General features: G+C 38.1%; 1 protein-coding gene, 1 long non-coding RNA gene and 1 pseudogene across 2 annotated transcripts; 2 read left to right on the top strand and 1 right to left on the bottom strand.

Moving 5' to 3' along the window:
• Positions 1-24,937: 24,937 nt before the first annotated feature.
• Positions 24,938-29,101, bottom strand: LOC135740290 (uncharacterized). The gene is made up of 3 exons (XR_010529170.1): positions 28,748-29,101; positions 26,839-26,956; positions 24,938-26,638 (listed from the first exon to the last, which is right to left on the bottom strand). It is a non-coding gene; the product is annotated as an uncharacterized lncRNA (long non-coding RNA).
• Positions 29,102-42,471: 13,370 nt separating this feature from the next.
• LOC135740622 (uncharacterized) lies at positions 42,472-44,746 on the top strand (annotated as a pseudogene).
• Positions 44,747-44,974: 228 nt separating this feature from the next.
• Positions 44,975-48,491, top strand: LOC135740578 (uncharacterized). The gene has a single exon (XM_065259037.1). It carries the CDS (start codon positions 45,102-45,104, stop codon positions 48,348-48,350), a length of 3,249 nt encoding a protein of 1,082 aa, XP_065115109.1. The 5' UTR covers positions 44,975-45,101; the 3' UTR covers positions 48,351-48,491.
• The last annotated feature ends 23,598 nt before the right edge of the window (positions 48,492-72,089 follow it).

Here is a 72,089-nt window from a genome sequence, read left to right as displayed (position 1 = left end):
CTCTTTGTAATGCAATCAGCAAAGGATGTTAACATCCATTGCTACAGAGTTTCCATGTTTACAGAGAGAGAACTCATTGAATGTTGGGTCGTTCTTTGATACGTCTGCTCATTAAAGCATTTGCATTTGATTATCTTGATCTGTTGACTCATTAAAGTGACCTTTTTAGAGGTTGTGTTGACCAAAAAGAAACACTAATGACCAGCACGGTGTCCTATTTGTAGATATCCCCTCTGCTTTTCACCGCAATAACATTACTCCATCTGTTAGATTCTGTTGATTTCTTTTGCTCTTTAAAATTCTATTAAAAATAAATATCTATACAAAGGTTATTTATATTGAACATCCAGTCATTTTGTTGTGATAATACGTGTGCTTATTGCCAAATTGAATTTTGGATCAGCTCGTTGTCAATTGGAATTTAAACCAGTGGCTTTGAAATGTGGCATAGTTATTGCAATCGATACCGCCAGTGAGACAGTAAGATGGTTAACAGCTGAGTCCAGAGTGACTTGGCATTTCAAACAGGACAGCCATGTTTGTTGCGTTGGTATTTTTAGCCAAGGTTAAAGATCGGATCAAGAATTAATTAGCTTCTTCACCACCAGACAGACAATCGCCAATACACAAGAGTGTAAGATACTCAAGGGTTTTGTCCTTATTTATCCTACTTGAGTTTTATTTTGGGGAATTGGTACTTAGCAATTTGTACTTTATTTTGGGGAGTTTAATGTAAACCCAATGGGTGCATTTGTCTATATTTGACCTAACCATCGGTTGCAATAACCCAGCATTTTTAGAGTGCACTATTCAATTAAATTTCCAAAGCATAATTCATATCTTTTAATTTCATTAAAAATGCATTTAGACCTTTAAAGTACACACACTACTGTATCACTCAAAAGTTTTGAAACACTTGCTTAGTACTTTTCTGACTTTTAGAACAATAGTTAACTTATCAAAACTATAATAACACAAATGTAAAAATGTAATTATGTTTTTACTAAAAGCAACCAAAATATAAAATAAAAACTATGATATAATTTAGCAAATTCAAAATAGCCTAGAATTTGCACAAAAAATGCATTCTGGTCAAAATATCAGCTTCAGTTTTTGTGAGGTCTTCCTTTGAGATGATTTAAACAATACTGAAGGAATATTCATCTATTCTGGGCACTTTTTCTTAATTATTTCTATTGGGTGCTTTTTCTTAATTATTTGGTCCAAGTCATCCATTAAAATAATTGTAATAAATAATACATTTTCTAAAGAGATAAATTATGTTGGCAAAATTAAATTTTTGTCTAAATTTCAAAGTAATTTCAAAAATTAAAACATATAGCTTTAAATAAAAAGATTTTGTAAGATCATGGTTTAGTCAAGTGTTTCTAAACTTTTTATTTTTTTGCTGGGGTGGCAGCAAAGTTTTGGTTATCCAGCAAGAAGGTCCCTGGTTTGAGCCTCGGCTCTAGATGCCAAATTGTCCTTTCTGGGCTTGTGTGTGGATTAACCAGTACTTGCCATGAATGTAGCCCTGGATGCTGGAATAGCATTAATAAATAAATAAATAAACGTCTCCTGTATTTCTAGTCCTTCTAGGGCATTTAAGGTGAGACAGAAAATCATACGGAGACAGAGAAATAGGACTTGAACTTGGGCCACCTAAAGGAGGGGTTTTCAAACTGGGGTCCAGGACTCCCAGTGGGGCATCCAAGAGGGGGTCCCCAGAAAATTTCAGCCAATGAAAAATTTTACAATTTATTTATTAGGTGTTTATCTCTAATTTCTTGCTGCGTACATTTCAGAATCATTTATATTTTCTTTAAATCTTTCTAGTATCTTTTTCTTATTACCCCTTTATCTACAAAGACCTCTGAAGTGAAAATGTCTTTTTTGATGTTTATACATCCAGCATTACTCTAAGTGAAGCCAATAGCGTATATAAAAATTGCTATATATATATAATATATATATATATTAAGCCTGCGCATATCAGTTGGCGCAGCCGACAACGCTATTTCATATGACAGCTGTGTGTTTACTTTACAATTATCATTTTTTCTCATCACACATCACAATACTGTGTCTAACCTAAAAGAAGTTTTAATTATAACTATTACTGCAGATGAACAAACCTGACTCATTGTGAACACAGTCATTGATCAGTCTACAAACAACCAGAATGAAATATCAATGTCCAATGTGAGTGTTTAGACCAGTTGGCACAGCAATTCATCAGATTCTTTCTACAGCCAAGAACTATTAGCTTTTAACTAGAAACTTGTTTTAACCTAGAGTACACTCATTGGGGTAAAATAAACCCATAATATGTTTATATTTGATCAAACAATGGGTTAAAACAACCCAGCATTTTGGGTTAAAATAACCCAGCATAGGTTGAATTACAACCCATAGGGGCTGGGCTTGTCCCTTTTTGACCAAACGCTGGGTTGAAAATATCATTTTTTATAGTGTGGGATAAAAAAATGGACAAACCCAGTTGGTTGGTTCAAATTAACCACTGTAAATAAAAGTTATTTTTAACCAAATGCTCAGTAAATATTGGACAAAGAACATGTTGGGTTAATAAATACTGGGTTGTTTTAACTCAAGGTTGGGTTAACAACAACCCAGCATATTTATAACCCAATATGTGTATGTTGGGTTTAAAATAACCCAGCAGAATTTAGAGTGTACACTGCGTTATTTTCAACCCAGTGTGGAACAAAAAGGAACAAACCAACCCGTTGGGTTGTAATTTAACCTATGCTGGGTTGTTTTAACTCTAAATCTTGGGTTAGCCTTGTTACATAAACATTTTCTGGGTTAATTTAACCCATCGGCCGGGTTTGTCCTCTTTTGACCCAACCGTTGAAACACCCCTGCATACTTTGACAGACTGTACCATACTTTTAATGCATAAATGGTTCATTGATGTCTGCCGTTCTGGTTGGACGTCTGGCTGGTGGATTCAGTGTTAAACTGATGAATATTTATAGCTGTGGGCCATCTCTGGTCATGAGGTGAAAGACTGCTTCATCTGATAATGTTATGATAATCTAGATGGCTCATAATGGGACTCGGCAACATTTATTCCGAGTTTGCATAAAGATATTTCTCAATCCTCACACACAGACTCACAGAGAGCAACTGTGGTGCTGGAAAAAACCCATCAATTGTTCTGGAAATGAAAGAGCACTCGTAATCAACTCAGTAGTGCACCATCCTTTATTGTCTCAGCACAACATTATTCTGAATACACTGTGTGAATACATTGTCATGTCTCGGCATGGAAGTGTGTTTAAAACGATTATCTTCAAATAGGATTTGCTCCATATATGACCATGTCAAATCCAATTCCCCAGTGACCGATTCACACGTCAAGAATAATCCTTGATTTAATGCGCTTGTTCTCGCTTTAAGATTGCCGGCTCTCGTAGCCACGCGCTGTACTTTTTTAAATAATTTACCTTTTTATTACTTGGAAATGGGAACACTTTCTAATCAGGTCGTGAAAATTTAATTATGCTGCATATTTCATGATTTCATCAAACTGATTGAGTCATTTATCAGCGTTTCTCTATAATAATGATGGTGATGATTGTTATTATTATCAAAAGTTTGGTTTATTATGATTGTTAAACCATCGTTTTACCATTTAGATTAAAATATTGCATATTACTTTTTTATAAAACGAAAGTAATATTTTATTGCTCTTTGAAAGCTCAGGAGGTTTAGTAAGGACATCAGTTGTGGTTTTATAGTTATCAACTTTGTCACAGATGTTTGTCTTGAATGTCTTATGAGAAATTAAAGTACAAACATTTAAAATAAAGTCGTTGACATACACTCACCTAAAGGATTATTAGGAACACCATACTAATACTGTGTTTGACCCCCTTTCGCCTTCAGAACTGCCTTAATTCTACGTGGCATTGATTCAACAAGGTGCTGAAAGCATTCTTTCGAAATGTTGGCGCATATTGATAGGATAGCATCTTGCAGTTGATGGAGATTTGTGGGATGCACATCCAGGGCACGAAGCTCCCGTTCCAACACATCCCAAAGATGCTCTATTGGGTTGAGATCTGGTGACTGTGGGGGACATTTTTGTACAGTGAACTCATTGTCATGTTCAAGAAACCAATTTGAAATGAGCTTTGTGACATGGTGCATTATCCTACTAGAAGTAGCCATCAGAAGATGGGTACATTGTGGTCATAAAGGGATGGACATGGTCAGAAACAATGCTCAGGTAGGCTGTGGCATTTAAACAATGCCCAATTGGCACTAAGGGGCCGAAAGGGTGCCAAGAAAACATCCCCCACACCCTTACATTACCAACAGCCTGGTAACAAGGCATGATGGATCCATGTTTGGTAAGAAATATTAAAGTTCATATTAAAGGATTGACATATCTGAACCCAGACTTTTATTAGAAAAAAGAGACTACAGAAAATATATCAATTTTCTTCCCTTTCAATCTCATGTAGCTTGCTAAATTTTTATTTTATGTTCATAATGGCATGCTTTTAAAAAATAAAGGATGCTTTCATAGTGTAAATAAAACAAGCACATTTGTACTAAGAGCAAAACCAAATCTGAAAACCACAAAAATCAGGCACAGGTACAATATGGCATCCAATGTGCATTTAATTTTCTCAGCATACCGTCGGCTTTAAAACTAACAAGACTGAAAATTTGATGCTATCAATAATGGATGATATTTACTGGCTTGTATTGGGCTGAGAGGAGCCCAGAGACACGGGTTTTCCCTTGACTTCATTTGGCTGTGTGACAGGATCCATAACCCACCCTGAGTCCTATCAAATGATGAGGTATGAAGTGTCATCTTCTCTCTGAGCTCTTCTGAGGAGTTTCATCTCTGCAGGGAACTGTCATCAAGTTCTCCTTACTTTCTCTCTGGTTGGCATCGTTTGAATGGGCTATCAGACGCGGCGAATCAGAGGGCAGTTCTGCTGGCCGAAGCTAACCCCTATCCGAGTACCCTCTTCTGTTTCATGAAATGATCTTTAAAGTCCTTATAATGTTAGCCATTGTATATTTTACAGGTATGCCATACATACTGTACATGTTTAAGGCCTTATCAGCAATTGTGTCAAATACATAAAATCACATAAATATACAATACAATAAAAAAAATGAACTAAATAAAATCATAAACACCCCGATATATAACTAATAAAAAAATACAAAATAACTTTAAACATTGGTCAAGGGGATAATGCAGGAATTTTTTTGGAATGTTTTTGTAATGTTGTTCAACATGCTGTAAATTGTATAGAGAATTATATGAGGAGCTCAAATGCAAAAGCAGCTAAACGCCATCTCAGTCAAAAATGAGATACAGTAATAATATTTACCGAATGCTTTCAACTAGGGCTGCATAATGATTAATCGCAACTAATCGTTTGCAGAATAAAAGTTTTTGTTTACATGATATATGTGTGTGTACTGTGTGTAATAATTATGTATATATAGATACACACACATTTATGTAGAATTTTAAGAGAAAAATATATTTATATTTATATATAAAATAAATTATATAAAAATATTTCTTAAATATTTACATGTATGTGTGTGTGTGTGTTTATATATACATAATTATTACACACAGTACACACACATATATAATGTAAACAAAAAACTTTTATTCTGCAAACGATTAGTCGCAAATAATCATTATGCAGCCCTACTTTCTACAAATAGTATACATTCATCAAATACTTTAGAAATATTGGTTTGTTGGCAAAATCCATTAATAGTCTGATTAAAAAATACTAATTTACAAGAAAACAAGTCAGGCGTACTTAGAGGGTTTTGCATCTAAATCTTTATATTTTGCACAGCTAAAAATAAAGTATTTAAAACATGTTACAGTAAAATATGTAGTGCAACATTAAATATAACCAGTTTATTCAGTTAACCAAATACATTTGAGAACAAAATGGATCTCAGAGTCCATAGCTACGTTTACATGGACACCTTTTTCCTCAATCGTAAGTGAACCATTCTGATTGATGAATCCTATAATAGCGTTTACAAAAACACTTAATAATGTGATCGGATTGATGTGCGTACAAGCTATCCTCCTAAAATTGCTTTGTCGTCTATTTCAGGTCATAATAATAAACGACGAGCACGTGGAGCTTTGTGCCGCACTGAGTATCAAGCAGCAGCAAAACACCCATTCACGTGTGCCCAAAAACTGTGCCCGCAGAGACCGTCCGTGAGAGTCCAAACACACACGTTTATATATAGTATAAATCATGGACTGACCGGAAACTATGTCTCATATCAAATTTAAGAACTTCATGTGACTTCTATCAGCATCACAAGCTTGCGTTCTTTGCATTGTAGTCATTACACCAATTCTACGTCATTGGACATACACTCCAGACCAGTAGGTGGCGAAACTGCAGCTTTAAGTGGGTTTGCCAACCGACATTTAAAACAGATGAAGAAGAAGATTACACCAGCGCAGAGCATCCCAGTTTCAGTTATCAACCCCATCAAGTGTTTAAATGTCTTTACAAAAGGTATAAACCACCCCTCTCAAACTGATTCGATTTTTAATCGGTTTGGCTTTTTTTATTCCGATTAAGGTGTTTACATGTTTTATTCGGATTGAACATTTAAACCGATTACAATTGTCCATATAAGCGCAGCTCATGACAGTCACAAAAGGTGTATGTATGTCTTCTAGGCTTTCCAGAACAATCTCCAGATTAAGGAACGTAACCTTGATAAAAAAATTAAGTCTTAATAGTTGTAAAGCACATACATCAATTCATAACTTCCACGTCTGTTGAAGTTTATGTGGGAGGTTTTATTTTCCACATATTTCCAAGTATTGTGTCTCAAGCATATGAAGATCACATTTACCTAACACTTGTTTTCTTAAATGAACACATACACAAGCTGTATTTTGCTAGTATTTTTTGCACGAATTTGTCATGCCCTGAGGAAAAATGCATCTTGTAATCCTAACGAATCCACATTCTCCAGTGCTGCTGCAAACAGTCGAAGTAATAAATCTCTCCAGACATAGCAACAATCTTGCAAAATCATTAATGTTTTTGTCCTCTCTTATCAATTCCATTTTCTGGAGTAATTGAGCAGAAATGTAATTGGTCCAGTGACCCCTTGCATAATTAAATGTTATCACAGCGATCTGTCGGGAACTAGCAGTGAACAGATGTTTCTCTTCAGTAGAGTCATCAGTCATCGACCCCTAGCCTGAGCCAATCACAATTACCTTGATTCGTGCTGTAAAGTGTGCACGACCCCTTGTCCTAAGTCACTCGGAAACTCCATAAATGGATCGATAAACTCCTCGGTGGCCACGCCCATTTTTACTTATCAGCAAAATTCTGTCTGCACTGCCTCAATTATATGACACTAAAGGTGCATCCAAAACTGCCTACTCTTGTAAGCAGTAGGTGAGGTGAGTAGTATGTCCGAATTCATACTATTCGAAAATCAGTAGTCGTAAAGTACCCGGATGACCTACTACTTCCGGTAAGTTTTGAAATGTTTTGAAAGTCACTGAGTGATCGTGTGAAATAATCGTTTTAAATGAATTGTGAGTATATGCTCAGTTTTTGTGCTCCACACGGGACTCAATTGTTGTGTACCTGCTACAAATCCCCAAAAGTTGCGATCACCCGCAGAATGAAAGCCGAATCGTCGAATCATTTCTGTATGTCTACTAAATCCTGATGCGATCCTGCGAATTCAAAGGATTTCTGATGTACACTTTCAACGGCTGCATTCACCGTTCAAAGAATCAATAAAAGACCTTGAAAAAATGATGCTAGCTGATATGATGTAATCTTTCATTGTTGGCTGAATAATGCCTGGCTGTACGTGACTGAATCACTCGTTCCTCTTTTATTCCCTTTCTTTCTATCTCTCTTTATCTCACTCTACGGTCTACGGATGTCCTAGCACGCCTCAAACAACCCGGAGACGCCCTCTGCCTCTTCTTTCTCCCCAGTTTCATCAGCAGTGCCCGGATAAAAAGCCTTAGAGGCAGAATAATTACATCAAACAATAGATTTAGGACTGGGAACGAAATAAGAACGTCCTCTGCGTTTCGGAAGAATTCGTTCAGCAGCTACACGGAGCTTGCGTCCTCCAAAAATACCGATTATGGCTTGGGCCAGAACGGCTCGTTCCACGGTTTTGAGAAACTCGGGACAGCTGGAAGCCTTAAAGTCTTTAGCAGGCAGGCCTGAGAATCTCTCTGGTCAAAGAAGAGCAAAACAATGGTTTGAAATCAACACGCGAGTCATCCTGAAAAACAAGACAGAGTTAGTGTAAGACAAGATATAAAACAAAGTAATAAATAAACTACAAGTTTGTGTAAATCAACCAGAAATATTTTCTTATATTAAATAAGATGATTGGCAGGTGCACCATGTATTTCTTGTAATCTTAAAAGTGTGCGCTTTACTTATATATATTTTAAAGATGCAGTGTGTAATTTTTAGAAGGATCTCTGGACTGAAATGGTAAATAATTTACAAAACTATATTATCAGGGGTGTATAAAGACATATACACAATTAACTGTTATGTTTTTATTACCTTAGAATGAGATGTTTTTATCTACATACACAGAGGGTCCCCTTACGTGGAAGTCGCCATTTTGTGCCGCCATTGTTCTACATAAGCCCTTAACGGACAAACTTTTTTTACTAAGTTGTCTCCGACAATGACATGTTTTTTCCGGTGGTCTACCGTAGTTTTTCTATGCATTTCAAAAGCGAGGGGTGAGCACTGGACTGAGCCATTGGTTTCAATTCGCAACCTCACCACTAGAATTTACACACTGCACCTTTAAATAATTACATTTAAACAAGCGTGCCGCATACACGCATATACATGAATATCAGCTGACGTCACTCACTTGTCTTCCGCCATTTTGAGGACCTGAAGTGGTCGCAAAAGAACTGCTGTGAGCATCAAAATCGCTATTTTAACAACACTAAGAAGGCTCAGCACAACATGATATTTTGCTCGTTCATTCGCCTTCGAAAATCGATTATTTACGTCTGGCAGAGATGACGAGCGGACTCCATAACAGCAAAGTCAGTTGTACAAAACCTTTCTTTTTAGTAAACTCCGTGTACACAAACAATGTTCTCAATGCTCGCGTTCATGTGTAGAGATCCAGGTGATACTTCGAGCAAAGTTTCATGTTGTGTCGCGCCGCCTTATGTTGTAAAATAGTGGTAGTTCGGTAGCAGCGGACAGCGGCTGGAAGAACGCATCAGGGATCGAGTAGGCATCACATCCTAACCAAGATATATTATTTTAAAGTAGCGTTTATTTTCATGACAGTCGAGATGCGACATGTTGTCTTTCGTAGCCCTTTACTGTATTCGTAAGAATCATAGACAGTAAAAGATAAGAAATCCGTAAATCGTAGCAAGGTAGCCAATGCTAGTCAATAGCCTAGTGGTACTCGGTAGGTCCTCAAGATGGTGGCATGACATAAAAGGTCACATGACTGAAATCCATCTATTGGTCATAAACCGCGCCTCCCCCATGTTATTCAATGGGCCAACTAAACAATTTATTACACTTCAAATATATTTTTTCCGAAGCTGGTTTCTGTCATTTACTGTAGTTTTTATCACGCTGATGTAAATTCAGTTGTTTTTTTAAAATAATTTTGTTTTAAGTTAGCTATTTAATGCTATAAAAACGGGGGGGTGACATCATGATTGAGAGCTATGATATGGGCATTCTGCGAGGGCGGGGCCTTGATTTTGCAGCTTTACTTCCTGCTTACTACTGCGCAATACTGGTCTCGAAATCGCTACTGCGCAGACTCAAGACCCAATGTGCCGTATCGGGACACTGGTGGCTTCACTTTTCACCAATGGAAGAGAGAGAACGTGCGTCGTCCATCTTTTTTTACAGTCTATGCATTTAACATACAAAAATTTCCTTTAGGGGCTCAGTTTTATGTTAAAGGCACAATGAAATTGAAATTAAATAGTTTATATTGTGTTATTTTTTACAAAGAACTTGTAAGTTGTGAGCTTCCGTATTTTTTAAAAATTAATGTGCCGTCATAATCTTTAATCAAAAATGCAAATCTTCTCCCCTCATCGAAACGTTCTCTATTAACTTCCGCTCGTATGGCGGGAAAACATTGCAGCGATTAGCAAATAGCAACATGACCCAACTTTCATCGATCCAATCAATTCTCGATGGACGAATTTAAGTCCAGCCCTACCTTTCATTTATTTCAGAAGCTGTTTCACTTGGATATACGACTCATATACGTTTCATTGTGACTTTTAAGTTCATACATTGATGGCACAGATATTTAGGGTGTTTCCTGAACGCGATGTCAAAGGACATCTCAATTCAAAGGATGTTTCAAAGAAAGCCTCTGTTTCATTTGGCTGATTTTGAAGGATGCATGAACTGTATCCTTCGTGTCCTTAAATCACCCACAATCCTTTACATTGTGAGAATCAAATTCGGACTTTCGTTACCCAATTTCATTCTAACATATTAGAAAATAAGTGGGGACAGAGCTCACCCAATTTCAGTATGAAATGTAAGACAAAAACATGTTTTAGCACAAAAGACATTTATGTTTTTTAAAGTGCAAATTCTGTATAGAACTGAGAGACCGCAATCAATTGATTCTCATTCACAGTACTGAATTAATGGAAAGTTGTAATAACTTTGTGGTAATGCATTGCATTAGCTTTAACTTCTCACTTTAAAGTTTTTATTGCAAAACCACAGGAGTGGGAACCGTTATGACGTTGCCATGTACACTTATTAGACCGTCTCATTTTACAATAGCATTTAAAGTTGTGGATGATTTTTTTAACCTTGATCTGTCAGAAGGACTTTACTAGGAAGGAAACAGCCTTCCTAGGGTGCATCCTCGCATTTGAAAACACCAATTGGGTTCCTCTTGCTCAACTGTGGTAGCAAAAGGTTGTGGGTTTGATTCTCAAGGAACACTGATCAGATTTGAATGCACCGTATAGTATTTTCACATACTTAATATGTTTTTATACAGGTGGTTTTTAGTTATTTTACAAAGATAAACTGTATTTTAAAATAATATTACTGTGTAAATACAGAGCAATTTAAAAAAAATAACTAATAAAAGCCGTATATTTACAGGGATTGACCTGAAAAGTAGTTGTATTTCATGTATTTTCATCTGTTTTTCTACAGTTTTATAACAATTATTAACAGTAATATTCTGTAATTTAATGAATTAGGACTGTAAAAGATTCTCTGTATTTTTACGGTTTTTGTATGTAATTACAAAATTGTTTTTTACCGTAATTTGACGGAATTTCTCTGGCAACTTGCTGCCAGACATTTACCGTTTTTTTTACAGTGTAGGTTGCTTCGGATAAAATCATCTGACAAATGCATAAATGTAGATCTTTAAAGGAAAGTGCGTTCAATGAAGTCATGTGTTTCTGGCCGAAAGATGCTAGCAGAATTTGGAAAATACACTTTAAAACTTTTTCCTTCAACTGCTTGTCACAAAGGTCAATCAGGTTTTAATTGTAGGTGTAAACGTTTTATTTTAGGAATCAGGTGTCGTTTCGGAATTTCCCCAGGGATCCCGTAGTTTGGTGTAAACAAATGTGGCATCTTATTAACAAACAACACAGTGAGCACAACCCGGCCTGTTCTGCATTCCTGACACTTTCATATTTCACACATTCATTTCACTTTGATATTGCACACCTAACTGTGAAAAGATCCCACATTAATGCTGTATTTATGGACCTCTGTACTTCACACATCATACTGAAACGCAGACATTGTATGCAAACAACAGATTTAACAAAAACAAATCTTCCTGTTTTTAAACCATGGATGATATTAGCATCAAATGATTAGCAATTAACATTTACAAACCAACACAATGACACATTTGCGCTCTCAAACTCATTTTAATTCAAGCACATGCACATCGGCTAAAGTGTCCCCATGCCAAGACAAACACAGCTCCAGAGAATCACGTCAGATTTCCATAGAGTTCAGTGTCCCAACACCATGATGAAACTTCATGGAAATAACCTGCAACATCGACAGGGCGGCCACCGCTGCAGAGAAAATGCATTTTCTTACTTATCGCCTTTCCCCGGGTGCATTCGTGGTATTTGGGTGGTAAAAAAGCTCAAAGATGTATTACGGTCAAGATCCATGTACCACTGAAGTTCTTACATTAGCTCTAGTTTACCCAAAAATGAAAAATCTGTCATCATTTACTCACCCTCATAAGTTTTATTTTTACTTTGATGACCACAAAATAAATATTTTTATAAATGATGGTAAGCTGCCGTAACCATTTACTACCATAGTAGGAAAACAAATATTATGGAAGTATTGTGATAAATGATGAAGATATTTTGACAAATTATGGTAAGCACACAGTTGATGGTGCCCATTAAATTTCATCGTAACTGTTTTTTCTACTATGGAAGTCAATGGATACAATCAGCTGTGTTCTTACCGTCATTTAAAAAAAATCTTCTTTGTGTTCATCAGAGAAAATAAATTCATACAGGTTTAGAACAACATGAGGATGAGTAAATTATTATAGAATTTTCATTTTTGGTTGAACTATCCCTTTAAAACTCTCTTTTTGTCAACAAATGTTTGCTTGGAACCATATTGAGGATAATGTAATGCAATATACGTATGTTGACTCATTGATGCATTTTTTGTTTAAAATAAGTGTTTGTAATCAGACATGTTGAAGTATTTTACGAACAAACAATAATGATACCCTACCCCTAACCCCAACATCACGGGGCAAAGATGTTTATAATCAGCCATGGTCACATGACATCACCAGCAGTGTTGGGGAAAGTTACTTTTAAAAGTAAGGCATTACAATATTAAGTTACTCTCCAAAGAAGTAACTAATTGCGTTACTTAGTTACTTTTCATGGAAAGTAATGCTTACGTTACTTTTGCATTACTTTTGTGTTACTTTTTCTTACTTTGCTGAGGCTTGATCTCTTTCAGGCCTTACGGGTCGCTTTTATGACTGAGAAATTGCATATTTCATCACAAAAATGACTGAAACTCCACTCAGGCACGCACGCATAGAGTGCGTAAATCGACATTAATACGTTCAGTTTAATGCAGTACATTGTTTTTTACATTGAATTAATTAAACTGAAAAGTAACTCACATTACTTTTTTAAAAAAGCAACTCAAATATTAATATGTACATTTATAAAGTAATGCGTTACTTTACTCGTTACTTCAGAAAAGTAATATTATTACGTAATGCATGTTACTTGTAATGCGTTACCCCCAACACTGATCACCAGCGTAATCTTATGGGAATTTGTATGTATTTTACAAGTTGGTTAATTTGTATGAGCTCGTACGAAGTGAATCATACAAAGATGATTTGATTATTAGAAATTATTAGAAAAAAAACAATAATGATACCCCACCCCTAACCCCAACTTCACAGGGCAAAGGTGTTTATAATCATCCATGTTCACATGACATCACCAGTGAAATCTTATGGGAATTTGTGTGTATTTTACGAGTTGGCAAATTTGTATGAGCTCGTACGAAGTTAATCATACAAAAATTATTTTATTATTAGAAATTATTAAAAAAAACAATAATGATACCCCACCCCTTATCCCAACGTCACAGGGGCAAAGGTGTTTATAATCCGCCATGTTCACATTACATCACCGGCATAATCTTATGGGAATTCGAATGTATTGTACAAGTTGGTTAATTTGTATGAGCTCACCTCGAACGAAGTGAATCATAGAAAAATGATTTTGATTATTAGAAATTATTAGAAAAAAAAAACAATAATGATACCCCACCCCTAACCCCAACGTCACATGGGCTAAGGTGTTTATAGTCAGCCATGGTCACATGACATCACCGGCATAATCTTTTGGGAATTCGTATGTATTTTACGACTTGGTTAATTTGTATGAGCTCGTACGAAGTGAATCATACAAAATTATTAGAAATTATTAGAAAAAAAATAATGATACCCCACCCCTAACCCCAAAGTCACAGGGGCAAAGATGTTTATAATCAGCCATGTTCACAAGACATCACCAGCATAATCTTATGGGAATTCGTATGTATTTTACGACTTGGTTAATTTGTATGAGCTCACCTTGCACGAAGTGAATCATACAAAATTATTTTGATTATTAGAAATTATTAGAAAAAACAATAATGATACCCCACCCCTAACCCCAACTTCACAGGGGCAAAGGTGTTTTGAAACAGCCATGTTCACATGACATCACCAGTGAAATCTTATGGGAATTCGTATGTATTTTACGAGTTGGTTAATTTGTATGCGCTCACCTCGCACCAAGTGAATCATACAAAAATTATTTTGATTATTAGAAATTATTAGAAAAAAAACAATAATGATACCCCACCCCTAACCCCAACGTCACAGGGGCAAAGGTGTTTATAATCCGCCATGTTCACATGACATCGCAAGCATAATCTTATGGGAATTCGTATGTATTTACGAGTTGGTTAATTTGTACGAGCTCATACGAAGTGAATCGTACAAATTATTCATTATTAGAAATTATTAGAAAAAAAACACTAATGATACCCCACCCCTAACCCCAACGTCACAGGGGCAAAGGTGTTTTGAAACAGCCATGTTCACATGACATCACCAGTGAAATCTTATGGGAATTCGTAAGTATTTTACGAATTGGCTGATATTTATGAGCTTGTACGAAGTGAATCATACAAAATTATTAGAAATTATTAGAAAAAACAATAATGATACCACACCCCTAACCCCAACGTGACAGGGGCAAAGATGCTTATAATCCGCCATGTTCACATGACATCACCAGCATAATTTTATGGGAATTCATATTAATTTACAAATTGGTTAATTTGTACGAGCTCGTACAAAGTGAATCGTACAAAATAATTTGATTATTAGAAATTATAAGAAAAAAAACTATAATGATACCCCACCCCTAACCCCAACGTCACAGGGGCAAAGGTTTTCATTATCAGCCATGGTCACATTTGATTAGAAATTATTAGAAAAAAAAACACTAATACCCCAATCCTAACGTTACAGGGGCAATAGCAAATTGTACAAATATGTATGAATGTAATTGTGTAAATTTTTACGGATTAGCAACCTTGTAAAATATATGAATTGCCATGATTGTGGACATCATACACCTTTGCGTGAGCTGTACTATTTGTGTGTTGTACCGGATCTAGTATATATAGACCATTTCTAATCAGTTACTGGGTTTCTGTGTCACTTAGTATTTCTGTATAGACAGCAGACAGTACGGCAGCTCACTTGGTTTTGGAACAGAGCTATTGTGTTACATTGATCAGATATGGAAATATGTCTGGAAGCTTCACAGGTAACTCAGGTTTCCACTTTAGGCCCACAATACCTCAGAGACCAAAGAAACTTTAATTACGAATGAAGCAGGCCGGGCTGCACACACACAGTAGAAGTGTTATTGTTAATTGCAGGTCAGTGTAAAACTGATGTGTCAGCTGTAGTGACTGCTAATGAATTCTCCTCACAAATGAAGCCAGTGATAGTCTCCATCTGCTGCTGTTTAACCTGTGAGACTGTGGCACGTCGCATTGTCCTGATCTCATTATGATCGAACCCTTGCTTGTGATTATTACTTTTACTGTAACGTGAAAGACTGACACAGATTTCTGCATGTGTTGTTTACATACATAAAATGTTGCTGTTGAGTGAAAACCTCATTTCCAAAACTGCTACTGTTTAGTAAATGGCAAAAACTATGCAAATACATCATAATATGTGTGAATAGCACTTCATTCATAATAGAGGACAGTGTGGAGTTATGAGGTTTGAGGATCCTATTGAGTTACATTGAATGTGGGCATACTTTATGCATGCATGCATACATACATACATACATACATACATACATATGCAAACCTCTCAGTCAATTGCCTTGTTTTCTTTTAAATGAGTATTTTTTATCAGGCTCTTATGTTTAGGTTCAGTAATTTTAATTTAATGGCTATAAAAAGGTTAGTAGTCAGTAATTGAAATGCCGTTTTTTCACAAATCTTTCACAAATGTATTTTCCTGCAAAACCAAGCTTTTTTGGCTAAAACCTTCATTTCTAAAAAAATTACTTCTTTGGATAAGACAGTTGCAAAATCACTACAGATGCTACTAGAAACATTGCAAATAATGAAAGTCAGAATTCAAAAGCTAAAAATAAAGAAACTGAAGCACACATGAGGGGGCGCTGCATTTGTGTTGCATTCAGGTCCAAGTACTCACAGTTTCACATTTGTCTTCCTATGTACTTGAACGGATTCTGTCAACAAACTCGTATTTCTGAATGGCCTGAGGCCGAGATTATTTGAAGAGTTTGGTTCCAAAATGCAATAAATCTAATTTGGGTAAAAACATGTTTTCAATAAAGTGACAAGATGAAAACCACTATTTTCTGTTACAAACTTTCACATAGCATCTTTAGGTTATTAAAAAATTCAAATCCATAACTTGACTTTCAAAGATTTATTATAAAAACGAATTATTTTTTCCACAAAATGCCATAAATCCATGACAAGTATTTTTTTCAACATCCTATAAATCTATTGAATCAATATATAAATGTGGATTCATCTTTGCCATGTTATATTCATTTAGTTGAACAGTGGTATACACTGACTGAAAATACGGTATACATTAATGGCATTAACCAAAACACTTTGTCATATAGTCATTGCTGCGGTTATACTTGCAACGTCGTCGTTTAACATTTTTCACATGTCCTGCTCAATTTTCATTGACTTTGAAAAGTTTTTCATAAAATCCCCTGGGGTCAATGTGTTAGCATGAGAGAAGCTTCATGGTGCCGGGAGAACAAGCATAAATTATTAGATGTTGATGGCTTACGTTTCTTTCCCGTCACAGAAAACAACCACAGGTTTATTAACGGCATTAAAGTATTATTTATAGATTTTGTTTGTTTGTTGATCACGAAGTACAAGGTAGATGAAGAAAACTAGGATTAAACGCACAACCTTGTTTGTTTACAATGTGTTTAATAGTGTGCTGTAATTTGTGGAGCGGATTTATTGCATTCTGCAGAAAAGGAGGACTGGCGTTTATTGCGTTTTGGGGGGAAAGGGAGAAGAGATGAAAGAATAACATGGCGGATATTAGATTTTGCTTAAAATTAAGAATTTACTTTTAAATACTGACCTGATATAATACTGATTTTGGCAGTGACTCATTTTTTAAATATATATATATATATATATATATATACATCTGTCAATTAAGTATAAAAGTATACAAAAACATGTACAAATCTAAGTACAAAAAATCCATAGCCATTTGTTTAACTCTTTCCCCACTATAAAGATAACTCGATAACTTGTCAATTAAGAGAAAACACTTCCTTGCCAATGACAAGTTTTTATGGCAATCCATATTTTCCGCTATTATCCACTAGGTGGCGCTCTTTCACAACTTATAAAACATTGAAGCATCCACTTATCTAAAAGCAGTAAACAGTAAATGTTTTGATCAATCTAACTTTTAACAAAGGTCCTTACAAAAATGCAATTATTTCAGCTTTTTGCTCAAAATGTGGTATTTTTGAAGAAACCTATTTGAGAGGTGACAAATTAAGATAGGATCAAACTCTTATTTTTTTAAAGCAGCTATTATTTCATTTGTTATATTGTTTGTTTATATATATTTAAAGAAGAACATTTCTGGAAGGTATTAAACTTTTGTGAAAATCATAAAAAATGCAATTTTTTAATAGTGGCGTGGAAAGAGTTAAGAATGTATATGAAAAGTATACATTTGAATTGTGTCTTGTCTTTCAAATAAGATCCACTTTGAATTCAAATGTGGGACTCGCTGTACAGACACATGGCCTTTCAGAAGAGGGAAATCAACGCCCATATTGCATCAGTCGGAGAAAACAGGCATCATCAATAATGAATTACTAAACAAGGCCGTCATTAAGTACTTCCCACTTGTTTTTGTCCAGCTCACTGATGGGGTGGGCAGACTGCATGACTCATACACCAGCTTGCAGAGATGAGGCCGAAAAACAGAGAGAAATAGAGATAGATTTAGAAAGAGAGAGAGCTACCATTAGAGTTCATTCTAAAGTTAAGAGTCACAGTGACAGTATGTCTCCGGTCAAATCCAACACGCAACACCACACGCTCAATTGTGTTGTGTGTCCGTGTCTCTAAATTATCTCAGTGGCTGGGAGAGACATGTGAATTTATAAGTGATGTTAAATACATTTATTTGATATAATTGTTGTCACTATAACCCAGTGAGTAAAGGACTTCAAACATTGGCTGGAAAAATTCATGAAAGCTTGATCCAAATGTGACTATTTTATTCTGAAATTGGCATATCTTTGAATACTGTGGATGATTTTTGCATTACTGTATCTATTTACCTACAATCATCCATACATAAAGACATACATTTTTACATTAACACATTTGGCTGACACTTTTAGTGTCAGATTTAACCCCATGAGCTTTGCATTGCAAACACAGAATCACTAAAACAAGAACATACATACATTCACACAAATACATTTTATACAGACCCAAAGTTTAACATGCTGAGGGTTTCAGCCACTGGCTGGAAAATAAGGGAAACTGTACAGTAAGATCCATATTTGTTTCTTACATTCTCCAATGTTTTTAGAATAACATTGATTATATAAAACCCCTGACATAATTTAATGCTGCAGTAACATTAAAAGACACAAGAACATCAGGATTAAATTGCTAATAAAAAGGGCAAGCACAGACAGAGAGATACCTCGCAGGGACAGCCGGAGGACAGGCCTTCAGACTAACACCTTACAGTCCGGTGAAGATCATTCCCACAGACAGGCAAATATCACAGTCTGTTTCTTATTACAAGACCTTGAAAATACCGGCGAATAATCCTTAACCCTTTCTCTTTCACCTTCAACGCATGTCTAATACAGCCTCAAAGAATACTTGATATTGTTCTATTGCAGTTCGCAGACGGTTATTATTCACACATTCAGTCAGCGTGTAAGAAAGGTTGTGTCTTGGGACTCAATAGATTAGTAAGTCTGGAGACAAGTGCCTCGATGCCCCTGTTTTGCATGTGAATGACACACCAGTGTGTGTTGTTGGCTTTGGTGGTAGGAGGCGAGCAGCAGAGAATGGGCAATGTAGAGATCATTCAAGAGTAATCATGTTTACATAAAAAATGTATCAATGAAAAATGATGTTAAGCTGAAAACTATTCTGAAAGTTTCTTAAGCAATTTGTGTGACAAGCAAGCTTTGTTGTGACCAACTGTGTGAAATATCTAAATAATGCAAAAACGTCTCTGTAAAACAAACAACTATTTAAGTTGAATATATCTGCAATAATGTAAAGTTTAAATCTATCTATCTACCAATAATGTGAAGTTTAAATCTATATATCTGCAATAATGTAAAGTTTAAATCTATCTATCTGCAAATAATATAAAGTTTAAATCTATCTATCTGCAAATAATATAAAGTTTACATCTATCTATTTGCCAATAATGTAAAGTTTAAATCGATGTATCTCTCAATAATTTTAATCTGTAAATAGTGAAAAAATCATTCATCTTTAATTATCATTCAATAATGTAAAGTTTAAATTTTTCTGTTAATAATGTAAGAATGAAATCTTTCTGTCAATAATGTAAAGTTAAAATCTTTCTGTTAATAATGTAAAGTTTAAATCTATCTGTCAATAATGTAAAGTTGAAATAGTTTCTGTCAATAATGTAAAGTTTAAATCTATCTGTCAGTGATGTAAAGTTTAAATCGTTCTGTCAATAATGTAAAGTTTAAACTATTTGTAAATAATGTAAAGTTTAAATATTTCTGTCAGTAATGTAAAGTTTACATCTATTTATAGATAATTTAAAGTTTAAATCTTTCTGTCAGTAATGTAAAGTTTAAATCTTTCTGTCAATAATGTAAAGTTTAGACTATTTGTAAATAATGTAAAGTTTAAATCTATCTGTCAATCATGTAAAGCTTAAATCTTTCTGTCAATAATGGTATGTTTAAATCTATCTGTCAATAATGTAAAGTTTAAGTCATTTCTGTCAACAATGTAAAGTTTAAGTCATTTCTGTCAATAATGTAAAGTTTAAATCTATTTGTCAGTGATGTAAAGTTTAAATATTTCTGTAAATTATCTAAGGTTTAAATCTTTATGTAAATAATGTAAAGTTTAAATCTTTCTGTAAGTGATGTAAAGTTTAAATCTTTCTGTCAATAATGAAAAGTTTAAATCTATCTGTCAATAATGTAAAGTTTAAATCATTTCTGTCAATAATGTAAAGTTTAAATCTTTCTGTAAGTGATATAAAGTTTAAATATTTCAGTCAATAATGTAAAGTTTAAATCTTTCTGTAAGTGATGTAAAGTTTAAATCTTTCAGTCAATAATGAAAAGTTTAAATCTATCTGTCAATAATGTAAAGTTTAAATCTTTCAGTCAATAATGAAAAGTTTAAATCTATCTGTCAATAATGTAAAGTTTAAATCATTTCTGTCAATAATGTAAAGTTTAAATTTTTCTATCAATAATGTAAGGTTTAAATCTATCTGTAAATAATGTAAAGTTTAAATCTATCTGTCAATAATGCTAATATCTATGTATAACATACAACTATCTGTCCGTCCGTCCGTCCATCCATCCATCCATCCATCCATCCATCCATCCATCCATCCATCCATCCATCCATCCATCTATCTATCTATCTATCTATCTATCTATCTATCTATCTATCTATCTATCTATCTATCTATCTATCTATCTATCAGTCAGTAATGTAAAGTTTAAATCTGTGTGTCTGTCCGTCCATCCATTTGTCTGAGAATCTAAAATACACCAGAAGTATAATCTCTTTGCTTTAGGCAATTCCCAGAACAGCAGCTATAAAACAACATTAATTTAGCTTACCACGCAAATGTAGAAATGAGATTTTTCTCATTCTGCCATTTTAAATGCCACGAATAAGAATGACAATGTTTTCCTCTTCAAAAAACAAAACAACCCACTTCTCCGCACTGAAAAGCCAACCGAGGACACGTGTTTAATGCTGGTCGGTACGAGACAAACAAACATAAAAGCAACATAACGAAACATCCATTCCCTCAACCATACATATAGTAAGATAAAACAACCACTACCACTTCTAACCCTGCAAGAGTGCAGGAAGCTGGATATTGAACGCTGAGTGCATTAGGATTTTATAGGACGACAGTTGATGTTTTTCTGCATTCTGCCTCAACCACAAATGAAAGTGTGATTCCCCCCACCTTTGTTTTTGACAATGAAGCTTTCGGTGAAGATTGAACACTCTGCATTTATGGGGGGTGAGGACCTAAGAGCTTCTCGCTGAAGGAGCCTCTCGAGGGGGCAGCCAGCATTTAGGGGGTCTGATTAATCACAGTGTCTCTCTGAGGTGATAGCTCAGAGGTAACAGAAGGCCTGGCCCTCCTTACGTGTGCGTCTGCGGAGATACAGGGGTTTACAGAGCATGAGATGAATGGACGCCATGGTGAAATAATCAATTATCAGTCACTCCATCCACCTCTGCAAATGGCCAGACACACATAATCCACATTCACAAACCTAAAAAGTGCACATGTGATAGGGCAAAATTGTGGGTTTGAATCTCAGTAAAGACGCCCGATAAATCAGCTTTCTCCGGGTTAAAGCGTCTGCAAAATGTGCAACAAACTTTGGAATCTGGGATATCTTTGTATCTTATATTTAATTTCCAGCTGTTTTCGAGAGCCCTTAACTGTGTTTTCTAGAAAAGTCAGCACTCGCTAAAGCGATTTTTAAGGCCGAAAGGGTTTTTACTGACTACTCGGAGGAATATAAGTCACAAGAGTTTGTGAAGAGAGGAGTGATAAAAGGCAAAAGATGAGCGAGAGAGCGATTGCACCAGAATAGGATGAGTGGTGTCCACTGAGAATTTGGAAGTGGAGGATCTCTCCCGCGTTCAATCTGCGCCGGCTCCAATATGGTGGAAATAAATTGCTTTTTAAATAGATTGCTAAGCCTCTATCAGCGAGCCACTGATGTGGGTACATTTCATAGGCTCCTATTTAAACCAACTTAAACCTCCATTCACAGTATAACCTTATTAAAGATATCTGCCAGTTTGACTTCACTACCTCAACGTGCCTCACCTTCAGCCTACAAAATTAATCTCTGAAATGATACAAGCGATAACCTGCCTCGCACATACGGAGGTATACAGAGCACGGTTGTAATTAATGTAAAACGGCTTAGCGGGACGCTCTCTGTATTAATATGCAGAGGAAATTGGCATGTTGCGAGTCTCAGCATGCAGGCCTGAGGTTGTGATACTGTTAAGTTTTGAGGCTTCGAGGTAGTGAGGCTGCAAAACGGTACCTACATGATCTTTAGTACTTCATTTTTTACATTTTAGAATAAAAGTAAAGCAATTAAAACTACGAAATAACACACATTTATATTTTGGGGTATTGACAAAAAAGCTAAACAAATTAAAATAGCATTTTAGTATATAGGCTACAGTAGTTCTGTACAATCTATGCATTGGAAGCATCCTGTGACAATTTTAAGGAGTTCCCATGTAAGCAGGGCACTTTGTGGCTGCTTTTCCTCGACAGTCGGTCTGAATAATCCGTTTATAAAACAACAAAATAATATTAATTACATTTTCCATTCCAAAAATAATAATAATTCACACGTCGCCGCAACATCTACAGAACCAATTTCAAGCATTTATGCATTAGCCTTGAGATCAAAAGGGTTATTAAGACCAATATCAATTCAGTCAAGTGTGTCCAAACTTCTGACTGGAAGTCTAGCTGCCATTTCCTGTGCTTCATGGCTCAGGGAAACGTATGCTAATGCAGCACATTTTCAATTGATTAATGCCACTAATCTTATTTGTGGAAAACCACATTATGGTCCTGAAGGAAGGCAGGGGGATGATAGAGCGTTGTTACGTCATGCACCAGGAAATGAGGAAAATCCCGGAAAAGAATTTGCTTAAAGATGCTGAGCACATTGAAAAGCGGGTCTGGTCTAAATACCAACCTACACAATTGTGAAGGGTAAACTAATAATAAATATATTCACTCAAAGATGAATTATAAATTGAGAATATAGAGAGAATAGTAAAACAGACAACTACTGTAGTGTTGAGAATTGTGTCCACATCTATTTGTCACACAGTGTTTTAATTAACTAATAAGATCTATGTTGACAGTGTTTATCGATGAGGTTTATTAACACAGGATTAAATAGATTAATAATCCATTCTTGCAATTTTGTGAAATTTATTGTATGGATTTGATGATGGGCAAATATGATTCACTTCTACTGAATAGCTTGCATACTGTACTAAAAATAATTAAAGCTCCATTTGGTTTGGGAAAAGAAATATCATACAGAGAAAATTTGGGGCTGTAATTTAAGACCTGTTGTGGATGAGTGAATCTGTCTGAAACAGAGCAGCATATTCAGAGAAATAAAGAGGAAGGTTAATAATCCCAACAGAAAGAAAGAGAGAGAGAAGTTAAAAATATCCCAATGTCTTACTTTAATATGATATGACCAAAGCTATATATTGATTATTTAAACTTACATGGTAAACGAAAAGCCATTTATGAGTATGGGCAGTAGCTGAGAGTTTTAAAGATTATTAAAGTATCCAATACTTTGCTGCCTTCAAATTTTTTGTTAAATCAACTCAAGTTTATTTACAAGTTACATCAACTTACTATTATTTATCTTGTTAAAATTTTATAAAATAAAGTTGAATGTTTTCAACTATGTTTTATAAGTTATAACAACTCACTTGTAGTTATAACAACTCATCTGTAGTTAAGATAAATAATATTAAGTTGAAATTACTTGTAAATCTGAGTTGAATCAACAAAAAATGTTAAGGTAGCAAAGTATTTTTACAGTGTTCAAATACTAGACGTTATTAGTATATTATATACGCCGTATATACAATAAACAGAGTCTTAAAATTATAAAAAGCAATGGTTTCTCACAATAAAATTTACATTTATTTATTAAGCAGACACTTTTATCTAAAGTGACTTACAGATGTATAATTTAATCAAAGATGTGCAGTTTACAAAGCCATGTTTAAAGTAGGACTTGAAGATGTAGCTAGGTAAGATTAAATAGTTGTTGTTGTTTTTTTACAGTTAGGGGTGGATGCAGAAAAGCTGTGTAAATAAATCAGAAATTTAAAAATATTCAAAAGCATAATAAAATCTGAATTAAATGTGACCCTGACCACAAAACCAAAAGCCATAATTTTAGGGAATTGAGATTTATACATAATCTTTGATATCGTATAAATAAGCTTTGCATTGTGGTTTGTTAGGAAAGGACAAATATTTGAAAATCTGGAATATGAGTGTGCAAAAAATCTAAATATTGAGAAAATCGTCTTTAAAGTTGCCCAAATGAAGTCCTTAGCAACACATAGTATAGTACTGTTTTATATATTTATGGGAAATTTAATAAATATCTTCATGGAAGATTACTTATTATCCTTATGAATTTTGATTATAAAATCATATTATCTTTATGATTTTTGGTAAAAAGAAAAATGTATAATTTTGACCACTTACAATTTTTGGCTATTGCTACAAATATACCCATACGACTTAAGACTAGGGTCACTGTCACAAATAGTTTATGTTTGCTTGCATTTATTTACTTTTATCATTTTATTTTGCTTTGTAGATTTGTTTATGCTCTACATTAAAACCGTTTTTTACGTTCAAGGGACAAAATATACAAATGCATCATAAGTGAACTTAAGTCAAGCTTTATTAGTGATATGAGTGGGAGAAACATTTGTGCACATAAAGATCATTTCAATAAAGAGGAAATTAAGGCCTGAATCATTTCATCATGTCATGAACTGCTCATCAGTGTGAATCATGTACAGTGAAATCAGCTAAAGATATTTAGTAAACACAAATCAACCAATACAAATTATAGCAGTAATAACTGTATTAATGTGTTTTCAAACATTAGAGCTAAAAGACTATTACTGAAAAATTACAAAAATTATAGTATTTATAAATATATATAAAAATATAGTGTATAAAATAGACTATTTATAAAATATGATATTTTCTGATGATACATGCTAACATGCAGCTAAGACCTGTTAGCTGTCCTATTTATAATGATAAAATAAGCAAAGCAGATATTTTTAATGGCTCATTAAACTGTAAAAACACATTTCTATCGAAAACAAACTAAGATGTTGACTAAACACTGATCTAATCTCTTCTCAGTTGTGTAATTCCAAAACAATATATTCATTCATATTCCTCATCTCTATCTACACCTCTTTTCTCTATGTTCATTTATAAACACATAGACGAAAGAAGCATAATTACAGAGAGTGCTTCCTGATTGTTGCTTTTAGTCTATCTGAAATGCTAATACATCACTTAAACGTGCAAAATGATAATGGAGAACGAATTAAAATGTTTGCAGATGTACAAATCCTCCACGTCAATACATCAACAGCCGGTCCAAATGCAATCTGTTTGTTTTCGTGTCATTCTTGAAAAAAAAAAAAAGACTTTTTGGAGATGAACAAAAAACCTATGAGAAAACCTCATGTATATTTATAAGATGCGATACGTCTGATTGTAAGCTTTCGTAAGTCAAGTAGATCCTATTAGGTTCCTTAAATGGATTTTCATGGACGTTAGAATGCACCATGATACGCACGGCTGATACATATTCATGATATATGCGTGCCTACACGCCACAGTCAATCTAAGCCCATGGTAACTGTTTATCTGCAGTGTGTTCCTTTACAATCCGTCTCCCTATACCAGCGCATAAATTTAGCTGTCACTGCGTTCTGGACATTTCATTCAATTTTTTGCAAGCCCTCCTGGAGCTATGAACTTCCATATGGAAACCCTGCACGATAAATGTCATTTCAAAATCAATTTGCATTAAAAAGGTGGATCGTGTGGTCTTGGGAAAATAATATATATATATATATATGGCACAAACCAAACACATTTGCATCCGCAACCCCGCCCGGCCTGCTACAATACACCGCTTTCATGAGTGGGGAAAGCGAACCGGCTCGATGCACACATGAAAAGCAAAAACTCTAAAACACCACATGAATACAAATACAAATCTCGTTTGTCGTTCGCCTGTGCAACGTGTCCGGTGAACGGACACAGCAAGGAAATGCAGCTTTGCTGACTCAAAGTGGATGAGGGTGTGAACTTTGCAAATGGGCCTTCGAATCCGGAGCAGGCGCCGCTGACATGACTCTCCTCGACTACGCGTATTCTTAAGCAATAACAACGAGAGCCGTATTATCCACCCAAGAATACCCGTCACCGAAGAGAGTCTTTAACAGAGAGAAACGACTGAACCGCCAGCATCGTCGGAAAAAGGAAAGGCCTTTTCAAAACAATTGATTGAAGACGCTTTGTAGCGCAAGGCAAGGGACCCTCAACGGCTCGTCTGCAAACAGAAATTAACATAGTGCATTTTTGTTCAGTAAACGCCTCAGAGGAAATATGTGGTAAGTGTTTTGCCTCCTAGAAATCGGCGCTCTCACGGGGTGACTCGGGGGGAAAGGTGCATTTAATGATGAAGGGGCTCTTGAATTGAGGGGGATGGGATGAGGTTACGGGTAATCCCCCCCAACAGCGTACACTCACCTGGGATGCAAGGACCTTGGGGGTCCGGCCCTTGTGGAGCTCCTCCGATGGGTTTCCATGTCCTGACTCCCATTTCTACGGCAATCCTACAGATGATAGTCCACTTTGTCGGGTCGCCCTAAAACACAGCGAGCGACAGGGTTAGAGGAGGGGTCCGGATTTAAATCCGCACGAAAATCTTATCGTCTCTTCTGTCGGAATGATATAAAAAGGAAAAATTAGGCAAACAGTCCATTAGCACCATGAAGACAATTCTATACGGAGAGATGGACCGTAATGAAGCATGGCCGCCCCCCTCCAAACCTCACTTGAGTACGACAGGGGGAGGGATAAAAGAACATAAAGATGGAAGGGGGTGGGGGCTAAATTGTGTGATTAGTCTTTAGGAGAAGGCGGGTTTTATCTTTAAGGGAAATGCAACTTGTAATGTATATTAATGGGATTTTGTTACATCATGTGCCTTAAAAGAATATCTCTGAATTAAATGTTTGAATTGTAGCAGATTTTTCTCACACAAATAACGTTACTTAAAGACGATATATATGAAAATATAATAATTAAATATTAATTTTAAAACAAAATCAGCCAACATAAATACAAATTTTACATTGCAGCAGAATAATATCCAACAAAATTCATTTTCATAAACACCCCCTGGTTATTTTACTTTTTTATGCATAATAGTATTTTTTATTTTAATTTCTTTAATTTTTAGACAATACTTCATTTACACATGATGCATTTTTAAATTACAATAAGATATTTAAGAAATATAATTTTTATCAGTTTTTGTTTTTATATTAACTTACAAAAATATGGCTACTAAATTTCACAAATATGTTTGCAAATTTCACAATAATTCAAAATAACATATTCAATAAAAAACTAAATAATTGTGCACGTACCTACCAATTTTTTACACTGATCAATTCTCTATTAAAAGACACAATGAATCATCCTGCAATCCACACAAGACCGAAAGGGACAAAATCCAATCAAGAGACAGACAGAATAAAGACGAGGAAACTGGAGAAGACCCTCAATGAGGCAGATGGAGGAATCGAGAGGGACAGAATGAGAGATGGAGAATCTGGACTCGAGCACAGAATGCAACAAAAGCCCCCATACAGCCCACCGGCAGAGAGGCAGCCTGCTGCTTCCTCTACAGACCCCCAGTCTGTTAAACGATGAAACACACCTCATACACACACATACAGCTACCCTGACGCAGGGCACACTATTGCCCCGGGCTCTTGCTCTCTCTGTCCATTTCTGATGTTACACACGCACACACACACACAGCCAGAGACCAGACCCTCAACCCCCCTTTCCAGATCTCCAGGAGTTAATCAATGGCCTTCATGCATGGATTCTGCTTTTTTTGGATCTGTTTGTCTTTGGCAAAGTTCCTTGAGGTCCATCTCTCCTAATTCTCTGAATGATATTTTTTACCACCTGTATTTTGTATTCCACACCACCGCGCGTGATCTATCGATTGCAACGGAAAAAGACACGTTGTCGGCTATCTTTCATTTTTTTTTCATGTGAACATATCTGTATTCTCTACCGATCTCCACGCCTCCATTTCTTCACCAAAGATTTGCACTAGCCTATTCCACCCCACACTGGAAAACACACACACGCATGCACACACTTCAAGCAGGACCCTTTACTGATTGCAATTTAATTGAATGGAGCCCATGAATATGGTAATTTCATATAACCCACTTGACACGAGCATCAAGAGATGTAGCCTGGACAACACCAGAAATACATTGGTGAAAAACGTTTTTTGATGTTTGAAAATGAATTGCAGGGGTGTAGACATCCGACACAACAATTACCAAAAGTATTTTTATGCAATTAAAAAATAAAATATGAAAATAAAGATGCCCACATGTGCACTTACCCTGTCAAACCTGCAGCATCTCGTTCCACCGCCCGCCCAGCTCAAACGGCAGCAAGGTGGGATGCCTGATCGTGATAAACCCAGGACGGATCGGCGATGGATCTGGCAGCATCCGAAGGGGTTAGTTTGCAGGCGAGAGACAGAGCCAGGCAGCCAGTCCCGTGCTGTGCAGGTGGATGCGGTACGCCCTCGTAAGGGGGAACGGCTGACAAAAGGATCAAAACCCGCTGCCCACTTCCGAACCAGTTGTTGCTTGACACAGCAAATGAACTTACGGCGCGGGAGCGACTGAATCAGAGAGAGAGACAGACACACAGAGAGAGAGAGAGAGAGAGAGCAGAGGAGGAGAGAGAGTGTGTGTGAGAGAGAGATGGAGAATGAGTGAGAGAGAGGAATAGGTGGGGGAAGAAGGGGGTTCTGAGTGAGCGGGCGAGCAAGAGAGAGAGAGAGAAATCACGGCATAACAAAACCTATAGCTACATGGATGACCATTCTCTCTCTCTCACTCTCTCTCTCTCTCTCTCTCTCTCTCTCTCTCTCTCTCTCTCTCTCTCTATGTCTCTCCCCCTCTCTGGCTTTAAAGGAAGGAAGAGAATAATTAGATTTGAGCCACACATGCCTTCCAAACGCACTGACTCGTGGATCCCAGGCACCTAATGTTGGATTAATTGAGGGAGATCTGATGTGCTACATGCACTGTGGGCTCTCAATCCCTAAAAAGAGTATGCACCCCGGCCCCCGTTACCACAAAACTACTATCATCATATGGTTACTGCATGTTCTATATATTCTGGCATATGGTCACTGACACTTGACGAAAAAAATAGACTAATGTTATTGCACGAATGATGTTTTTAGTGTTGAATCCAGTGATCATTAAATAGAAGCAAATCCAATACCTAAGCATAGAAAATTAAACAGATTTATGAATAGCTATACACTCCTACAAGTCCAAAGTGATATTTGAGATTTCCAATTATGAAGGCCCAAAATGGTGTTTTTATGTATTTGATATATTTTAGATTATTTACTAGACTACATGGATCTATAAAAAAATCTTTATTCTTTACAAAAAAACTCCAATTAGGAATAGGAGTGAAAAAATGACTGATATTAGGGCAAAGCGTTTTATTGTATTGTACATCAAGCTAATGATATAAATGACTTTCATTTACATGTACTGATTTATAAGTGTCTAGTACATGCAGGTGAGCTTTTTAGGTAAAAAAAAAAAATGAAGTGTAACAATTCTCCGTTATTTCCTCCTTGCTGATCCGACACTCCAACTAATTCCCTTTGATAAAGATCACATCAATACTATTAATATGATACTCAATATGCAAGGTAAATGGAAACCGAAAACAGCTCTATCTGCCAACCGGCTTTTAACAGAAAACAGACAAAGGAATCAGACATGTTGAATTTCACGCCAAAGAAAGCGATCTACTGCCCCCTGTTGACCGTCATATGGACCAAACAGGATGGTTCCAGACAGCTGGGCCATATTGCAAGAGCACATGCTGCAATTATTGCAAGGATAACTAATAATTCTTTATCATGCTATAGTCGTTCGATGTGACAAATAACGGCACATTAAACATGAAACAAAGCCAATCAAGGTTCGGGAAAACTGGAGGAATGGATACCGAGAGGGGGGGAAGTCTTTCTCAATATCTCTCGTTCTTCTTTTCTCTCTCTCTCTAGGCGAGGTGAGAAATTCTTACAAAAGCCTGGCTGATACTGTTTGCACCCTTCAAGGCCAGCTGAGCTCACCACAAAGACGTCTGCGTGCAGAAAAATCCAGTCATTTTTCGTTTTTAGTTCCCATCTTGCTTTTTTGGACACAAAGTAGCAATTAAGGTGCAAGTGTTACATGCCGAATATGTTATAACCATGCTAAAGTTATTGAAATAGACTTTCAGATAAAGATATATTTGTTTTTCTTAATTGCTAAGGCACTAAATCCTAATCTCTGAACTAAATTCCAGTAGTTTTAACCCTTGTCAAATCATTCAAAATTTTAAAGGTCAGGTAGTTTGACATTATAGGCACAACGATACGGTTATCATTGATAACTCAAAATTCTTTACACTTTTTCTAATGATGTTTTTTACCAATTGTTCAGAAGAGTGTACAGGTGTGTCTGATGTTAATATCAACAATAAATGGGAACAAGATGAGGAGGAGTATGAGGAAGAGTAGGACCCTATAGTTGTCCTGTATATACTGTCAGAAATAAAAGTACAGAAGTTGTCACTGGTACAGTACCATTTAGGTGCAAATATGTATCTTTTTAATGTTATGCATTTTGTATCTTTGAATGACCAATATTGAGGGACTAAATTTGTACCCTTTAGGTACAAATGTATACTTTTTGAAAGGGTACCGCCCCAGTTTTGTACTTGAGAGTGTAGGAGGAGAGTTGTCAAAAGCGTTTTGTCCTCTGTCTGTTTACTGTACTGGCAAGGGACAACGTTCAATGTGATGAGGATGAAGGCTTATGGTCAGAAAGATGGGATGCTGACTTTTTTAAGAAACAGTAACATAAATTTCATACTGAGTTTTCTTTTATATTTGAGATTGTGAATCTGAATTTGTATAGGATACAAGTGCTGGATCCAGACATTTCACTTGCTTTTAGCATACAATATATATTCACAGAACTAACGTAAAAAAATTGATGTTAAACCGTTTACAATAAACATGTATTTCTCTGTAACCATATATTGTGAATGTTGTTTATACCATTTTTTAATGTAGTGTCTAATAAATGCTCTGTAGTGTTTTATATACGTGACCCTGGACCACAAACCACTAACTGATATTTTTGTAGCAATTGCCAAAAAAAATTTTTTTATGCCATAAATCATTAGGATTATTACGTAAAGATATTTTGTAAATTATACATACATATATATATATATATATATATATATATATATATATATATATATATAAATTATCATTAGTTTATATACATATATGGGTATTCGGGCCTATTTATGTCCACATGGTGTATATCTATTAAAAACTAATTTAATCTAATAAATTTTAGCTCCATTTTTAGTATAAACAAAAACAAGCCTGGATTTTTTATGGCTGATCTTACTAATAATTTTATCATATTTTATTGGTGTTTTGTGGTACAATGTGTTTTTACATGTCGTGCCATATCTCAAACATTATTTACCACAAATTAATAAACAAATATATGCAAATGAATTAAATGTTACTTGAACTAATAAACTACATGCACAGATGAAGCATATATATATGCATTTTGTACTTTATTTTACAAAATTCCTACCTGACCCATGGTTAAGCTGTCATTACCAACACGCTCTGCATAAAGGGACTTTCCCGCTGTTTTCATCAAAAGTTTATTTGGTAGCCATGGTCACCTCATGACATAGTGGAGCACATGTTTTTCAAGCTGCAAGACTGATGCCTTGATGTCCAGAAAAGTAAGTAAATCTACTCTTTATTCTTTGTGTTGGGCATGTACACTTATGCATCATTACCATATGTGCTGTATTTCTGTATTTTTAAACATTTTTTTAAATATTTTTATCACTTTAATAGTTAAAATGGTGTACATTGCATGCAGAAAGCTAGCTACACTTGCTTAGTCATCATCTTAGCTAGTAAGATTAGTTTTTTGACAAACATGTCATTACCAGCACAGTCATTACCAGCACCATACATATTTTTTTATTTATAAATTACAAAAGCATCCTACAATTATACATTTCTGACAATGTTGGACAGTCTAAATGATCACTGTAATAAAAAGCTTTGATATATGACATTCAAAATAAGTTTTTATTCCAAGCCAGGATAGATTGATGAATCAGAAATTTAGATACGTAAATTACTAAAATTCATCTTGCAAGTAAAAGCTAATTAAGTTCAAGATCAATTAGATTCCGTGTGAAACCACAAAATGTTTTAAAAGCACTGATTTATCATTTAAGTTTGATTTTTTACATATTTTCGATGATGTGATGGTAAAGAAATTGCAAAAAAAATCATAAATTCCCTTATCTTATTGTCTCAAACTTTTTAATTTTCAAAATTGCAGCAACCCAATTTGGCCCTTAATCTGATAAATACCCATATACAAAATATATATATCATTATTTTGACAATTTTTTAGGCAATTTTCTCAATATTTCGATGTTTTTGCACCCTCGGATCTTCAAATAGTTGTATCCTGGCCAAATACTGCCGTAACAAACAATACATCAATGGAAAGCTTATTTATTCCGTGTTCAGATTATGTATTTACCCTTATGACTGGTTTTGTGGTCCAGGGTCACATATTGATCTTAAAGCATTGTTTGATTTTGAAAACAGATGAAATAACTTTGAGGTGATTGTTTGATGTTTCCAGAGATTTGATTTTGTGTTTAAAGTTTTGAGAAAGTAGGCAACAGTTTCACGAAATGTATTTTAACAATTGAGAAAAACTGATGAACGATGAACGTCCATAACACAGAGCCAATTCTAATGCCAGCGAAGATAGGCCGCATGTTCACAGTATGTTATTTTGATAAGCTTATCTGTTTTATGTTGCAAAGAAATAAACACGACATAAAGGAATCACAAATCATGTAGTGTCTTGAATGTTCCACGGTGGAACATGCATGAAATGACCGGCTATTATCGTCACACACACATTCATTCATTCATTAGCCGCTGTTTTACCCCTGTAAAAATCTTCGGCTGTACAGAAAACAATTATTTAAATTTGATGCAGTTTATTTGCCTAGTGATAGCTGAAGAGATATTCACCTATCCGTGCAATAAACAACTCTCCCCTCGCCTGGCTGTTTAAATGCAGCAAGCTTACAAACACACGTACACGAGCATACACGCGGGCGTCCGGCAAATAGAATTCCTTCAAACGTACGTGGGTTGAAACGAACTCGAGGGATAGAGAGAGGCGAGGTGCGCGGTGCAAAGGCCAGGCTCCAAGCTCCCTGTATCCAAATGGCATTACTCACTCCGAGATGTATTATTAAAGAAAGAGGTACCTCGGGCCATAGCGGACAGACCGCACTACAGTAAACAAGCAGAAAACATCAACGTCTGACAGCTAAAACACTGTGTTATTATTTTCACACCACTACCAACAAGGGAGATGTGTTTCAATGAGATGGCATGACTACCTACTATCAGATTAGTGTGTGTATTTTCGGTGAAAGCATCTGTTGACACCCTTTAAAAAAATGTTTAGGGTTGCAATGACTTTCTGGTGATGCATTGATTTCTCAGATGAAAAAAATGGTAATAAGAGAAATTGTGACCTGGTTTGACTAGGTCCTAAAATGTCAGACAAATGCCAGTGATGTCACATGTATCTCCTCTTGAATTTTGGGAGAGATCCAACGCTATCTCATGCCAATTCGTACATATTTTACGAGGTGGCTAATTCGTATTAATTTGTACGCCCCTTTGATGTTGGGATTAGGGGTGGGGTTTCATTATTGTTTTTCTATTCTTGCGAGATCAGGCTGGAGAGATCACAATATCACGACAGTGTCACAAAACTGTGCCCAAACTTACAAAAATACCAACGAGTTTTTTAAATGTACTCAAACATTTCTTACCAAAGACCATTTTATTGCTCTGTACTTTTATTTATTTGTATCTATATTTAGTTTTTCTCTGGAATTTTGGGAAAAACATTTAAAAAAGAATATAAAAACTAAGATGCTTAGCTAAGACAAAGCAACATGAGTAGTACATTTTTGCTCTGTTCAAAACATCTGATCCATAGTAAGTGGACGACTTTATGAGTATATGGTTTGGTTTATTTTATTTTACTTGTTGATATGTTTTATTTCATTGTTTAAAATGTTATGCGTAAAAGAAGTCAAGTTAATATAAAAAATATTAAAATGAAGGCTAGAATCTGCATTGGCAGGCAACTCAAACTCTGTGTGGGCATCCTGGTGGTATGTTGGAGACCACTGGTCTAGACCTTAAAACAACAATACCAGCAGATTTACTTACAATTGTGACCCTGGACCACAAAACCAGTCATAAAGGTCTTTTTTTATTATTGAAATTTATACAAAATCTATAAATACATTTTCAATTGATGAATGGTTTGTCAGGGTAGCACAATATTTGAAACAACTATTAAAAAATGAAAATATTGAGAAAATTGCCTTTAAAGTTGTCCAAATGAAGTCATTAGCAATATATTACTAATTATTTTTTTATATGTATATTTACAGTAGGAAATTTACAAAATATCTTCATGGAGCATGATCTTTACTTCATTTTCTAATGATTTTTGGCATAAAATAAAAAACTTATAATTTTAACCCATACAATGTATTGTTGGCTATTGCTCCAAATACTCTGAAAAAAAAACCGACTCAATCAATTTACTCAATTTTTTAAGGTAAGTGGTTGCAATCAATTTATTTAAGCTACATTCAAACAAAAAAAGATTAGTAAAGTAAAATAAAATAAAACACTTTTGTTTAAATGTAGCTTAAATAAATTGATTGCAACCACTTACCTTAAAAAACTGAGTAAATTTAATGAATAATTTTTTTTCAGTGTATACCCATGCAACTTATGACTGGTTTTGTGGTCCAGGGTCACATTTATGCATTTGTTCAAAACGACTTAAAGTGCATCTATGCTATACATTTTATCAGTATCTGTTCCCTGGGAATCGAACACATGACTTTTTCTGCGGCTAATGCAATGCTGAACTACAGAAGTACCTAGTAAACAATCTGAGAGCAACCAAAACAATGCATTACTTTTTCTGACATGTGCACTTTGAGATTTAAATCAATTAGTGGCAAGTGCCAAATAACCACTGTAAATAAAAAAATGCCTACGGCAATGTCTGTGTTAAGTCCAAAAATGCATTTGAGATGAAATAACTTTTAATTTTAGCTTACTGACTTTATTGCATTTATTAAAACAAATGAATTTTCATGTCACACCAAGGTGTCACAAATCATTACACATCAATTTAGCTTCTTATCTGTTAAACACTAGAGAACTGTGAAAGTGCATATTTAAATATATAAATATTTAAAGACGAACAGATGCATAGTTCAACTTTTAAGTGCTATGTATTTCAGAAATCAGCAAAAATTAGTAAGAAATATGCACTAATGAAATGCATTGGAAACTTACTTGCTTTTACACAAAAGCTGACTGTGCTTTATATCTTTGTTTCTATTTTAACTTCTACTTTATACACTGATACTAGTTTCAAGTTGATTTATCATGTTATGGATTTAATATTTATGTAGATATAGGATGATTCTCATTTATAATGGCAACACTACCTAAAATATTTTCTTCATGTGTTAAAACAGCAAGAGTGTAAATTGGCACGCGTGATATGCCATTGCTGGTCACATGACTACATTCACATGTCACAGATCAAAAAACTAATGTGATATGAAAGAGAAAGAACATCTAACAGCTATGACTTTTGTAATACTATTATTTGCCATTCCAATAAAACTCAATGAAACTTGAAATCTGAGAGAGAGAGAGAGAGAGAGAGAGAGAGAGAGAGAGAGAGAGAGAGAGAGAGAGAGAATTAAGTCTACAATCTATGCTCCTTCAACTAGATCTGTTTTTAAATAACTCTCTCTCTCACACACACACACACACACACACACACACAAACACACACAAAAGCAACTAGGTATGTAAATTGGATGCTCTCTCATGCAAATTATTTTCTGGTTATTAAAAACCAGCGAAGGTTGTTTGGAAAATCTGCCACTCTAGTGGGTTTCAGTGAATGCAACCGAATATTTAAAGCTCTAGATGTGAACAACACAAAATCTGATTGAAAAATGGGGTTTGCGGGACTCACAATTACACAAAGTGTGACATACTGCGGAGAAATAAAACGCTTTAAAAACCTCTCGCTCTCCGCTGCCGTCACATATCAATTGTGGATGGCTCGCTGTCATGGGACTCCACCAATCTCATCATGGTCTCGGTCCATCAATGCTGACAAAGCAAAATTATTGCTTGTCGCTGGATATTTATGTCCAGAAGGCTTTAACCGGACAAAGCGCTTCCTTATTATTTGTGTCTCTGTTCATAAATTGACCTTTGACTTCTCTGTGCCAGTATAAAAGGAAACGTTCAGACGCATGACAGCTGTGGATGGATAAGATCTATAAATCTAGCGCTTGGACGAAATGTTTAAAACAGGCATTTGATGGTCAACTTAGCTGTACTACTTATCAGCTGTTTGTAATTGACCAATCAGATTCATCCACATACGCAAGTATTTATTGGGAAATTAATGTAAATGGTTACAATCCCAGCATGTGAAATCGTGTACTGGGACAGTATGTACTTGTATAATCAGTACATAGTTGTATAATCGTTGTATACTGTCAGAAAAATGGTCCATGCTGTCATTAGGGTAGTACCCTTTAGAAAACTGCAATTATGTACTTAGGTTCATATATAGTATGTATACATTTGGTGCCAATATGTGTCTCTTTGAGGTATTCATATGCACTCTTTGGTACAATACATTCCGTTGAGGTACTAATATGCACTCTGTGGTACCAATACGTCCCGCTGAGGTTCTTATATGCACTCTTTGGTACCAATACGTCCTGCTGAGTTACTAATAAGCACTCTGTGGTACCAATAAATCCCGCATAGGTATTAATATGCAGTCTTTGGTACCTATACGTCCCACAGAGGTACTAATATGCACCCTTTGGTACCAATACATCCTGCATAGGTACTAATATGCACCCTTTGGTACCAATACATCCTGCATAGGTATTAATATGCACTCTTTGGAACCAATACGTCCCACAGAGGTACTAATATGCGCTTTTTGGTACCAATATGTCCCGCTGATGTACTTATATGCACTCTTTGGTACAATACATCCCACTGAGGTACTAATATGCACTCTTTGGTACAAACGTCCCACAGAGGTACTTATATGCACTCTTTGATACAATACCTCCCGCTGAGGTAATATGCACTCTTTGGTACAATACGTACCGCTGAGGTACTAATATGCACTCTTTGGTACCATTATGTCCCGCTGAGATACTAATATGCGCCTCTTTGGTACCAATACGTCCCACATAGGTACTAGGGTTGTGACAATTAATCGGGCAAATGCACATTTTCTCAATGAATGAATTTGAATGAATTACGGTGAAATGCCTCTACATTCAAAAGCCAGAGGGCGCTTTCGTGCAGAAACTCCATTTGTGCCACAGAAGAAGTATCATTACAAACACTATTCCAAGAAATATCTAGAGGCATATTTATATCGCTGTTCTTCAGATTGTTTCAGGTATTTTCATGATGATTGTGTTTGACGAGTGTTGCTTTTTTAAATGCACATTATAAACGAGTCAAACTCGTAGTGATTTTAGATTGATAAGGACTTCCTACTGATCACGGAGCCGTAGTAGAAAAACTGAATCGGAGCCTTACGATTCAGAATCGATTTTAGACAGGTCTTTTTAATGGGAACGCGATGCATCGATGCACATCCCTAATAGGTACTAATATGCACTCTTTGGTACCAATACGTCCTGCTGAGGTACTAATAAGCACTCTGTGGTACCAATATGTCCGGCTGCGGTACTAATATGTACTCTTTGGTACCAATACATCCCACTGAGGTACTAATATGCCATCTTAGGTACCAATACGTCCCACTGATATACTAATAAGCACTCTGTGGTACAATATGTCCTGCTGAGGTACTAATAAGCACTCTGTAGTACCAATACCTCCCGCTGAGGTACTAATATGCCCTATTCGAGACCAATACTTCCCATTAAGGCACTAATATGCACTCTTTGGTACCAATACGTCCCACTAAGGCACTAATGTGCACTCTTTAGTACTAATACATCCTGCTGAGGTAGTAATATAAACTGTTTAGGTTTAAAGGTGTACTTTTTATAAGGTTACTGCCCCAGTGACAGACAGGGACCATTACTACATGATCTCATGCAGCTTATTACTTAAGAAAATCCCAAATTTGTATTATTTTATTAATGTTAAATCTGAATGTTGAGCAACATTTTGAATGTTAAATTTAAATGTTTTTGTAATAGTATGTACTGTATTATATAAGGAGCTCAAATGCAAATTGCATTTGTTATTAACCAAATGCTCTCAATGTGTATTATACCTTTGTTTATCAAATACTTTCACTTCAAATCTGCTTAATCCCAGCCTCAGGTCATTCAGAAATCCCGGGTTGTACGCAGAATCCATTAAGAGTCACTTAGAGGGTTTTGCATCTGAGCTTCAGGCCCATAAGTATGAATTTGTGTGGTCATGGATCATTGGACACATTTGTTTTGCATAAACACAGTTTTGTGTGTCTGTGAATATGTGGTTATGCGAGGCCGAATGCAGATAAACTTTGAAACAAAATCTCCAGAATGTCTTCAAAGCTGAACTGCCTTTGAAACTACATTAAGAGAACATCACGCATTACGGCAGATGTGTCAAATTTTCACATTTTGCTTTTCTCCATGTGAAAAGGCCTGCAGATGAGCGGCACATTTCTATGCAGCGTGCACTCCATTACAGGATCATATCATTGGACATGACTCTCATCTGAGTGTGTGAAACCGCCGCAGCGCTGTGACATTTTTACAAGATGAACAGAAATGAAGCCTTAAGCCTCTCTTCGAAGGTTCAGACCGACTGCAAGAACTCTTCCACATTACCATTTTAGCGCGTGTTTACTTCAGGAAGCTGTCTGCAGAAACTGAACTGGAAACGTACATTCGCTGGCTTTGATTCATTCCAAAAAGAAGTTAATTAACTGTCAACATCCTCGTAACATCTTTTAATTTGTCTCATTCTTTCCGCTTGGTTTGCTGGCGTGTCATTATATTTGGCAAGCGTTTAATGTTTTCGCCCGAGTGATCCGATATTTACGCGATTGTGGAGAGCGAACTGAAGTTGCCAAATCGATGACACATTTTCAGAATGTTCTGGCGCTTTCTGCAGCACATAAAAAACCGTAGGAGTGGAATCACACGAGCGCACGCACGGCTCTTTTCAATACAGCCATCTGCTTTCGTGTCACCAAACTCATACCCACTGTTCAGTTTTGCCATGTTTGTATGATGGAGAAACATCAACAAGGCACACCATACTATTGATAAATAGAGGAAGGTTTTTGCATCACTGTATACCTCTGCACAATTTGTCCTGTGGTGTGAAATGCCTTATTTTATATGTACAGACAAGAATGTTTTACGTCAACCACTTTTACATTTTACTTCTTTTTCTTAAAGGCGGGGTACATGATCTCTGAAAGCCAATGTTGACATTTGAAATCACCTAAACAAACACGCCCCTACTCCAATAGTATCTGGACCTTCTTTTGATAGACCCACCCCACACATACGCAACCCATGCAACGATGTCGGTAAGTAGACACGCCCCTTACTGCTGATTGGCTACAAGTGTGTTTTGGTAATCGGCCCAACTCCCTTTTCCAAAGTGTTTTTCAAAAATCACCCACCCCACCTTTAAAGGGATAGTTCACTTAAAATACAAATTCACTCTCAAGTTTATAAATTTAGATACCTAATAAAAAACGGTTTAAATTAATTTTTCCAAAGTAAGATATTTTGGGCAAAGTTTGTAACCAAATAATTTTGGAGCACCTTTGACTTCCAGTATTTTTTTCTACTATGAAAGTCAATGGTGAGGTGGCGTTTGGTGGCTTTTGCACCTGAGCTTTGTTTATTGTTAGCTAAGGAACTGCATTAACTAATACTAACAAATACAACATTGTTGTACCAGTTTATGCTTAACATAAGAATTCCTTTTGCTTTAATAGTCAAATGTTTGTAATTTTTAATCGAAAAACCAATTTAAAAAATGTTGGCCTTGAAACATACACAAAATTAAGAAATGTGAAAGGCCCCAACAGAAGCTGTGATTCTGTCGTCTCACTAAGTATACAGCACCCATGTGAAATATTGTAGCCTTTTTAAAATGCACTTACTTCGGTTTTCTTTTCACTCAGGAAGATTTTATGGCCATGATATTGGATTTTGAGGTGAAATTGGGGTGGTTTTGGGGTGAGATGTGAGCTAGCTCTTAATGGAAGCTGTGAGGAAGTACCGTAAAGCCTGTGTGACGGTCCTTACCAGAACTCAGTCGTGACTCATTCAGACGAGGGGTGACAGAAACATGGCACTCAGGAGACTAACACACACATCACCCTCCCTAACTGGAGCCCCGCTGACGCATCGGCGTCGCCGCCTGCCCAGACCTGCTCTTCTCTTAGTTTCTCCATCTTTATCTGCCGTCTCTGTATGTGTGTTGTATCTCTGTAGCTTTACACTCCAGCACCATCCCCTTAAAGATATTTGATCCTGAAGGAGGGATGGAAACGGTCATTGCTAATCTAGCAATAAAACTCTGGAGTCTCTCATCATTTTTGTTTGTTTCACAGGTCAGGAGGCTTTAACTCTATCTGATGTTTCTCCTTCAATTCATGAGGAGAGATAAAAATAGAAGCAAATGTTTGAACAGCATTTGATATACAGTGTAAAGCTGTAAAATGAATATGAATTGCATGGCTGGCACATAACAATAAGCAGTGACAATAAAGTTGAATCAAATCAGTTCAAGCTGTTTCCCGGACAGATTCAGAACTACGCCTAACTGTGCATTCACATCAGACGTGGAAGAGGCGGCAAACACGATTATTTTATATGTTAAGTCTGTACGGGCAAATAGCGTGGCACGAATGACGTGGCGTGAATGGTGCGGAACGAGCAGAAGACGTAGTGCAGATGGCTCGTTCAGCACGAATTGAGCATTGCCGCGGGAAACGCGCAAGTTGAAAAATCTGAACTTTACCAGGATATTAGCACTGCGTTAACCAATCAGGAGCTTGATCTAGGAGTGACGTGATTACAGGAAGCGAGCGGAGTCACAGAAGCCCCGGCTATTACACGAATTTCCACGTGAATGTCTGGAATGACTAGAATAGCGTAGCATGAACGACATGGCGTGAATGCTGCGAAACGAGCAGAAGACGTAGCGCGGATGGCTCGTTCAGCACGAATTGAGCATTGCCGCGGGAAACGCGCAAGTTGATAAATCTGAACTTTGCCAGGATATTCGCACTGCGTTAACCAATCAGGAACTTGATCTAATAGTGATGTGATTACAGGAAGCGAGTGGAGTCGCAGACGCCGCTCCTATTACGTGAATTTTCGTGTGAATGTCTGGAATGACTAGAATTTCACGCGCGAATGAAGCGAGTAAACTCAAAATGTTTAAGGGTCCAACTTAAACATTTCAGAAAGCGAGCGGAGTCGCAGAAGTCCCTGCTGTAATGCGAATTTCCGCGTGAATGTCTGGAATGACTAGAATAGCGTGGCACGAATGACGTGACGTGAACGGCGCGGAACGAGCAGAAGACGTAGCGCGGATGGCGAGTTCCGTGTGAATTGAGCGTTGCCGCGGGAAACGTGCGAGTTGAAAAATCTGATTTTTGCCAGGATATTCGCACTGCGTTAACCAATCAGGAGCTTGATCTAGTAGTGACGTGATTACAGGAAGCGAGCGGAGTCGCAGAAGCCCCTGCTGTAACGCAAATTTCTGCGTGAATGTCTGGAATGACTAGAACAGCATGGCACGAACGACGTGGCGTGAACGGCGCGGAACGAGCAGAAGACGTAGCGCGGATGGCGAGTTCCTTGCGAATTGAGCGTTGCCGCGGGAAACGTGCGAGTTGAAAAATCTGATTTTTGCCAGGATATTCGCACTGCATTAACCAATCAGGAGGGGTGGTAACCCAGCTCATCAGGGAAGCAAGAGAAGGCAAGGGGGACCTGGCTGTGCTGTGGCTAGATCTCACCAATGCATATGGCTCAATACCCCACAAGCTGGTGGAGGTCGCACTGGAGAAACACCACGTCCCTCAGAAGGTTAAAGGCCTCATCCTGGACTATTACAGCAAGTTCAGCTTGAGGGTCTCCTCTGGCCAGTTAACATCAAATTGGCACCAGCTTGAGGTAGGGATAATCACTGGTTGTACCATCTCAGTGACTCTCTTTGCGCTGGCAATGAACATGATGGTCAAGGCAGCCGAGACAGAGTGCAGAGGTCCCCTCAGCAAGTCCGGAGTAAGGCAACCTCCCATTAGAGCCTTCATGGACGACCTCACAGTGACAACAACAGCGGTGCCAGGAGCAAGATGGATTCTCAGAGGGTTGGAGAGGCTCATGGTATGGGCACGCATGAGCTTCAAACCAGCAAAATCCAGGTCCTTGGTGCTAAAGAAGGGCAGAGTCACTGATAAGTTCCGCTTCAGGTTGGGAGAACATCAAATCCCGTCAGTCACTGAGAAACCAGTGAAGAGCCTCGGGAAGGCCTTTAACTGCAGCCTCAACGATAGAGACTCCATCAGGGAAACCAGCACTTCCATGGAGGACTGGTTGAGAGCCGTGGACAGATCAGGGCTCCCTGGAAGATTCAAGGCTTGGGTTTACCAGCATGGAATCCTCCCAAGACTCCTCTGGCCCCTGCTCATCTATGAGGTCCCCATGACTGTGGTTGAAGGTTTAGAGCGAAAGGTGAGCAGCTATCTACGCAGATGGCTGGGACTGCCACGCAGCCTAAGCAACATCGCTCTGTATGGGAACACCAACAAGCTCAGATTGCCTTTAAGCTCAGTGAGGGAGGAGTTCATTGTGACACGGGCACGGGAACATCTGCAGTACTCTGGATCCAGAGATGCGAAAGTGTCCGGGGCAGGGATTGTCGTCAGGACAGGGAGAAAGTGGAGGGCAGCAGAGGCAGTCCAACAAGCTGAAACTCGGTTGAAGCACAAGGCCATCCTTGGGACAGTAGCGCAAGGCAGAGCCGGACTTGGAAGCCTAACAGCAACCCGGTACGACTTGGCCAGCGGGAGGGAGAGGCAGAGGCTGGTGCAGGAGGAGGTGCGTGCTTCAGTGGAGGAGGAGAGAACCAGCAAAGCAGTGGCCATGCGGCAGCAAGGTGCCTGGATGAAGTGGGAGCAGGCGATGGAGCGGAATGTCACTTGGAAGGACATCTGGACGTGGAATCCCCAGAGAATCAGGTTCTTGATCCAAGGGGTTTACGATGTTCTTCCCAGCCCATCTAACTTGTACACATGGGGCAGAGTAGAGACACCTGCATGCACGCTGTGTTCCAAGCCAGGGACACTAGAACACATCTTGAGCAGCTGCTCCAAGGCACTAGGCGAAGGGCGGTATCGATGGAGACACGATCAGGTCCTTAAAACCATTGCTGAGGCAATCAGCAAAGGGATCAAAGACAGCCGATACCGTCAAGCCACAGCCAAGGCTATCCACTTCATCAAGGAAGGACAAAGGCCAAAGGGAACATCTAAGAGCTGCTCTGCTGGGTTGCTCTCAACGGCCCGAGACTGGGCAATGACAGTTGACCTAGAGAGGCAACTGAGGATCCCAGCACACATCACTCAGTCCACACTGAGACCTGACATCATCTTGGTCTCTGAGGCCACCAGACAACTAATCTTGCTAGAGCTAACAGTCCCCTGGGAGGAGAGGATGGAGGAGGCTCAGGAGAGAAAGAGGGAAAAATATCAGGAGCTGGTGGAGCAGTGTCGGACGAATGGGTGGAGGACCAGGTGTATGCCAGTGGAAGTAGGCAGTAGGGGATTTGCCAGCCACACCCTGAATAAGGCATATGGTACACTGGGCATAACAGGCGCCAACCGAAGAAGAGCCATAAGCAATAATGTGGAGGCAGCAGAGAAAGCATCCAGATGGCTCTGGTTGAAGAGGGGAGAACAGTGGGGGCGGTAGCGTGCCACTTGGACACAGACCGGGGTTTGATCAGCCTCGGTCGGGTCGCCTGGAGGAGGGTGTCTGTTGCAAGACCCGAAACACCCTGTGAGTCCAGGAAACAACACTGATGATGTGTCCAAGGTTGTGCATCAGAAGATGTTTCTGTAACTGAACATTTCTGGGAGCACCAGTGACAACCAGGAACAGACTGGGTGACAACCATGAAGAGTGTGGTGACAGCTGGAGAGACAGATGACAGCCGGAAAGACGGCAACCCGGGGTGGAGAGGGTTGGCAGCCCAAACCACTTTTTCCGAGAGGAAGAACCCAAAGCAAGCTACAAAACCTTCAAAGAAAAGATACCCCCAGGGGTGCCCGAGAGGGGGGGAGGATGAGCACCCCAATAGGACGGACCTAAGAACGACGACACAGGATAACGAAATAACGACAACGACAGTACAGTGCATCTGCGGCAAGAGCTGCAAGAACGAGAGGGGCTTACGAATCCATCAAGGCAGGATGGGATGTCTGAAAGCAGCAGCGACGACGACACATCGCACAGAAGTCACAACTTCTGGTAAGACGCAGGAGGAGCCAGGCCCGGAGGCAACCCACAGTGCCCGGAGCCTCCTAGTGTCGCCAAGACCTGCTGCCAGCCGTTCGCCTGTCACCCAAAGCTGCCCTCAAGTGACAGCACCTCCTGACAGCCCACAGAGCCCCCAAAGCCGGCAAGTGGCAGCAACAAGAACTGGCTGTGCCCCTTTGGCTCAACCAAGGATCCAGTGGCCCCAATCCTCAAAGAGAGCTGAGTGGCACCAGTTCGATGAAGACGTGAACCAGATCCTGGAAGTGACAGCTAAGGGGGATGTGGACCATCGATTGTTAACGATGACCACTCTCATAGTGAACATTGCAGCTGAGCGATTTGGATCTGTGACATCCAAACCCACTCCATCGGCATACACTCCAAGCCACAGAGTGAGGAAAATCAAATGTCTCAGGGAAGAACTCAAGCTACTAAAGAGGCAGTACAAGGCAGCAGGGGAAGTAGAGAGAGCTGGCCTAGCAGATCTGAGAGGAATCCTGAGGAAACAACTTTTGACCCTTTGTAGGGCAGAGTACCACAGGAGGAGGCGGAAAGAGAGAGCAAAGAAGAGGGCAGCATTTTTGGCCAACCCTTTCAAGTTGACCAAGCAGCTTCTTGGCCAAAAGAGGACTGGCCAACTCACCTGCTCCAAGGACACGATCAACAACCACCTCAAGGCCACCTACTCGGACCCGAACAGAGAACGACCATTAGGGCCATGCGATGCACTGCTGACACCACCAGAGCCCACAGTAGAGTTCAACCTGAAGGAGCCCTGCCAGAGTGAAGTGGAGGAAGTGGTGAGGAGAGCAAGGTCAAGCTCAGCACCAGGCCCAAGCGGAGTGCCTTACAAGGTATACAAGAACTGCCCAAAGCTTCTACACAGACTCTGGAAGGCCCTGAAGGTCATCTGGAGAAGAGGCAAGATTGCCCAGCCATGGAGGTATGCTGAGGGAGTGTACATTCCAAAAGAGGAGAAGTCTGAGAACATCGACCAGTTTCGTGTCATCTCCTTGCTCAGCGTGGAGAGTAAAATATTCTTCAGCATTGTGGCCAAGAGACTCTCCAACTTCCTGTTGAGCAATAAATACATCGACACGTCTGTGCAGAAAGGAGGTATTCCGGGAGTCCCAGGTTGCCTGGAACACACAGGGGTGGTAACCCAGCTCATCAGGGAAGCAAGAGAAGGCAAGGGGGACCTGGCTGTGCTGTGGCTAGATCTCACCAATGCATATGGCTCAATACCCCACAAGCTGGTGGAGGTCGCACTGGAGAAACACCACGTCCCTCAGAAGGTTAAAGGCCTCATCCTGGACTATTACAGCAAGTTCAGCTTGAGGGTCTCCTCTGGCCAGTTAACATCAAATTGGCACCAGCTTGAGGTAGGGATAATCACTGGTTGTACCATCTCAGTGACTCTCTTTGCGCTGGCAATGAACATGATGGTCAAGGCAGCCGAGACAGAGTGCAGAGGTCCCCTCAGCAAGTCCGGAGTAAGGCAACCTCCCATTAGAGCCTTCATGGACGACCTCACAGTGACAACAACAGCGGTGCCAGGAGCAAGATGGATTCTCAGAGGGTTGGAGAGGCTCATGGTATGGGCACGCATGAGCTTCAAACCAGCAAAATCCAGGTCCTTGGTGCTAAAGAAGGGCAGAGTCACTGATAAGTTCCGCTTCAGGTTGGGAGAACATCAAATCCCGTCAGTCACTGAGAAACCAGTGAAGAGCTTCGGGAAGGTCTTTAACTGCAGCCTCAACGATAGAGACTCCATCAGGGAAACCAGCACTTCCATGGAGGACTGGTTGAGAGCCGTGGACAGATCAGGGCTCCCTGGAAGATTCAAGGCTTGGGTTTACCAGCATGGAATCCTCCCAAGACTCCTCTGGCCCCTGCTCATCTATGAGGTCCCCATGACTGTGGTTGAAGGTTTAGAGCGAAAGGTGAGCAGCTATCTACGCAGATGGCTGGGACTGCCACGCAGCCTAAGCAACATCGCTCTGTATGGGAACACCAACAAGCTCAGATTGCCTTTAAGCTCAGTGAGGGAGGAGTTCATTGTGACACGGGCACGGGAACATCTGCAGTACTCTGGATCCAGAGATGCGAAAGTGTCCGGGGCAGGGATTGTCGTCAGGACAGGGAGAAAGTGGAGGGCAGCAGAGGCAGTCCAACAAGCTGAAACTCGGTTGAAGCACAAGGCCATCCTTGGGACAGTAGCGCAAGGCAGAGCCGGACTTGGAAGCCTAACAGCAACCCGGTACGACTTGGCCAGCGGGAGGGAGAGGCAGAGGCTGGTGCAGGAGGAGGTGCGTGCTTCAGTGGAGGAGGAGAGAACCAGCAAAGCAGTGGCCATGCGGCAGCAAGGTGCCTGGATGAAGTGGGAGCAGGCGATGGAGCGGAATGTCACTTGGAAGGACATCTGGACGTGGAATCCCCAGAGAATCAGGTTCTTGATCCAAGGGGTTTACGACGTTCTTCCCAGCCCATCTAACTTGTACACATGGGGCAGAGTAGAGACACCTGCATGCACGCTGTGTTCCAAGCCAGGGACACTAGAACACATCTTGAGCAGCTGCTCCAAGGCACTAGGCGAAGGGCGGTATCGATGGAGACACGATCAGGTCCTTAAAACCATTGCTGAGGCAATCAGCAAAGGGATCAAAGACAGCCGATACCGTCAAGCCACAGCCAAGGCTATCCACTTCATCAAGGAAGGACAAAGGCCAAAGGGAACATCTAAGAGCTGCTCTGCTGGGTTGCTCTCAACGGCCCGAGACTGGGCAATGACAGTTGACCTAGAGAGGCAACTGAGGATCCCAGCACACATCACTCAGTCCACACTGAGACCTGACATCATCTTGGTCTCTGAGGCCACCAGACAACTAATCTTGCTAGAGCTAACAGTCCCCTGGGAGGAGAGGATGGAGGAGGCTCAGGAGAGAAAGAGGGAAAAATATCAGGAGCTGGTGGAGCAGTGTCGGACGAATGGGTGGAGGACCAGGTGTATGCCAGTGGAAGTAGGCAGTAGGGGATTTGCCAGCCACACCCTGAATAAGGCATATGGTACACTGGGCATAACAGGCGCCAACCGAAGAAGAGCCATAAGCAATAATGTGGAGGCAGCAGAGAAAGCATCCAGATGGCTCTGGTTGAAGAGGGGAGAACAGTGGGGGCGGTAGCGTGCCACTTGGACACAGACCGGGGTTTGATCAGCCTCGGTCGGGTCGCCTGGAGGAGGGTGTCTGTTGCAAGACCCGAAACACCCTGTGAGTCCAGGAAACAACACTGATGATGTGTCCAAGGTTGTGCATCAGAAGATGTTTCTGTAACGGAGCTTGATCTAGTAGTGACGTGATTACAGGAAGCGAGCGGAGTTGCAGAAGCCCCTGCTATAACATGAATTTCCACGTGAATGTCTGGAATGACGAGAATAGCGTGGCATGAACGACATGGCGTGAATGGCGCGTAACGAGCAGAATACGTAGCGCGGATGGCTCGTTCCGCGCGAATTGAGCATTGCCGCGGGAAACGCGCGAGTTGAAAAATCTGAACTTTGCCAGGATATTCGCACCGCGTTAACCAATCAGGAGCTTGATCTAGTAGTGACGTGATTACAGGAAGCAAGCGGAGTCGCATAAGCCACTCCTATTACGCGAATATTCGCGTGAACGTCTGGAATAACTACAATTTCACGCGCAAATGAAGCGAGTAAAGGGTCTAATTACACGCGAATATCATGTTTTTGCCGCCTCTACCACGTCTGGTGTGAATGCACAGTAATGTAACGTACGCTCCAAAACTGAAGCATCACGTTCCTCACTTTACATTACTCACAGGATTTTTAGCGTGAAGCATAGTACGTGTTTTTCGTGGCAGTTGTGCTGCCAAATTCGCTTTATTCGCATCGCCAGTGCGAGTTTGCGCCTATTCGCGTCTTTGCATTGACTTTGTATGTAATCTACTTGCGCAAATCGTTGAATTTGCGTTTGGTGTGTACGCCCCATTAGTTATATTAGGACATTTAAGTACTTTTAACAAACATACCTTACAAAAACAATACTGCTGTGCACCTTGTTATAAAACAATGGTACTGATATTTTTAATATAAGTTTTCAGTTAAGACAGCTCAAACAAGCATTTTAGTCTTGGACTAGACTTAAGCCCTGTCTGTGAAACCACCCCTAAAAGAGACAAGCAAGATTACGGAGATAATTTTTTCTTCTAGAGAAAAATAAAAATTGGAAAGCATTAGACTTCTTAGCAAAATCTCAATTTGCGTCCTATAATTCCTTTGCTGTCCAAAAGAAACAATTAGGAAGATCTCATTTGTGATGTTCCTCTCTTATCACTTGACATTCTATCCATGCAGAAGACGAAGAAAACCATGTCAGTTAATCTCAGCCTCTATTGTTTACCATAGTTTTTCAATAAATATCCACAGCTTTCCTTTGATCGCTTATCTTTTGTTTCATTCCAGTGGACTCATTTTTGCCCGATGGCTTGTGGTTCGAGGCACAGCAGATACCTCATAGGTCTCTCGTTGCAGTCAGTGATTGATCCCCTTGTTTTTATCTGGCGTAATTAAACATTTAGAGCCATGCGCTCCCTGTTGCTCAATGTAATTTCCTCAGTATTCTGAAGTCTCACAGCCCAAGAAATCTTTACTATTGGCAATGAACCCAGCACGATAATGAGCCCATAGGATGAAACACCCAGTTTAGCGCACTCCCAAGTACCTAACCATTTCGATTTGTTTGCATCACTGTGGGGTCGTTTCTGAGCGAAACAGACATGTTTACATTAACACAAACACTGCATGGGGGAAAAGTTGTTTTGTTAGTTTTCCTTCAAATGTACACCTGCCATTGTTGTAAACAATAATGACAATATGTGACAACAAGGTATTTCGGAAACACATTTAAAATAACTAATAAATTCAGAACCAGCTGTGCTTTACATTGTTTATTGTTTAATAGAGCTTGCGTCTTGTCTTAATATGCATGCACCTGTAAAGGTACAATAGCCTGCCCTGCTAATAATCATGTTACCTTTTCAAAAAGCAGTTAAAGCGTACAGCTAAAGTTTACATCTAGTATTACAATTCGAGTTAAAATTTTGTCTTCGGATTTTACTTTAAAGTGGACATACCATCATCCATTACTGTCACGACTGATCATTTTACAGCTATTTGTTTTAGGTGTTACCAATTTAAGTAATTTTTTAACAGGTTTTTATTCACATTTAAATTTTCTTACTTTAAGTGAAAAGTTTTAGTTCAAAAAAGGTTAAATGTTTTAGGTGTTACCAATTTAATTAATTTTTTAAAAGTTTTTTCACCTTAAAATAAGAAAATTTTCACTTTTTGAAAATTAATTAAATTGGTAACACGTTAAAAATTTTACATTTTTTTCAACTAAATTTTTTCACTTAAAGTAAGAAAATTGAAGGTGAAAAAACTTTTTAAAAATTAATTAAATTGGTAACACCTAAAACATTTAACCTTTTTTGAACTAATTTTTTTCACTTAAAGTAAGAATATTTAAGGTGAAAAAAACTTTTTAAAGATTAACTAAATTGGTAACACCTAAAAAATGTAACATTTTTTCAACTTAATTTTTTCACTTAAAGTAAGAAAATTTAAGGTGAAAAAACTTTTAAAAAATTAATTAAATTGGTAACACCTAAAACATTTAACTTTTTTTGAACTAATTTTTTCACTTATAGACAATTTAAGTGAAAAATTAAGTTGAAAAAGATTACATTTTTAGGTGTTACCAATTTAAATAATTTTTTAAAAGTTTTTTTCACCTTAAATTTTCTTACTTTAAGTGAAAAATTTTTGTTGAAAAAAAGGTTACATTTTTTTAGGTGTTACCAATTTAAGTAATTTTTAAAAATTTTTGACCTTAAATTTTCTTACTTTAAGTGAAAAAATTCAGTTGAAAAATTTTTGCATTTTTTAGGTGTTACCAATTTAGTTAATCTTTAAAAAGTTTTTTTCACTTTAAATTTTCTTATTTTAAGTGAAAAATTAAGTTTAAAAAGATTACATTTTTAGGTGTTACAAATTTAAATAATTTTTAAAAAGTTTTTTTCACCTTAAATTTTCTTACTTTAAGTGAAAATTTTTTGTTGTAAAAAAGGTTACATTTTTTTAGGTGTTACCAATTTAAGTAATTTTTAAGCAGTTTTTTACCTTCAATTTTCTTACTTTAAGTGGAAAAATTAAGTTGACAAAATTATTTTTTTTAAGTGTTAACAAATAAAGTATATGTTTAAGTAGATCCAACTTTAACTTTTTACAGTGAAATATTGAGATTTATTAACTAGGGATGTAGCGATGTATAGGCCTATAATTAGTATCAGCAAATAAAAGCCATTGTTCCCACTACTGGACATTGGCTGATTGTAAAAACAGCAGCAGAAAGGATTTCACAACATAATAATTTAAAATAAAAAGTATCGGCAGATGTCATTTTAAGGGACATTTTACATTTCGCATGTGCAAATACGTTATTTTAAATGTAGACACTCGGCAAGTGTGCTCTTTTTCCAGATGCGCCAGCGCCGCAGTGAGTTGAAAAATACTTAAAGTTTTCAGAATGCCATATCAAAGGACACTAGAAAGAAGGCGATACGAAGCCTGGTTTTAGGCGCAAAATGTGAACCGCCCCTAAGTGATTGAATATTGGTATCGGCACAGAAATGTTATATTGGTGCATGGCTATTTACGCCACAAGAACGCACATTGTGTTTAATAGAACTGTTTGCTACACATTCAAAACTGTTTTAAAAGTATTTACTTAATTTGTCTACATGTGTTGCATATGTAACACTGTCTGTGAAATCCATGCTAAAGTCTCAATGTAATAATGAGATTTGGAGAATCAAAGTTAGATTTTAATTATTCATTTTACTATAATATTAATCTTTTACATGACCCTACATAGTCAATATTAAAGACAATCGAGGTTATATTTTCACAGAATGTTCGATACATTAGGATGATTTTATGTATAGTAAATCACAAAAAAATGACTTTAGCTGGGTTTTTACATACATGCTTCTTTTCAAGACACAAATCTGTTGTAGACAGAAGTCTAGTCAGAGAAGTGGCCATTAGGTTTCAACATGACAGCACTGAAAGCCGGCGTGTGAATATATGCCTCTCATAAATGATTTAATCAATGAACATTTCAGTTGTTCATTGTGCCAGTGCTGAGTGGATCATTTGTTTCACTCAACAGCTGTTAGAATCTTTGATAGTTTATGAAAATATGTCGGCTGTAATTCCACATGTCCGCATTTCCGCATCCCACCCAACATCGCCCGCCCCCATTGCTTATGCATTAATAATATTAGGGCAAATCTGATGCTTGGGTTCAGGGGAAGCATTACTCATTTAAGGAGTGCACGGCACTATCGGTCTCTATCTTTCTCAGTGTGGGGCCTAATGGCTCTGATTGAACTCCAAATTCAATTTAGGCAGGATGCTACTGTTACATGAGCTCTCCTCAACAATGCCATTTCCCTTGCTTACACAGTACATTACCCAGTACAGATCTGCTGTTTCTGCTTAACAAAACCAGAAAACAGGAGAAAGAAAAGAAAATGCACTTTTTCTCTCCTCTTAAGGCAATGATTAAGGATTTTAAACTGTATTTAATGCTAGTTATCTCGTGCCAGATCATGCTGTTTTCATTGCTTAGCATAGCATCAGCATCCCTCTCCAAGAAAAAGTGCACCTGCCATAAAAGCGTGAATCATTCTATTCCTCATATTTTCATTCTGGCAGTTTAGGAATATCCCACATATGTGTCGCAACATGGACTTCTAGATAAAAATAACTTTAGGCAGTCTAAAATAAACTGTGAATGGTAACATCCTACTTTGGAAAAAGTTGTTAGTAGATGTGTGTCAAAACAAATGTTTTATTTTAATCGGTTTGATAGAAATCATGGCATGTATCAGATTCATTTTTATATCTAAAGAGCACCTATTTCATTGCTAAAAAACAACGTTTTTTGGTGTATTTTGTTCAATTGGTTTATGGCTAAAAAAACACATTATTTTCCACATACAGTACCATACATTTTTGTAGCTCCAGATTTCACTCTCTTCCTGAAACGCATGGATTTAAAAAGCTCTCTGTCCCTGATTGGCCAGCTAATCTGTACATTGTGATTGGTCTGAATACCTCTGACCTCAGCAGGAAACGTGACTCTGCTTACTATGTTTGAAAGATTCGGTCACAATGCAATGCAAACAGGAGTTAACTTACAGGCTGTGAGTCAAAGCGCGAGGATTTATGATAATGTCGGTCTTGTCTACATCACCAACAGGAAGTAAACTGTTGCCTACAATCCGTGTGTTTGTTGTAGTCCAAGAAAAAAAGATTTACGTTGGAGACGATAACTCGCATCATCGTTTACATCGTTTAGGGGTTTGTACCTTTCCAAAGGAAATTTAAAAACCTGAATTGGACAATACAGTAGGTGCTCTTTAATATAAACTACTGTATGTTATGCTTCAGTTTGAGAAATATAAATAGGTTTGTATTTAGATTTACTAATACAAAAAAACATGATATATTACTTTTTGACCATTTTGTGACCCTGTCTGTGAATTTTTTTTTTTTTTTTACTGTTTTCTACATAACATTATTCTACATAATATAAAGGACATTCTGTTTAAATATAACCTTGTTATCTTAAATATTGACTGAGCAAACTTTGATGCTAACTAAAGTTTAAATGTAAGTTGAACATTACCATACTTGCAAAGAGCTTTAGGAAACCTGCCAAATATAAAGCTAATTAAAATAAATTCAATATGCAATGCATATGTTATGCATATTGCAAACACAACTGAATTTTGGGGATGCATTAATTTGGCACACCGGTTAATTATTTTTATTTGAATCTGATCATGCATCTCAGTAGTTAAAAGCATAAGCAAACTGCTAGAATACAGACTGTGCTGTTTTATAAGTATTTCGACATACAGAGAGCCTTTCAAATTCTATATAGAGTTAAAAATCTCATTTCCAGATCATATTTCCATAGCTCTGCTTTCAGGATAGAGGTGAAAACGTATGATTAAATGAGGACAGGAATTCCAGAATCCCTGATCATCACCTTCACGCAGAGCGGAGCACCGCCACCTTTGATGACATTGCCACGTTCTCCCTAGACATCACAGAGATGTGAATCCACAGGTAAACGTGCCTGCCATCCACTCTCACAGCCGAGGATAATGGTTAATGAGGAGAGGTGATATTTTTAAGCACCGCGGGTCCCTGCGGTGTCTCGTCAATGAAGCTCCACCGGATCGTCACGGCCCATTGTGTCGGCCGGGCCCGCCAAGTTGCGGAGGCCGGTGCGTGGCTGATTATTTTAACAAATAGCATTCCTATTCAAGTCAACAGAAAGGTTTCCAATGACAGCTTGCATGACAAAAGGTCAGGGGCAGGCTGGTGCCGTTAATTAAGTAAAATTGGTGAATGTCAGAACTACAAAGGTCAACGTTAATCCGAGGTATTGTCTCATATCTTCAGGTTTCATCCAACGACTGGGGGATGCTTCGAGGCAGATATTAAACAACCTAAATTCATTCAGGACTGTTTAAAGATTAATACGGCTATGCTGATCCAACCACACAGTCAGCACATGCTCAATGAAACAAACTTAAATACTGGACACTGCCAGCGAGAGATGTTTAGGTGATGTCTGCCAACCTGATCTTTTAATTTTCCCTGCATTGTTTGCATTGCTGATTTGAAGTGTGCTCAGTGCAGAAGCACACTAGTATAAAATATAAAAGCAAATGTTGGCTGATGCAAGTAAGGCCAAATGATATAACATGCATAACGTCCAAAAAATAGGCGAAGTGAAAAAACGAACTTGCCATAAATATTATTACTAGAAGGGATGCTTCAATCAGGATTTTTTATACTAATGCCGATACTGATTCTTCAAGCTGATATGCAAGCTCTTTTTTGCATTTTTTTTTAGATAAAGTAATACCACAAATGTTGCCTTTGTTATATTACTTGAAGTAATAAGGTATTCTATATTATTGTTTCTATAGAGAATCAAATAAATAAGCACAACAAATATCCCCTCTACAAAGAGCAATTTAATATGCCTTTAAAAAGGCTTATGCCTGTAAAAAATAATGAAAAAAAACCTTCACAGTCTTCACTGTATGAATTAAATATACATGCATTCGTATAAAGTACCAGGGGGTGAGGGGGTCCCGGACCTTCTACAGTATAAGCCTTGAGGAACCCCCTATAAAGCACAAAAATATAAAATAGGGGGATCCCCTGATTTATTACAATTATGAATTTGAGGTTATCGTGCTGCACCGCCACAAAGCGATACTGTCAATCATTTGTCCAAATTTTGCAATAAACTAATCAAAAAGATTTCTGTCTGAAATAAATGTAAACTCTCAAGTGCGCCTCACAATGTTTTCTGGAGTCAGTGTCTCTGCGTGTGGTTTATTTTCACCTCATTGATGGTAAGAATCTTTAGTAATCTTTAGGGTTAGGGGCTTTTAAAAATGTTGACAAAAATAAACGATTGGTTCATAAGATCTGCAAATTTAGCGAGTACCGATCGCGCCATTTAATGCTATGATCGAGCATATTAGCCCTGAATATGTCTAACTGCACTGTAAAGAAATATTTGTTGGTTAAACTTAATAAAGTAAGTTACCTGTCTGCCTTAAACTTTTGAGTTAATTTAACTTAAAAATTTGCATAAATTGGTTTGATCTCAGTCGTACATTTTAGTACGATCTGCTTTATCCACAAGTGATGTTGGCTTTAGGGGTGGGATTTCATTATTGCTTTATTTTCGAATAATTGTATGATTTTCTACGATTCGTTGATTACCTAGTAAAATAGTTCATATTCCCATATGATAAACACAGCAGGTTTTGAAGGTAGCACCCCAATTTGAGGTGTACACATAGACTTGAAGTTTCTGTGTGGATTAGCATCTGCTGTTAGATTGATTATTCTCTAGGGAGGCAGTGATTCTCTGCAGGCCTGTTTAGTTTATAATGAGCTATATTTCACTTCTATCTGTCTTATATTGATCATTAGGTCGCTGTTCTGATACTAATCGCTCTGTAAAAGCGTACAGGCTGAACTACATGTGTTAACACTGACTGGCATGTACATTGTTTTGTTTTCATTTGTTTCTGCCCTTTTGTTACTTTTTGATAGGAGAAACACGGAGAGGACAAAACATGATGGAAGGAATAAACACGAAATGGCACATGCCACATTTGACCAGACATCTGTAAGTGTTCAGAGATTATTAGATTTGTAACCAATGCATATGCATAAATGTAAATGTAAGCATGAACAACATCCCATGCTGGATACCAACATCCAAAATGCAAAACTGATAAATCGATAAAGAAACAGTGATGGTCTTTGAGTAGTGTTGTTAGAACTGTGTAAGAACATGTGCACAGTTTCATATTTTTTTATTTCATTTCATAAAAAGATTTTCACAATTTCACTTTTTTTTACAATGACAAGTTGTATTTAATTTCAGTGTTAGCATCACAAATGGTTTCATCCGCCTGTGATGACACATGACACTTTGTCAGCAAATGTGACATGCAGACTAAGGTTGGTTGTTGTACATGTCAATCAGAAGGTCGCTTCTTGTCTAAACTGGTGGCTCTTGACAGATTACACAGGCTAGGAGAGTCTGACTATCCGACATTGATTAAAAATACAAATAATCAAATAACTTTCAGCAAGGAAATAAGTCTAGTTTTTAGACAAAATGTAGCAAATTTATGTGAATTTGTGGATAAAACAAGCAAAAAATCTGCCAATGGGGTAAGCAAATTTTCCTTAAATTTTTCTTGAATTGCTTACCCCATTGGCAGATTTTTTGCTTGTTTAATCCACAAATTCACTTAAATGTGATATTTTTTGTCAAAAACTAGACTTGTTTTTTCAAGGTTATTTTGCTCATCAAGAAAATGCGTCTTGACTTGAGAATTTTTAGATATCTGTGCTTAAAACAAGAATACTAACTAAGAAAGTCATTTTTTGAACTGCAAAAAATAATTTTCAAGAAAACATTTTCTTAGTATTTTTGTCTTGTCTTCAGTAAATATTTTTTTTAATTCTTAAATTTAATTTAAGAATTTTTTTATATTTTTACTGAAAACAATGCAAAAATACTAAGAATTTTTTTTTCTTGAAAAACTTTCTTACTTAGTATTTTTGTCTTGTTTTCCGTAAAAATATCAAAATTTTTTCTTGATGACCAAATTGACCCAGGAAAATAAGTCTAGTTTTTAGACAAAAAATATAAAATTAAAGCGAATTTGTGCTTAAAACGAGCAAAAAAATCTGCCAATGAAATAAAAAACTTTTCTTGAATTAAGTGTTTATGAAAAAATAAACTTATTTCAAGAATTTTTTTCTTATTCCATTGCCAGATTTTTTTTATATTTAAGAATTTTTAAATATTTTTACAGAAAACAAGACAAAAATAATGAGTAAGAAAGCCATTTTTTGCAGTTCACACTGAAACCCACACTGCAAAAAATTATTTTCAAGGAAAAAAATCTTAGTATTTTTGTCTTATTTTCAGTAAAAATATCAAAAAATTCTTAAATTAAGATGCTTTTTTATTAGCAAATTTTTAGACCAAAATAATCACATTTAAGTAATTTTGTGCCTAAAAAAAGCAAAAAAAAAAAAATTTCTTAAACACTAAATTCAAGAAAAATTCAAGAAAAAAATCACTTACCCGATTGGCATATTTGTTTGCTTGTTTTATGCACAAAATCACTTAAATTTGATATTTTGGTCAAAGAACTAGACTTATTTTCTTAGGTTGTTTTGCTCATCAAGAAAAAGCATCTTAATTTAAGAATACTAAGAAGACAAAAATACTAAAAAAATTTTTTTTTGAAAATAATTTTTTGCAGTGCAGTAAGCAATTTTGTGTTTAAAAACGCCTAATAGTCCAAACACATCCCAGACGTCCAAGCTAAAAACAAGGCAAAATGCGGGGTGTCTAAATGATGTAATATCATACATCTCACAAGTTATATTGGCAAAAATAACATGTAACCCAATTTTTTTGGATAAGAGGAGGTTACTCATAGCCTGACTATATTAGGCCTATAGTACACCTTGATGGTGAAATGACGGCTACTGCTTGCTGGGATGTTCGATCGAGACTCTGTACAAGTACAAATTTCCAGCTGTGACATCAGAGAACAGTGATGTAATCAACAATACCTGTGGTTTCAGCAGCTGTACATGTGAGACTATGAGTTGTGTTATCAAGTAGGAAAGCGAGGAAAAGAGTAAAGTGTGAGGTTTTTTGCAGGTCAGGTCAAAAGCACCGTTAGCGGTATTGCGTATAACTGCACCGTTCTAGACCCGCTGTTGTGCGGCTACAGCTGAAAGCAGCTGCTGTCTTTGAGTAGACCGCGCATTAACTTGTCAGGAGATCTGACAATTGTACAATGGCATCGTACCAGCTGCCAGCGAGCACTCTGCTGCTCCTCGTGTGCGCAAATCTAATTTCCATTACAATTAAAGCCTCTTCGATGGATTGAAGATGATGTTTGCGCTGCGGGGGTCTAATACGGCCTCTCTTGCTGTTTGATAATGTGACGATCCAGGTGGCTACGTACACCGCCCGCCGTCACACACACATACACACACTCGAAACGCAAGCACACCGTGGGGCTTAGGTGGTTCTAGCCAAATGGTTTAACTTCCCCAGAAGGTGTGCCTGCGTTTGTGTTCTCCCAGACGTTGTGTGTTCATTAAAAAGCTTTTTACGGAGCTGGAGCTTGAAGGGCCGACACCACTGTGCATCACATGTAATTGATCTTGCTTTGAATGTTATTCCTGTCCTGTCCTTTTTTAACTATATAGCGCTATACTGAGCATCAGACAGCTAACTTAAAGGGACAGTTGCCCCCCCCCCCAAAAGCTCATATTTGTATCACTTTACCATTGCTAACATTACTGACATGTTTACACTACCCCGGCAGACTTTGTGTGCATTTGTATGCTTTTAATGCAAACAACCAAAATGGAAGAGGTTATGGATGAAGACAGCTTAATTATATATACCGACAAATAATGAATCATGTTCAAAGCTGTTTATAACACATATTTTTCATATTTAAGTAGACATTTTTAAGATTTAGTATATAATTATTGTAGTATGTAATTGCAGGTTTACTTGTTTATCTCTTCAAGTTTTTAGTTAATGGAACAGGTTACGCTCACACCCAAACGTCAGGCCTCTGCATCTCCTATCTGAACCCCCGTGCACATTTAACCAAGGCGATTCACGCTCCCGGAGACGAACAGACTCTCTGGAGACCCACAAACAAGCGTTCGTACGACACCCTTGATGACGGAGGTCACCGCAGTAACACGGAAAAACATTTCTCCGCTCACGCTCGTGTACCCGACATTAAGCGTGAATTATTTATGCAGGTGCCTCGATGTATTTTTAATCATTAGACAAACTGAACGCAGAACAGCGTTGCTTTCATTAATATCTGTCTGCTATGTGAGTGTTTCCTGTGTGCAGTTTTACCCAAACTGTAATTGCTCATTTTCAGGAAATGATTAGTGTAAAAGCGGGCTGCATTATAGCGGCAATGTGAAAAGAAAATAATTAGCAGTGCAGCACAAATCTCATTTGGAGCCATACAGGAACCTTTTAGTAGGAGGTCACAGCATGCATTACATTGTTCATTAGACCCGACGCTCTGCCCGGGTGAAGCCGGCCTTCCCCTGCCAATGATCAGGTGGGCAGTTGCGTGAACAGAGTTTGTTTTCCCCCCTGATGGCCGCTCGCATCCCAGCCGTGGCGGGAAGATTAAGCGCTTGGATGTTACGAATCGTCACGGCACCCTGAATGCTCCGCCGCCCGTCCGGCTCACCGAACACACTGGCCCGGAACAGAGAGGCTGGAGGGGCGCTGATAAAACTAACGGAGCGGGGGAGAGAGAGGAAAAGGAGACCGTATCAAAAAAGTCCAACTTCCTGGGTCAGCTTCAATTTGTATTCATGCATTTCACTTTTTTATTTATTTCATCCCAGGGTGAGGCATCGGACTTGGTGGTAGTGGACCAAGTCCGGTATCCACCGATAGAAGCTCAGAGAGAGACAGAGAGAGAGAGAGAGAGCAGGATCACTGGGGTGGAATGAAATGAGTGATAGGACCTGCGATGCGGATGAAAATATATACAGCTAATAAGACAGACTGTAAGTGCGAGAGAGGGAGTTGAAGTCGAGAGTCTGGGGTCTCAGACAGATATATTTAGCACTGAGCGGGGCATCACACATTCGAGACTTCAATAATGCAGTCAGATATGCATAAATGATCTTTTACAGGTTATGTGGCTCTATGTGACCATGTCATAAAGATATACAGGGTTCCCACCATAGGTCAAATGTCATATTCCCTGACTTTCACTGACTAAAAATGGGATGCCGTGAGCCTGGGTAATGTAGTGTACACCATGAGTTTATAAAAATGTAGCTTAAAGGAAAACTCCACAGTTTTTCAATATTTTACTATGTTCTTACCTCAACTTAGACGAATTATACATACCAATGTTTTTCAATGTGTGGACATAATCTTTGTACAGCGTATTGTGACTGTGTTAGCATTTAGCCTAGCCCCATTCATTCTTTAGGATCCAAACAGGGATGAATTTAGAAGCCACCAAACACTTCCATGTTTTCTCTATTTAAAGACTGTTACATGAGTAGTTACACAAGGAAGTATGGTGGCACAAAATAAAACGTGGCGATTGTTTAAGTGGATAAAAAAATCTGAACTATATTGTATGGCGGAAGAGCACTTAGTTTGCAGCACTTCGACCTTGGGTGCATTGAGTAGAGCCCGACCGATATATCGGCAGGCCGATATTAGGCATTTTCTAAACTATCGGTATCTGCATTCATAATGGCCGATAAATTAATATAAAAAAAAACAGACGTAACAGCCTTCAACCATGTCATGAGTGTTGCCGTTGTATAGTTTGTCCACCAGAGGGCACTCTACAACCTCCCTGTTGGCAACACTTGTGTATAACGCGTCACACATCCTGCAACCTGCTGATCCAGCCAGAGTTGGGCAGAGAGAACAACGGTTAAGTGAGTTCATGGTGAGTTGGTCATGAGATAAAATGTATTGTCATATTATTTTAGTTAAAACTCATAAATAACTACAAATAACTAATGTTAGGGATATCCGTTCAGTTTTGTTCGCGTTTCTGAAATAATAAAAAAAAATATCGGCCGATATATCGGAATATCGGATGTTAAAACCAAAAACATTTGTATCGGTATCGGCCTTCAAAATCCTTTATCGGTCGGGCTCTAATATTGATAAAAGTTTGAGCGAGAGCGCGGAGTTCACAGGAGTCCTGCCCCAGAGGTCGAAGTGCTGCAAACTAAGTGCTCAATATGTTTCTCATTTTTATACGCATAAAAAATCGTGGCTTAAAAGTGCCACCATACTTACTTGTGTAACTACTCATGTAACAGTCTTTAAATAGGAGAAACATGGAAGTGTTTGGTGGCTTCTAAATTCATCCCTGTTTGGATCCTAAGGAATGAATGCGCGTAGGCTAAATGCTAATGCTGTGTTTACACCATAGCGTGAATTGAGCGTCTGGCATGGTATGTGCGAATGGTGTTTTTTGCGTTTCACGAGCATTTGGGTCTGACGCCCAAGTTGAAAAATTTGAACTTTGTGAGATTAACCAATCAGGGGCCTGCTTGCTGCTGTGGTGGCAGCCCCGCCCGGAGTCATACATTCAACATGGAGGAATGCTTGATATTGTCCGTGAGCAGTCACACAGAGCTATACGACACAAGTTCTTATTTCTATAGAGACAGGAATAAAAGGACCTTGCTTGGAAGAGTGTCAGTGAGGACCATGGGCAACCTGGTAAGTTGTAAATACACATTTCACATTTAAGTCACAAAATGTTTATCGACCCACGTCATTCCCGTCGTTTTTTAAACTATTTTCCCATTATAGTAAGGTGACCAAATACAAACCCGTAAATCTCTCGATGAATGCACGATCAACATCAGCCATCTAACAGACAACCGCATATCACTTGTCCCTCCCACAAGAAGCGTTTTTTGCCTCTGACTAGGGATGCACCGATAGGATTTTTTGGGGGGGGGGGGCGATACCGATATCGATTTAAACAGACAACTTCTGGCCGATGCCGATACCGATATTAAACACTTGTAAACAATACTACCTCCTCTTGATATTTCTGCAGAACACTTGTTGCAAATGGGGATTTTTTTGGTCTTTATCCGAGATTTTGAAGAAAGCCCAGACCGCAGACATTTTCCCGTAATACTATAATTTATACAACTTATTTTGTTTTGGGAAGTGTTTGATTATTGTGATAATTATTGTTAAAAATGCTGGATTATGCAACAGACATGCAACTCATTGCCTTTATGTGGTTAATTAATAAACAATCGGTATCGGCCTTTATCGTGCTGTTGCCGAAATGCCGATGGTTTCAAATTCATCAAAAATCAGCCGATAAATATCGGCAGCCGATACATCGGTGCATCACTACCTCTGACGTGTGTCAAATGCTTGCTTTTTCTGAGCGTCTACTTCACTCTAGACGTGCGAATGCAATTAAAATGTTCAAGCGGCAAACTAGATGCGGTAGACGTGATTTTGAAGCCCTCAAACGCGGCTGGTGTAAACGCAGCATCACACATTCACAATGCGCTTTGCAAAGATGAAGTACACGCATTGAAAAAAGATAGGTATGTATTAATTCATCTAAGTTGAGGTAAGAACAAGGTAAAATAATGAAAAACTGGGTTGTTTTCCTTTAAATGAAACAAACAGTGCCAGTAATCAGCTGTTTAAATGGTAGTCAGCAGAGGCTTGGACCCGGGCATGGTATTCCTTACATTACAAGTTAACAAGCGGATAACATTTTGATTAATTGAAATTAAAATTTAAAGCAACAAACATTCATAATATTTCACGACTTGGACAAAAATCCATTATATTTCAGAAATTCCATGACCCGTGGGAACCCTGAACATAGTAAGGATCTATCCATTTTTTTTCTTGGCATTACTGTCTATTATAACCCGTTCACTTCATGATACCTCCACAGCATCTCGGTTTCTGTTCGATATCAATGAGAGAGCAAATGAAGAAGTCACCTGCTGATTTATGTCTTAAAAGACCCCCCTCTGTAACAAAGTATGAATTCCAACTTTTCTTCAAATATGTTTTCACTTCTTCCAAAGATCAAATGATTAGCTATGGTATTCACCTCCACAACTGTCTAGCTCTGTCCTATCAATTATCGTCTAGTGTCTGTTTCTATTTCTCCTATAGGAAATTTCTAAGCTAAGCCTCTAAATACATTTTCTTTCTAGAGCATTTCAAACAATAAAAAGTGAACAGCACATAGGAATAAACATAAAAAACTAAGTTACTTCCTCTGAAAACAATCAAATTAGAAATGAGAACTATTTTATTTGTAGGTCGATTGAACCATCTAGTTGATTGTCTTTTTTGATAATTAAAAAAAAATTACAACGCTGAATTTTTAGTAGAATAAACTTTAGTGATCCATGTGGAATAAGAAATTGCAGAAATACAAGTGAGCTTTTAACGAAAGCTTTCTGGTCTAAAAAGAGGAAATGATTTGGCAACAACATCCAGGGCAGCGTGCCTCGACCTGTGCATGCTTCGGCCTAGAAATGTCACCAGGCTTATTTGTAAATTTTATAGCTTCTGTTAGTGACAGCAACCGACATCACGGATAGGACCTATCATGAGGAGAATTCTGATACCCCATGGACCTCTGGGTAATTCACCACGTAGAGAGGAACATTGAGTATAACTTCAGACTAAACGTAGTGCAATCCAGTAGACCTGTGCGCCCCATCCGACTCTCACGGGAGCAGTTAAAGTGGATGGAGATACAGGATAGACATAACCTGACACGCTGACAGGCATGATTGCATGATCTCGTGTTCCATTGTACATGCAGTTAAAGGCCATTGTCTGGGTCGATTGCAGGCACAGAGCTGAGGTCTGTTGTTGGGCAGATGGTATTGCTTTTGCTTTCATTGCACACAGGAACATCTAAAGACCTTTGGGCTTTAAAGAAGAGAGATCATTGCGAATGGGGTGATGGCTTATGTTCTTAAAAGAACAGTACACCCATAAATTTTAATTCTGTTATTTCATACTCAAGCTGCTGTATGCTATTATTTAAAGAATCTTCATAAAGATTTTTTCTATACATAGATAATTGAATCTGTAAAGTTCCTACACTGTCAGGAAAATGGTCCCAAGCTGTCACTGGTTCAGCACCTTTTAAAACCTTTGAGGTACAGTACTATGCACTCCTTGGTACTAGTATGTACCTCTGAAGAACTTATATAAAGTCTTTGGGTGCAGAGGTTTTTGATAGGGTGTCCCAGTGATAGCTACTGTAGAGACCATTTTTGACTATTTTTTCTGGCAGTGTATTAAGTAGAATACTTTCTAGGCCCTATTTTAATTATCTAAGCGCATTGTCTAAATGGGTGTGTCCGAATCCACTTTTGTTAATTTAACGATGGGAAAAATGGTTTGTGTGCCAAGTGCAGAGTCTAAAAGGGTTGCTTATATCCTTGTAATGAGTAATGGGTGTGTTTTGGGCATAACGTGCAATAAACCAATGAGAGTCTCAGCTCTAATCCCCTTTGAAAGCCAGTTGCGCTCGCGCCATGCCGATTTCCTATTTAGATGACGGAATTTATAAACTGAAAAACTAAGCGAAGGTTGAAGACCCCCAGTTCAAGATTGATGTTAAAAAACTGCGTTGTTTATCTTGCAATTGTGCGTCCTAGTGCAAAGCATTATGTGAGAAACTATTTCAGTTGAAATCATTATCTCAAACATTCCTAAAGCTCAACTGGTGAAGCATTCTGTTAGCAATGCAAAGGTCAAGGGTTTGACTCCCAGGGAGAACCCCTGGTGATAAAATATATACCTTGAAACACTTGTACCATACGGTTTATTGAATAGATTAAATGCATGCATGCATGCATACAGTATGCAACTATTTACAAAAATGAATTCCTCTGTTGCAGATCTTAAATAAATATTGTATGCAATCAATGGTTTAAATTCAATGCCATTGTTAAACATAATTGACACTTAGTTTGCACCACCCCATCAATAACATTACGTCTACACAACATCCATAACATTACATCTACTCCACATCCAGAACATTACGTTCAACAAATGAGCGGCGCCTTGTCATGCCGTCACAGAAGGGCATTAAATCACCTTCCCGCTCATTTTCCTTTACTACTTCCTACTGGTGGAATGATTTTCCTATAGGAGTCCGGTCATCCACAACTCTTGCAACATTCATAAAACAACTAAAAACTCATCTCTTCCAAAAATACTTGACAAATTAATTTTTACTGCATTTTCACCTATTCTTTCTTAACTCTTTCCCCGCCATTGACGAGTTAACTCATCCATTAAGAGAAAATGCTTCCCTGCCAATGACGAGTATTTCAGGCTTTTCACAATATCGCTATTATCCACCAGGTGGCATTCTTCCGCAACTTATAAAACCCGGAAGTATCGCCCTAGGGCAAACACCTGTATGTCCGTGTAAGTTTTGAGGATCGCTCTTCATCTGACCTCTATCAAAAGTCCTTCACAAAAACTTAATTATCTCAGCTTTTTGCTCAAAATTTGGTGCTTTGGAAGAAACGTACCCATATTTGAGAAGTAAAAAAAGACATAATGAAGGTAGGATGAAACTTTTTTTTTGAAAGCAAAGGGTTCTTTCATTTGATAAATTGTATGTTTATATATTTTAAGAAAAACATTTTCTGGAAGGCATTAAACTTTTGTTAAAATCATGAAAAATGCTAGCGCTGGCTGACAACTTAAAAAAAAAACGCTGGCGGGGAAAGAGTTAAATAAAAAATACTAAACTTGGTATAAGAACTTCTTGTATTATTGCCTTTCTATGACAAATCTATTGAAATTCTAATCTAAAGTCGCTTTGGATAAAAGCGTCTGCTAAATGCCTAAATGTAAATGTCTGAAAGATACAATGGAGCATTCTGTTAAAGCTGCAATCGTTTGCATCTCTATCGCCATCTCTGTTTGCAAGGTAAAATTGCAGGTTCCTTTAAGTACTTACCTTTATGTGTTGATGTCAAATAATGTCAAACTGATATAAAATATTTATAATATTCATTCCTGCATGAACTATTTCTTTAAAGCAAATGAATGCTTCCTGTGTGATGCACACTCCACTGCGCCTATTTCTATCCGAGACAGCCCGGGTGTTATGGAGTGCAGCATTATCAAGTTAATGACTTAACTAATTGTAATAAAAAGCAGCGAGCGGGGTCTAATTAGAGACGGGTGGCGACAAAGTTCTGCGATTAGTCAGGGAAGAGGGGGTCACCGGAGACCTCTGATCATGGGTACACCATTGATCTAGTGCACCCTGTTACCACTAGCAAGTATATGGAGATCAGCCTGCTCCTGTCACCGTAACACACACATCACTACAAGTGCATAAGCGCACACACACACTCGCTCTTCTGTGCCTTGATCCACTCATACAGCTCACGTCAACACAGGCACACTTACTCAGACAGGACATGCAAGAGAGATTCACACACACACACCCTTGTGCACAAACAAATGCTCAGTAATGATGTTGAGTTCACTCTCATTGCTTTTTGATGAGAGTGGATTGAAAGAGCAGGCTGCTATGATGTGGTCTAACAATCCCGTTTCTTATTTGCATTAAGAGCAAGCAGGTAGCCCTAGTAATGGCTTTGTGGCTCTCCAGAAGATTCTTTGAAGCCGGAGAATCGATGTGCCTCTTCAAAACTTCATATCCTTTCTGCATGCGACTCCTCGAACCCACTCAGCAGCCGCCACGAGACCAAAGCAAAACACTCTTAAAAAGGGAGAAAGAAGGGCCGTGGCAGTTTTTTCGGAGGATAAAACGCGTCCATTGGCACTTTTTGTTTGCTCGTGTGACTGTGCGGAGCTGTATCTGGGTAGATGGAAATAATTTAATTTGGATCGTTCAACTGTAAAGCATCGACTAGCATAAAGCGCGTAATAATGAATATCATTCAATCTAAAATTGTTCTGTTTTTCAACGTTGACAATAATGTGCCATTTTAGAAACATGAAGCGCGTTTTCCACAGTCCGCTGAGGCTAAAAGGCCATTTTGGCGGGACAGGCTGAACCTTCTCCTATTGAATGTGACTGCAATGATAATTTGAAGAATGGAAGGTGATGGTTACTCATTACGGTCGTCAGCGAAGGTTCTGGAAAATGACTCCTGGCAGGCCCGGCTCCTTCCCAGATGCCGCCTGTCAAACCGCAGCAAAGCAGAGGCTAAGCTGATTAAACAGGACCTTTTCCAGGGTGTTTGTTTATTTAGCGCTCGTAAAAAACAACTCTGGCCGTGATGAGATGGGGCAGGCTGGTGCGCTAGCGGACCGGGTGGCTAACGTAATTGGGATGCAGGTAGCGTCTTTGGCTGTCGAGGACCTGCGAGGAGCGTCCCAGCAGACACGCTCGGGTCACACGATCGCGCCGGATTAACATAACTGAAACTACATGCCAACTTTAGGTCGTTCCACTGATGCTAATTATGGAGCCAGAGTTTAAATCAATACCTTAGAGAGAAAATAGCAACGCGCACATAAAATCGCACACGCATGCTGCAAAAAGCACCCAAATTACACTTGGCCTTTTATTCCCCCACAAAGGCCTCATTAGGGAGCAGCCGCAGCATTATCGCCGGGTTTCCGAAGAAGCTAGACTCTGTCTCCGTGTCTAATGCCACCCAATTCCCTCTGTTTATTGAAAAGCCTATGCTGTGGCTTCATACCTAATGTGCCGCTTGAAATTTTAATGCTCCGAGTTCACGCTGGAGCCTTCTGGGGGCCCATCAAGACGCAAGCAAAAAGCCAGATGCCCATCTCACCCCCAGAAGGATGTGGAAGTATTACATTAGACAGTAAATCCACACCGGCCTTGTTAATTATTTAGAAAAACAAAGTGCTGCAGTCATACACGCTCTACTGTACAGCTGAGCAATGTTTAATCTACATAATGTATCTGGAGGTAGAAGAAACCGAGCGAGTGGGGGATAAAAAGAGGGAGAGACCCGATAGAGAGGTAAGGAGTGTGTGATGCTACGGTAATAGAATGAAAGAGAATAGAAGATGAGTGCTGCTAATGAGACAGCGTGGACAGAGGCTGTGAAACCACAGAGATCTCCACGCACAGGAAGGTACATGAAACCCAAGGCAGATAAACACAGCCACTGGAGAAGAGGCAAACAATAAGAAGCTTTGATATAGAGGCGATCAGGGATTGTTGTCACAGGGGGAAGTTGTCACAAGGGTTGCGGCTCAGTAACAGTAAGAGTCCAAATCCAATTACATGCTTGTTGTTTCTAGCCGTTTTCAATTTTGGTTTCAAACACTGTACACTTTTAAAAATGCAGAGTTATTTTAAACCCAGCGTTGGGTCAAAATGCTGGTTTGTTTTAATACATTTTCTGGGTTAAATTTCAATATTACTCAGATGAATTAATACATACCTATCTTTTTTCAATGCATGAACTTTTTATCTTTGTACAGCGCTTCTTGAATGTGTTAGCATTTAGCCTAGCCCCATTCATTCCTATGTCTCCAAACAAAAGTTTTATTTTGTGCCACCATACTACCTGGTGTAACTACTCATGAAACAGTCTTTAAATAGGCGACATGTGTATACGTAAAACTACCGCAAAACTATCGCATGCTTGCATAAAACTATAACGTGCACAAGTGAAACTTTGCCTTTCGCGTGCGCACGTGACACTTTTGCTTTCGAGTGCGCACGTGAAACTTTTGCTTAAAATATTTTTTGAAACATGGTGGGTTATATTATACAGAGCCCCTAAGTTGACTTGGAGTAAAAAAATCTACAGTTTAGATTCATATGCTCACGTAAAACTATCATGTGTATACGTGAAACTACAGCGAAACTATTGCATGCTCGCGTGACACTTTTGCTTTCGCGTGCGCACGTGAAACTTTGGCTTAAAATATTTTTTTAAAAATGGTGGGTTATATTATACAGAGCCCCTCAGTTGTCATTGGAGTAAAAAAAATCAAAAGTTTAGTTTCATGTGCTCATGTGAAACTTTCATGTGCTCCCGCGAAACCTTCACGTGCAGATTTTTTTTTTAAAGTTTAGTTTCGCGTGCTTACATGAAACTTTCGCGTGCTCACTTAAAACTATCGCGTGTATACGTGAAACTACCGCGTTTAGTTTTCGCGTGCTCGCGTGAAACTATCACATTCTCGCGTGAAACTATTGCGTGTGCACGTGACACTTTTGCTTTCGCGTGTGAAACTTTTGCTTTCGCGTGCGAAACTTTTGCTTTCGCTTGCTCACGTAAAACTTTCGCGTGCATAGGTGAAACTACCACGTTTAGTTTTGCGTGCTCACGTAAAACTTTTGCTTTCGCGTGCTCATGTGAAACTTTTGCTTTCGCGTGCACACGTTAGACTTTTGCTTTCGCGTGCGCAATAGTTGCGCGTATGCGCGCGATAGTTTCACGTATATATGATGACATTGGAAATTTAGTGTTGAGTTTTTTATTTAACTTTTATCATTTTTTTTTCAAATGCTGGGTTATATTATACCGAGCCCCTAAGTTGACATTTGAGTAAAAAAAATCTAAAGTTTAGTTTCATATGCTCACGTGAAACTTTCACACGCATGTGAAACTATCGTCATCTATTGTCATCATATTTTGTAATAATTGGTAGGTAAATCTGGTACATTAAGACACAAGTGAAATTGTGTTCATAGGTTATTTTTTAATAGATCATATGTCGGGGCATATTGTCACATGTTTTAATTTATACAATAATTACCAAAACATATGATGGAAAAATGGCATGTTGCTTTTTCCATGTTTGTAATGTTTTAAGCTTCTTTGGGCTGGTTTCCTAGATAGATATTAAATTAAGACAGGACTAGGTCTTCGTTTAAAGGGATAGTTCACCTCAAAATAAAAATTCTGTCATAATTTACTCACCCTCATGTTGTTACAAACATGTATACATTTCTTTGTTCTGATGAACACAGGAAGATATTTTGAGAAATGTTTGTAACCAAACCTTTCGTGGACCCCATTTACTTCCATAGTATTCTTTTTTCCTATCATGGAATGGAATGGGGTTCACAAACTGTTTGATTACAAACATTTCTCAAAATATTTTCCTTCGTGTTATGGGTTTGTAATAAAAGTATGAATACTAAATTCATATTAATTTGGTCACAAAGGGTCAACTTGTCCATGTTTTTTTTTCAAAATATGAAATATTCAGCTTATCTTGTAAAAAGTGACAACTAGCCCCAGTCTTCTTTTTTGATGAACAATGGCAAGCATGACCAAAAGTTGGAAAAGCGATTCTATCAAAACTCAATTTCGCCACAATATGACAACTCGATCCTCAAATCCTCTATTCTCTAGTTTCTTAATCCCATTATTGTTCAAAAGCCCCGACTTCACGCTACACTTCACAAAGACGCATAATTTGCATTTAACATAAAAAATCCAACAAAAGAACATAATAGCAATAGCCATAAACACGCTTTTAAACTTCGAAGGCAAGAATAAAGCCTCATCAGGTCTTAAGAAAAACTTCCTGTTTAATTTCGTTGTTGTAAATGTGATCAATTATGTATTCAGAGGAAGCCGAGAGGAACAGATTGGGTATGTTTATCATTTATTATCATATACAGGAGCTGTGATGTTACCACTGGCGATGCATTTAAGGAGATCTCATAGAAGATGATCACCATGGGATTCAGCATTATGGCAGAGGCAATGAAATAATGTGGCTGTTATTGATGAAACATATTGAGCTGGGTTGGACTAGAATGAGAAGAACAGAATGTGGAGGTGTTGGCAGAGGGATGATGATGATGTTGCAGCTATAACCCTAATCATTAAAATCAGCTGAGTGCTGTGTCTGGTTATATATATGCAGTCCATCCCCCATCTGTTGGATTCTGTTTCTTGCCCTTCTCCTGAGCTTTGTTAGATGCTAATGAAAGCAAACCGGAGAACAATTTCAATTGCATTGAAAGATATTACGGCTATGTCTCAAAGATATCACAATACTTATAGATTCTGAAAGATGTTATTTTAAGATCACATGAAAGTGTATTTCTCTTTTGCTTTTAGTTGCTATGTCTATAAATATATTTAGCTTGTGTACAGTAATTTAATTTAAACTACAATTATTTTTATTTTTCACATAAATAAACCAAAAATATTTATTTACTTATACTTATCCTTTTCGACAAGCATATCCCTTCCATTATATTAATATGATTGTAAAGGAAACAGTTTTGTCTCTCATTATGCACTATTAGAAAAATGTCAAAATATGCACCCCAGCTGTACAGTATCCTTAAAAAAAGGTCTCAATATGTACAATTAGGTTCAAATATGTATACATTTGGTCCCAAAAATCCCACTCTTTGGCAGTGGCGACTCGTGACTGCTCATCCGAGGGGCGCTAATTCAAAATAAGTGTTCGGAGTGTCATGTGTGTGGTTCCCTTTTCCAAAATATGTGTTCTGCTTGTTGAGAGATCCTGTGTGCATCACATGTTTTGTCAAGTGCCTGCTGCACACGCGTCAAACCGTTTATGATAAAGGAGACGCTCACGTTCACAAAATACACGCAAGTCACTCCCTTAACAGTAAACTTTGATTACGCATGAGATTATGCGAGTATCTGGCAAACGCGAGCG

This window comes from Paramisgurnus dabryanus, chromosome 22 (genome assembly GCF_030506205.2).
Source record: "Paramisgurnus dabryanus chromosome 22, PD_genome_1.1, whole genome shotgun sequence".
In the NCBI taxonomy this organism is placed as follows: Eukaryota; Metazoa; Chordata; class Actinopteri; order Cypriniformes; family Cobitidae; genus Paramisgurnus; species Paramisgurnus dabryanus.
This window is presented reverse-complemented; position numbering and strand designations above follow the sequence as displayed.

Excerpts from the sequence above, each read along its gene's own strand:
- LOC135740578 (XM_065259037.1), top strand. The coding sequence starts at position 45,102 with ATGGGATGTCTGAAAGCAGCAGCGACGACGACACATCGCACAGAAGTC.